The 59536-nt window shown below is 51.2% G+C and overlaps 2 protein-coding genes and 1 non-coding gene across 3 annotated transcripts; 2 read left to right on the forward strand and 1 right to left on the reverse strand.

The window, feature by feature from the left end:
- The first annotated feature begins 2771 nt into the window (after positions 1-2771).
- On the forward strand, positions 2772-26028 carry CPLX4 (complexin 4). Its single transcript, XM_049620289.1, has 3 exons — positions 2772-3076; positions 9108-9195; positions 25052-26028. Exons 1-3 carry the CDS (start codon positions 2910-2912, stop codon positions 25277-25279), a joined length of 483 nt encoding a protein of 160 aa, XP_049476246.1. The 5' UTR covers positions 2772-2909; the 3' UTR covers positions 25280-26028.
- A 13892-nt stretch (positions 26029-39920) lies between these two features.
- On the forward strand, positions 39921-44507 carry RAX (retina and anterior neural fold homeobox). The gene is made up of 3 exons (XM_049620283.1): positions 39921-40209; positions 40519-40772; positions 43729-44507. Exons 1-3 carry the CDS (start codon positions 39921-39923, stop codon positions 44221-44223), a joined length of 1038 nt encoding a protein of 345 aa, XP_049476240.1. The 3' UTR covers positions 44224-44507.
- A 7444-nt stretch (positions 44508-51951) lies between these two features.
- LOC125914964 (U2 spliceosomal RNA) lies at positions 51952-52135 on the reverse strand. Its single transcript, XR_007455515.1, has one exon. It is a non-coding gene; the product is annotated as a U2 spliceosomal RNA (small nuclear RNA).
- Positions 52136-59536: the final 7401 nt, after the last annotated feature.

Consider the following 59536-nt stretch of genomic DNA (forward strand, 5'->3'; position numbering starts at 1 on the left):
AGTAGGCCCTGGTTGTGATCGCGTTCATCTGTTGCTCTGTGCTGTACCCTAGGCGGCCTCCCTCACGCAGAATCAACGCACGGAAGCGTAAAAAGAGAAGTAGAAATGAAAATGGGTACAGCTTACCCTCGCTGGTAATGAAAAACACAAACTAATTAAAACTGCATTTGATGCTTTCACCTTTAATAACCAAATACTGGTAAAAGTGTAGTTAAGCTGGAACTCTTAATCATTACTAATGGCAGTTTTAAAAAGTACTTTAATCTCCTTTGGCAAGCACCGTTTATTTAGCCAAGTCATTCCAATTTTGAGAGCCCGTGTAGTATTAAAAGGAAAGAACAGGGCTTTGGTGTCAGACAGAACTGGGCTTAAATCTTGGCTCTGCCGCTTACGAAGCATGACCTTCACTTTCTTTCTACTTGGCCCCCCGGGCTGGGAGCGTTGTAAAAGAGTCTTCTGAAGTGGTCTCAGAAAATGGTAGACCCTCTTCTGCTAGAACACGCAGAAATACTGGATAGAATAAACTAAGAGATGTAAATCAATTCGATGGGTTTGAAAGAAATCGGGGGAGACGACAGTCACGCCCGATCGGTATGCCTGCTGGGAGGGGGTGGTCGAGAGCAGGCTATGCACAGATAGACCCTGGGCGCCAGTTAGAGGCTGAGGAGTTCGCTCGGGGCGTTGGGGAGAGTCCTTGCCCGCCTTGCCATCGTAAAGATTTGGGATTTTATTCAGGTGTGATGAGAGATCTTCGGCAGGCCTGCACCCGGCTGTCCCCTGTCACAAATCTTGGGATGTTTCCGGAGGAATCAAAAGATTTGACACAGCAGCGAAGAGTTTCCCGGATGTCCAAGTGGAAGGGCCGGTGTAACAAACTGAGGAATAAAAGGATTTTAAAGACATCCCATTTTTTCGGTGGAATTCTCGACGGGGGAGACCATGAGAGATTTGATTTGGTAAAACAGCAATACCAGGGCGTGAGTCCCGAATAGTTGCCACGGGTTGTGGCTGCCACCTGAAGGTCTCTCTGTGCTGCTCGATTACCCCTCCCACACAAAAGTAGAACTTGGGGGATTTCACTTTGTGAACCAAACTGTTAACATAGGCCAGATCTACAACAGATGGTCACTTTTCTTCGGGAAATAAAAGTGGTTTTTAATCTGAAACACTGCCATGTTGTCTAAAGGAGAGCTGTGCTGGACTGGGAAAAGAGACGGAATCCCAGGCAGTGGCTTTTACCCCGTCAGCTGAAGTGTCCAATACCCCCCTCCACTGAGGAAACGGGTTAGAAATGGAAATGGAGAGGCAGTGGTCCGAATGCATTGAGCTCCAAGCAGTGCGTCTAAAAGCGAAAGTGGGGGCGCCTGGGTGGCTCCGTCGGTTGAGCGTCCGACTTCGGCTCAGGTCACGATCTCACGGTTCGTGGGTTCGAGCCCCGCGTCGGGCTCTGGGCTGATGGCTCGGAGCCTGGAGCCTGCTTCCGATTCTGTGCCTCCCGCTCTCTCCGCCCCTCCTCTGTTCACTCTCTGTCTCTCTCTCTCAAAAATAACATTAACATTATACAAAAATTTTTAAGTGAAAGGAGCCGGTACGAATGCACGTTCTCAAGCCAAGCACTCAGTACGGTTCCTGTTTCGTTCCGAACCTTTTGTCAGTCTTCCAGATTGAGACCATTCTGGCAACATCTTTAAATAGGTCAGTAAAAGACAAGCCATCTTAGAATATATAAAAGCAAGCAGTTTAGGCAAAAATCCAGATCCTACAGTTCTGTATACAATGTAGGGGACCCATTTCCCGAGAGGGCTCATGCCCACAGATAAAATAATCAGCACAGGTTACAAAGAGTCCCCACCTCTTGGCCGTCCCACCTCCTCCTGGAGTGCTTTAATTAGAAAGATACTAACAGATTAAAGCCTGAGCCGTATTCGATTCCTCCCTTGACCTGAAGAAAACCACGGCCATTGAGAATCTGCTGCGTGTTAGAAAACCGTGTCAAAAGTTTTACCCAAGTCCACCAGCGAGCGTAAACAGAGCGTCCAGGGAGTGGGCTGTATGTAAGGGGGAGAGGTGGCCCCGTCACACGGGGATGATTTAACTCGCACTGTGCTCACCTTCTGGGCTCAAGCCCTGAAAGTGGTGCCACGTTTCCAAGCAGAAGAGTAACACCTCAGGGCAGGAGAAGGCTAAGGTGATGTCCCGGGTCTTCCTTCCAGTGAAGGACCCGCCCGCTCGCCCTTTAGACTCGCCTCGCCTGGGTGTTTCCGTACGGGACCCGGTAACCACCGAGGCGGCACGGAATTCAGGCAAACCAAAAGGCAAATCCTTGCATAGTACTTAGAGTCCGATGAGATAAAATGACGGATCAAAGGATTATTTTTGCTTAATGAAGCATTTTGGGTTTTGAGTCTCACCGGACTCCGTTTTCAACAGGATGTGGTGCTCCGGGGCTGGAATTTGGAAATTCCATTGCAGGCGTGTAATCGGTCGGCTCTGATTAATCGGACAGCTCTGATTAATCGGAACGAGACTCTCGCCCGAGCCCTGCTGCGCTCAATGATTTCAAATTGAGAAATGGGTAGATAGCGTGAAGGATTTTTTTTTTTTTTTTTGCTTCTGGAATTAGCCTCGTGTATTAATTCAGAAAGTGGTCGGTTGCATCCGATGGTGTGCTTTAGTTATCTGAACCATCTGCCTCCCTGTATTAAGGAGTTCATCTCTTTAATCCAGCTTACCGCCCGAGTACCGCTCTTCCCTGCCATCATGCCCTTGAGCAGATGAGGCTGTGCAGAGTCCCTCGCTCTTGAACGTGTTGCCGTCGTTGAGATTTGGAGAGTTTTGTCTTCGTTTGCTTGTTCGTCTGCCTTCGGGTTCTGCCTGAGTTTTGGCTTGATTTTTCTGGAGCAGAAACGATGGCTTTCTTTATGAAAACTATGATCAGCAACCAGGTAAAGAACTTAGGATTTGGTGGCGGGTCTGAAGAAAAGAAAGAAGAAGGAGGGACCTCTGATCCTGCAGCAGCTCAAGGCATGACTAGAGAGGAATATGAGGAGTACCAAAAGCAAATGATTGAGGAGAAGTGAGTACGCGTGGCTTCGTTTCCCTTTAAGAGCCTAAAGCGATGAATTCCGGCCATACCTTCTTCGGGCTCCCCGGTTTCTTTGTCTTTGCTTTTTTAGACGCCTTTTCTCGTGCTGTTTGCCTCTAGCCTTAGGAAGGAATGTTCTGTTCGGGGACCCATTTCCCAGCCTCAGCGGTTACTGTGTCCTACCAGTAGGGATGGCAGTGAACAATAATAAATGAATCTATGTGTCGTTCTTAAAGCGGCTTAACGTTTGCTCTGGTCAAGGTTCGTTTTAATTAGCCTCAGCCGAAGTGCTCAGATGACGAACTGTGAGCCTGTCTCTACGTAGGGTCTTGCCCAAACTCGCCCTCCTAGCGTGTAGAAAGCTTTCAAACTGTAAGAAAGCGTTGCTCCTGGAAGAGGCACACGCAGCACGATCTTTTTTTTTTTATCTTTTTTTAAACACTAGAAAGGACGACATGGTGATTATGTCCTAAGACTTGGCTTCCCAAAGACTGTGGGTAATTTTGTGGACTGTTTATTATGAAGATTTTAAAGCTACAGAAAAGTAGAACAGAATGATGAATATCCATATAAACCTCTGAAAAAGGTCAACAGTTAACATTTTGTTATATTTGCTTATAGATGATTAGTTGGATGGATAGAACCATTTTTTAATGGTTTTGGTGTTTTTAATTTTTGAATGCTTTTAATGTTTATCTCTTGAGAGACAGAGAGAGAGCGCAAGTGGGAGAGGAACAGAGAGAGAGGGAGACACAGAAGCCGAAGCAGGCTCCAGGCTCTGAGCTGTCAGCACAGAGCCTGACACAAGGCTCGAATCACAGACTGTGAGATCATGACCTGAGCCGAAGTCGGGCGCTCAACCGACTGAGCCACCCAGGTGCCCCTAGACAGAACCATTTTTAAAGTAAATTGCCAACATCATGATGCTTTACCCCTAAATACTTCAGCCATGTACCTCCAGAACATGGCATTCCCCTGGCTATATAAAATAAAAATAAAAAGTAAAAATAAAACAGAAGTAACATTTTAGCTGGGTGTTACAGAATGTGAATACCACCGCCAATTTCTCACTGCTGCAGACTGGTCTTTAAGCATAATCTGTATGTAATTTTTTTAGAATTTAAGGTAGAATCCATTTAAGACTCTTTTTAAAAAAAAATTTTTTTTTTTAACGTTTATTTATTTTTGAGACAGAAAGAGACAGAGCACGAACGGGGGAGGGTCAGAGAGAGGGAGACACAGAATCTGAAACAGGCTCCAGGCTCTGAGCCGTCAGCACAGAGCCCGATGCGGGGCTCGAACTCACAGACCTCGAGATCATGACCCAAGCCGAAGTCGGCCGCTTAACCGACTGAGCCACCCAGGTGCCCCCATTTAAGACTCTTAATAACAACAAAGAATTGAAGCCCGAGCTTGAAATTAAATGCCCATTTTTTTAAAAAAAGTATTTAGTAAAAGTATTTCTCAGGCGCCTGGCTGGCTCAGTCAGTAGAGCATGCAACTCTTGATCTCAGGGTCGTGAGTTCAAGCCCCCACATCGGGCATGGAGCCTACTTAAAAAAAAAAAAAAAGAATTTCTCATTTAATAAGAGTATCTCTTGCTGCCATCCTGGACCTTTTGCTAACGATCCCTTACGTAATAGTTGCCTAAGTCCTTTTGCTAAGATGATTATAGGTGAAAGGTTAATGACTTAGAGGAACCTGACTAACAAGGACAAAGGCCTACATTTATTTATTATTATTTTTAATGTTTATTTTTGAGAGAGAGAAAGAGAGTGTGAGCAGGGGAGGAGCAGAGAGAGAGGGAGACACAGAATCGGAAGCAGGCTCCAGGCTCCGAGCGGTCAGCACGGAGCCCAACGCGGGGCTCGAACTCACGGACCGCGAGATCACGACCTGAGCCGATGTGGGACGCTTAACTGACTGTGCCACCCAGGCAACCCTAAAGGCCTACATTTAATGGAAATCTTGTCTATTGAATTCTTTTTTGAAAGAAATCGTAGCTTATAAACTACCTAGAATGCATTATGCTGGGCTCTGCAGTTAATTAAAGTCAAAGAAATAATAATAAATGCCACTGCCACCACAGTGTTGGCACTGAGATGAAGCTCAGACCAAAGAAAAGCATCCCTAGAGTGTAGGCTAGATTCGCCTGTGGCTTGGGGGGGGGGGGGGGGGGGGGGGAGGAGACAGACAAACATGACACAAGGATAATGAAGAAACAGAACAGTCGCACCTAATGTTCTCAGCTCAAGTGAGCTAATACAAAGCAACCTGTCAGAAACTTAGACTAGACATCTGATCATGGAAATAATCATTTAAGACGTCCAAGCAACAGGCCTGGTCACAGACTCGGCATTGGTGTGTTAACTCATGTCCCAGTGTCCCTAAGTTATCTGGATAGAGAAAAGGCCAGAATGCCCGAATGGTGTGGTCAATCCTGTGGGTTGGGTTATTTGCCAACTACGTGGGTGTGTGTGTGTGTGTGTGTGTGTGTGTGTGTGTGTATGTGTGTGTGTGTGAATATCATCCATTTATGTAGTCACCCAATTTAAGAAATGGTAGCAGGCCAATGGGGCCAGCCTGCTTCCCTCTGGCAAGAGGCACGGCTTCCGGTCTGTTGCTTGAGCTTTCTTTCTTTTTTTTTTTCTTTTTTAAAATTTTTTAATTTATTTTTGAGATGGAGAGAGACAGAGCATGAGCAGGGGAGAGGCAGAGAGAGAGGGAGGGAGACACAGAATCGGAAGCAGGCTTCAGGCTCTGTGCTATCAGCACAGAGCCCGACACGGGGCTTGAACTCACAGACTGTGAGATCATGACCTGAACTGAAGTCGGACACCCAACCGACTGAGCCACCCAGGCGCCCCTGTTGCTTGAGTTTTCAATAGCTTCATCACCTAGAATGCAACAACAGTCCATTTATCCCCGCAACCCCCCACCATCTCTCTCAATCGTAAAATGTCCCTTTACCTTTGTTGTGGTACAGTCATTTCTGTGCGACCATTTGTTACTCGAACTTTGATAGGCATCACAGAACTAAATATAACAGCTAAAATCATAAAGCACTTAGGAGAAAAACAATATCTTTGCAACTTGAAAGTAGGCAAAGATTTCTTAAACAGGACTCTGAAAGCAATAGCCATAAAATTTTGAAATGATGTAGGCTTTATCAAAATTGAAAATTCTTGTACATCAAAAGACCCCATTAAGAAAATATTTGTAGGCAAGTCACAGACGGAGAGAAAATATTTGCAAAACATATCTGACAGAGGACTGGGATTGAGAATACATAAAGAATTTCTACAACTCAGTAATAAAAACAAAATAAAATGGGCAAAAGAATTGAACAAACACTTCACAAAGATTCACAAATGGCCAAATAGTACATGAAAAAAAAAACCCACCTGATCTCATTAGTCACCATGAAAATGAAAATGAAAATCACACTAAAGTACCACGACACACACCAGAATGGCTAAAATTAAGAAGACACAATACCAAATGTTGGCCAAACTGCAAGTCCGTTCACGGGAGAATGAATAAACAAACATGACATATTCATATAGGACAAATGCACTCAGGAATAAAAAGGAACAATCCACCGCTAAATACCACCACCTGGATGAACTCAAAAGTTTTTTATGCTCTGCAAAAGAAGACTTACACAAAAGAAGGCATAGTATATGGCTCCATTCATAAAAAGTTCTAGAACAGGCAAAACCAATCTATGGTGGATAAAGGACAGGGACTGGGGAGCAGGTATTCGCTGGGGATGAGAGAAATTTCTCAGGTGATAGTAATGTTTTTCATGTCTTAATAGGGGCTTGGGTTACACACAGAAACGGAACCAACAGGAGAAATATACATACGCATACACGCACAGGTATATGTGGGTACGTGAGATTGATTATCAGGATTGGCTCACGTGATTACGGAGGCTGAGAAGTCCCACCATCTGCTGTCTGCAAGCTGGAGGCCTGGGAAAGTTGCTGGGAGGCCTGGGAAAGTTCCGAACTCTGATGGTGTAAGTCCTAATCAAGGGCAGGAGAAGATTGAGATCTCGGCCCAAGCAGACGGACGGAGAAGGAGAGAATTCTCCCTTCCTCTGCCTTTTCGTTTTAGTCAAGCCCTCCATGGATTGGATGCTATCCCCCCCCCCCACGCCAAGGAGGGCCAATCTGCTTTATTCAGTCCATCAATTCAAGTGCTGATCTCTTTTGGAAACACCCTCCCAGACACCCCCAGAAACCACGTTTAATCTGGGCACCTTGTGTCTCGAGTCAAGTTGCCACATAAAATTCACCAGCAATCAAGGTCTGTGCACTTAATTGTAGACAAATTTTACTTAAAGGGGAAAAAAAAAAAGAACTACCAACAAATGCATAGCTGTAGTTAACGGCATTGCGTGCTGAAGTGTTTGCAGGAAAGAGTACCAATGTCTACAGCTTTGAAATGTACCAAAAAATAAAATGGGTAAATGACCGGGTAGAGACAGGGGTGAGTATGTAATAAAACGTGTATAGTAAGATGCTAACTGTAGACTATAGATGGCGAATATACGCGTTTCGCCGTAAAACGCTTTCGACTTTTCTGTACGCTTGAAAATTTTCATAGTGAAATACTGGGGAGAAAAGATCCGCTTCTGCCCAAGCCCCGGCTCGCGGATCTCTTGGGCAAGTCACTTATCCTGTTTCCCCCTCCAAAGGCAGAATATGGAAGCCTGTGTTGTCGGGTGCCCACCCCGGGCCCGACCTTTGGAGACGGGCAGTGAGCTCAGGGAGGGCCTGCGCCCAGGGCCTGGTGGTCAGTCATTTAATCGGATGGCTTCAGATCAGCCCCTCCTTCAGGCCCCCTTCTGTGTGATGGTTAAGATGATTTCCAAACGTGAAGGGAAGAAATAGAAGCCAATTTAGCCACCTGAAAATGAAAACAGAATTCCTTTTCGTGCAAATAATGCCTTACGCCGCCAGGCCTCACACGGGCCTAACCTAGGAACCAGAATAAGGTGGGAAGCCAGCCACGAGCTCTTTCCTGGCTCCTGCCGTTGCTCCTGTGGCTGCATGGCTGCTCTGTTCTTTCTTCTCAGTGGTCAGCTCCCCCTGGGCCACCCAGACCGGGTGGACTGGGGACAATGGTGGCCCACGGCCTCCAAGTTCACCTGTTCCAGCCACACTGCGAATGTGTCCTTCTCAGTCCCAGAGATCCCGGAGAAAAGATTTCATTTACTCGGCTTGGGCCAATTCAAGATGGTCAGAGAGCAGGGCTGGCGTATAAATCTAGCCCCTAGTGATGCCCGTCTCTGGGCAGCTGGGAGGGGAGGCAGTCACTGTGAGCTTTGGAGACATCCCCAAAGCTGTCTGCTTCTGTCGAGGTCATCCTGAGCAAGGGAGTCCATTTCAAACCAGCATAAGCCCAAGTCCAAGTAGGTGGTCCCCAGAGCATTATGGAAATCTACCCTACCTTATTTGGGGATGCCTCCTTCCAAACAGGGAAGGGAACGCTGTACAAAAATTGGGGTCCAGAACGGGTGACAATGAAGGGAAATGGCTTTCTATAGATCCCTAAATCCCATGTGCCTCTAAGGAACCCCCAGCCCAGGATTCTGCGACGCTGTTTTCACTTGAAGAAGGATCATTCAGGGAGCTTGTTAAAAACATACATTCCCCTCATCTGCGTCCCCAGGGATTCTGAGTCAGTGTGAGATCAGACCCAGGAAGCTGCATTCTTAACAGGCACTCAGGTGATTCTGATGTTCGTGGTCCCAAGTCGTATCTAGAGCAGCACCTTGAGGTCAACCATACACTAGGCATCACCACTCTGCCCCTCTCTGGGCTGCATCCTAAAGAGATTCCCAGAACCAAGCTGCCGTTGGGATTTAGGGGTCTGCAGTGAGTTATGACAGTAGAATGATAGAAAGAGAGGCAGATGTTTGGGGGCGTAGGAAGGTTTATCTCCGCGTCTGGTGGGAATGTCCGTAGCTCTGTCTATCCTTTGATGGCTTATTCTATTCTTTTACTTTTAGGATGGAAAGAGATGCCGCATTCACACAAAAAAAGGCAGAGAGGGCATGCCTCAGAGTCCATCTCAGAGAAAAGTACAGGCTCCCAAAGGTGAGACGCTCTATACACAGTAAACATCCAATAATTTCTGAGATACTAGCACATGGAGAATGTTTGATTATCGGCAAAGGGTCACATTCATGAACACACACACACACACACACACACACGCTTATTTGTCTTCGTTGAGGTGTTTGATGTCGTGAAAGAGCATTGAACTTGGAGTTCATGAAAAGTAGATTCCAATCATTTCACCTCTATAAACTTCCATTTTGTCTCAACCAAATGGAGCTAAAAGCCACAAATGCTATTTTTATGTAAATTAATGTAAAGATTATAGAACTTCTCTGTGTAAATACACAAGGAGGAAATAATCACTGGTGTTTAATATCGCTGGTATTTGATAATACAAAATAATGCGTCACATGATAATGTTCTATGGGCTGCGTACATATCAACCCATTTAATCCTCAAACAGTCCTCTGGGGTGGTTCTATTATCACCTCCGTTTTATGGTAGAGGAAGCAGAAGCATGGAGGAGGTCAGTCCGTCCTGCCAAAGGCCACACAGGCAGGAAAGGCAGAGCCCAAGACCTTCTACCATATCCTGCCTGTATTTCAAAGGAACGGTCTGTTCCTTCTTTATGGAGGTGATGTCATCACCCCGCACGAGGCGTCTATCCATCTCGGTGCTGGCGGTGAGAACGAACGCCTGTAGATTCTGGTCAAGTCCTGGTTTACAGATGGGAAGAGAATGTGTGGCCCATGTTACGGCAGGCTCAGATGCACGGCTCCCATGGGTCCCCTGCAGGTCCCCCAAAAGCTGACGTCAGAAGCTACAAGCACTAATCGAAGGGGGAGAGAGAGCTTGGCTGTCCCTGCAAGGTCAGTGCTGAAGTCACCCAAGAGTTAAATTTAGCCCCAACTTGTGGGGGAGACTGACCCCTTAGATGCCCTAGGAACCATGTTCTGCTCTCACAGAGGGAAGGAAAACTCACAGTGAGATTTAAACATTTTCACAGCAACCATCGAATTTTGAAAAGCATGTCTTTGCTTTTTGCTTCCCTGATTCCGGCCTCATGCTTTTTTGCGTTGTGCTTGCATCTTGGAAGAGTGGGCCACTAGACACGGTCCCCGCCACTCCCATTGTCTAGTGGATTATCCAAAGCTCCAGGGACAGCGCTGGCCGTCTTGAGGAGAACCGGGTTTTAAGTCCGGTGCAACCTCAGATGGCTTTTTAAAATATCTGGGCCTCAGTTTCCTCATCTGTAAAATGGAGACAATGACACCTGCTTCACAAAGTCTTTGTCTGAGCTAACATCACGTAAAGGACCTCGTACAGCCACCTGCCTAATGGAAAGAGCTCAGCAGAGGACAGCTCTTATTTTGCTGTAATTATCTCTATGCCCAGAAGTCTTATGTCTTCCTAATAAGAGCTGGGGGTCTCAAAGACCTCGCGGAAGCACACTGATATGTGCAAACGGTGCGACAACTCGAGGTCAAGAATCTGAGCTTCTGCTTGCTTTCTCCCCACCGAGGTCTCAACGGTCTTGCTCATTTCCAGAGCCTCAGGGATGAGCACCTCACGCAAGGCTCAGCAGCATGGCCCTGACGGTCTTCAAAGAAAAAATAATTCCCAGATCCCTGAGTCACGCTATCCCTTGGGACAAGAGCCTCTCCCAACAAAAGCTATAAAAAGAGGACAGAATTATAAGCCACGAAATGTGCACATTCATATCCTCTCTGGAGAGAATCAGGCCCAGGGGAGCGGCAGTGACTATATCTGCACAGGCTTCTGCTCCCTGAAACCAGCTGGGGGTGGGGTGCAGGAGCGAGAAGAAGTCAACAAATTGTCAACAGTGGAGCCCAGGATCTTTCATTGCGTGATTTACCAAGGCTCATATACCCCCCTTTCCCATAGCTGCTTCAAATGTATAATGCGTGTGAGACCCCACCTGATTTTTTTTCTTCGACCCCGAGAAAGACCCTTGAGCTCACCTAAGAATCTAATGTCACTGTCTCTTTTTAGACATGAGGGAACTGCGGCCCCGGGGGGGTCAGGTAGCTTGGCAAAAACCCACAGCTACTGACCGACGGAACCGGAATGGGAACGTCGGCCTCTCAGCCACGAAAAAGCGTGCCTTACGAAAGGGTTTGAGCACAGCTCCCTCTGGCCCCCCAAGATCTCTGCGATCGCTCCTCTCAGCGTTCGAGGTGTCCCCAAAGTTTAAGCGCAGTTTTGTGGCTTAAGCCTGCATGAAGGCTTTGGGGGCGGCCTGTACTGCTCAGGAGTTCAGTGAATCCCACCCAAAGCCCAGCAGACACCCGGCCTCTCCCCTTCCTGGGTCGTCTGATGGCTTCACCCGGGACCTGGGGGCCGCTACTAAATTCCAAATACAATCCAAAGAAATAGATGAGAATATCCCTTGAAAGCATTCCACACTTACTCTTTCCCTGCAGTTTGCTTTCAGGTGGGGGCCTCCCTGGGCCTCTTTGATATTATGGCTGCATTTTGTGAAAATGGACTGATGCTGCACAACGTTGCAGGATAGGCCTGTAGTGTGAAAAAATGCTAAAAATACCAGCAGGACAATTGCCTGCTTTTCGCACAGCACGTGGAAATTCCAACCCAATTACACTGCCCATAAAACAGTAATCAATAGAAAGTGTATCATACAACCCCGCCGCTCTCCTCTTCCGCTTTGTCCCGTTGTCGCCAGGTGTGACAAACGCCCCCACGTCGATGCGGCACCTTACCCCGTGAAGTCCAGCCCCACCCTTGGACACCCCCTCCGTCTCCCGTGGCTGTTACAGGTCACACGTTCCCCTCGCACCCGCCCCATCCGGGCTCGGGGCGCAGCGGGCCTTCTGGACCCGATCCCCTGCCCAGGGTTAGAAGGATGCGCTGGGGGACAGACGCGTTTGCCAGGCTGAGATCAGCCCCTGGCCGGCAGCTTCCTGTCCGTGCAGAGCGGCCAATCCTCTGGTGACAGGAGCCGGGCCCCGCGCGCCCCCTGGTGTCCCTAACGCAGGGCGCGCGCGCAGCCGCAGGGACCGGCCCCGCCGCTCTGATCAGTTCTTCCGCACGGTCTGTGGGTTGTAGCAGGGACTCTGGCGGTGGGGGACAGAAATAAATGTATGGACGTGAACTTTTTTTTTGGTGTGTGTGGGGGGAGTCTATTCGGTTGCTACTAAGGACCAGATTGTGCATTGTATTGTGAAGCGGTTGCTGTGCTGGCGCCCCTGGAAGGGCCTGGTGGGCTCTCCAAGGAGCAGCTGTCACAAAACAGGAGGTGGCAAGCGCCCGTGAGGGGCCCCGTGTGGGGACAGGCTGGGAGGGGAGTGTCCGAGCAGCGGGATCCTCCCGCGGTGCGCCAGGACAGAGAGCCAGAAGACAAACTGGTGTTAGCCGTCTCCGCGGTCAGCAGGATGGAGAGGGATTTTGAAATGCCAGTGACTGAGGGCGAGGAGAAGGAATTGGAATATTCAGCCCTGACGTGGGGGAAATGACCACTGTGGGGGGCAGTCCTTCCCTGGGCCTTGAAAGCCACGCTTGGATTCTCCTACCGGACCAGGCCAACTTATCTGGAGGGGCCCGGGCTGCTCCATATTTGGAGCTGGATGTAACTCTTAGGTGTTCCTTGATTGTGCAGAAGGACTCCTGGAACCTTTAGAATGCCACCCCAAAACCATAATGGGGCTTGAAGTTTCAGGTCTTTATCTCCTGGATGTTCCCATGAGGAGCAAGGAGGCTCTGGAACCTCCGGCAGTGCCCCCGGGCATCGCTGTGATTGGGAAAGCTCCAGGCCACGGCAGTGTGTCCAGTGACCCAGGGAAAGGAATGAGGGGCCGGTGGCCAGCGCCACACCCTTGGAGCCGCAGGGGAGGCCCGGCCAGGAGCTGCCAGGCTAGAGACGGGGCAACAGACCCCCTAATCGTTATGTACATCTTCTTCGTGGGGCTTGGCATCTTGATTACTTCACTTAATTAATTACTTATCCGAGTACTGAATTAAAACCAGCCATCCTGCTGTGTGTGTGTGTGTGTGTGTGTGCGCATATATATCATTCAGCTCTAAAAAATGGAAATCTTTCCATTTACAACCACATAGATAGGCCTGGAGGGTGTTATCCTAAGTGAAATAAGTCAGACAAAGACAGTACTGTAGGATCTCACTTGTATGTGGAATCTTTTACAAAAAGAAGAACTCGAGGGCGCCTGAGTGACTCAGTCAGGTCATGATCTCGCAGTTCATGAGTTCGAGCCCCGCGTCGGGCTCTGTGCTGACAGCTGGGAGCCTGGAGCCTGCTTCGGATTCTGTGTCTCCCTCTCTCTCTGCCCCTCCCCCGCTCACGCTCTGCCTGTCTCTGTCTCTCTGAAAAATGAATGAACATTAAAAAAAATTTTTTTAAATAAAACTAAAAAAAAAAAAAAAAGAAATACTCATACAGAGAAGAGATTGGTGGTTGCCAGAGGTGGGAGGAGGTGGGGGTGGGGCGGGTGAAATGGGTGAGGGTGGTCAAAGGGTACGAACTTCCCAGTTATAAGTCCTGGGGATGGAAGGCAGGGCATGGCGACTGTAAAAAAAGGTCATCAAAAGACATTGGTAAGGGCAAATCCTACCAATTGTAGGATTTTATTCATTAACAATTAGCCATAACCTCCGGGTGTGGGACACCTCCCGCCTGTCCAAGCTCTCCGTCTGGAGCAGGTATGGGCTCCTGGACCGCCCCTGGTACTCGGCTCCTTGACCCCCGGGTCTGAATGGTATTTCTACTTTTATTAAACTTATTTCTCACGTATCTGAAAAAGCCCATGTCGCTGCATAACCGTAAAGCTCATTTAAATCAAGGGACTTGCCCAAGGTCACACCGCTTACTGTGCCACACAGACCTCCAGCCTCCTCATTCTTCTACCCAGTGCTCTCTGTGTCCCATGCTCCCTCCACCGTCTCGAAACCGTATCTCCGCCCAGGAGGGTGGCCTTGAGAACGAACACAACCGTCCAACAAGAAAGCAGTGCTGGGCAGAAAGCAAGAGGCACCAGGACCTTCCTGAGCTCCTAATAACAACCTTTCCCTCCCCTCGGGCTGCAGACTGCTAAGCCCCGTGTTGTCTTATAAAGTCCATATTGGGTAAGCAGCCATTCTAATGGTATTAGCGGTCCACGGGGAGCTGGATACATTCACTAGGTCTTCCAGCTAACGAGGGATGCCCCCTGGGTGCCTCATTCACAATTCCCCAGGGTCACCGGCACAGGAGTCACACAGCCAGCAGGAGGCGGTTCTGGGCCCTTCCCCTCACCAAGGCCCAACGGAGAGCAGATTTGAGGAAAATGTCTTCCCGGGAGCTGTCAGATCTAATGAGGATAACTATGTCACATTTTGGAATTAGAACCGTATTTTCTAAAGCAACTATTTGGCTGGCGTTTCCCGTGAAAGAGTTTCACTGATTGCTGACTGGTGGGGGGAGGAAATGTGGACTGGGAAAAGGAGGAACGTGGGCCCAGCCCCCCAGGGAACAGTGAAAAGCCTCCTCTCCCAGCTCATCGGTCACTGCTAATGACAATGACATTTATTGCACCCGGGTCTTGGGACGACCCCTTTTATTATTATTAATTTTTTAATGTTTGTTTATTTCTCAGAGAGAGGGACAGAGAGTGAGTGGGACAGGGGGCAGAGGGAGAGAGGGAGGCACAGGATCCAAAGCAGGCTCCAGGCTCCGAGCTGTCAGCACAGAGCCCGACGCGGGGCTCGATCTCCTGGGATGTGAGATCGTGACCTGAGCCGAAGTCGGACGCTTAACCCACTGAGCCACCCCGGCGCCCTGGACGATGATTGCAGGAATCACAGAAGCAAATAAGTGCAGTGATCAAACTGCAGGAATCCGAGGTACATAAGAAACTGCCCACATATGGGGCGCCTGGGTGGCGCAGTCGGTTAAGCGTCCCACTTCAGCCGGGTCACGATCTCGCGGTCCGTGAGTTCAAGCCTCGCGTCGGGCTCTGGGCTGACGGCTCGGAGCCTGGAGCCTGTTTCCGATTCTGCGTCTCCCTCTCTCTCTGCCCCTCCCCCGTTCGTGCTCTGTCTCTCTCTGTCCCAAAAATAAATAAAAAACGTTGAAAAAAAAAAAGAAAGAAACTGCCCACATGTGCATTCTGTGGACACGTCCCCCGGCTTTCAAGTCACAGGTACCCCGAGGACTCCTGGCGCCCACAGGAATCCACGATGCTCACGTTAGGTTTGGGTCTCGCTTGGCCGATCGCCCCCTGTCCTGTATCTTCAGGGGGTGGCCTTTTTCCATGTCTGTTGTCTCTCCTTTAGAAAGAAGGGCGGATCTCTCCCAAGGAAAACAAGCAGCTAGCACCTGCTGAGCAAACAGTCCTTTCTAGGTACCTTCCCCGAGTCACTGGTTCCCACAGCTCCGCTGAAACCTTCCTCCTTCAGATGCTGGGTAGCCTGTCTGGACGCAGTAGGCGGCTCTACCATTTTCTCGGGTGACACCTCTGTGTCTCCCTTCCCTTCCTGCCGCCTCGGCCGGCGCTTCCTCCGGAAGCCCCCTCTCTCCTCAGCTTCCAGGCCTTGCGCTGCAACTGTTTCTCCTGTGTCTTCTTCGTGACTTAGCCTTCCCCTGTCTGCCGCCCCCCCCCCCCCCCCCAGTGTTGGAAGATTCCAGGTCTGCTCTTTTTCCCACTGAATCCGCACGCTCTGGCCAGGGGGCGGCGTCTTGCTGTGGCCTTCAGCTACCGGCTGTCTGTGTGGGACGACTCTCAAAGCTATTCCTACATCCTACCTCTTGTCTCTACGTTTCACTGCCCCTGCTGGGGCGCCTCGTGGCTCATATCCAGAACAGACCAGCCAGCTCTTCCCCAGAGCTGCTCCTCCTGGAGGCCCCATCCCCACCGACGCCCCCCTCGCCACCCCCCGCCCCCCACCTCCAGCCAATTCCCCAGGTTCAGCTCATCCCCAAGGGCAGGCCTCGTCCTTTCTTTTCTTCTTTCTTTGTATTTTGAGGGAGTCAGAGAGACAGCATAAGTGGGAGAGGGGCAGAGAGAGAGAGAGAGAGAGAGAGGGAGACAGAGAATCCCAAGCAGGCTCCACTCTGTCAGCACTGAGCCCGATGCGAGGCTCAAACCCACCAACCGTGAGACCACGACCTGAGCCAAAACCAAGAGTCGGACGCTCAATCGGCTGAACCACCCAGGCGCCCCAGCATTTCTCACCTCTCTTACTACAACAGCTCACCAGTGGTTCTTCCCCTCAAAATGGCAGAGTGAGGTTTCCAAGATGCAGATCTGACCCTGTTTCTCCCCTGGTTAAAAAACAAACAAAAAAAAAAAAACAAAAAAAAACAAACCTTATCCTAACTTCTGAGAATCAAGTCCCAATCCCTTGCCCTGTAGGCCATTAAGTGGCTCCTGTCTTTCCGGTCTCGTCTCTTGCAACTCCCTGCTCGGACTGGACTTTCCTCCTGCTTTGCTCCCTCCACTCTGCTCTCCGCGACCCCTTTCCTTCCCGTAAGACTTTGGTCTAGTGCCACTTCTTCTAGAAACTTCTGTGACGCTCTTCTCCCCACTGCCCTTCCTGTCGCGCTCCCATCATCCCCGAGTGCACGTCCCTTACGTGATCTTACCACCCTGGGTAGTCTCCCCTGCTGGACTGTGTGCCCTTTAACAAAGGGGCTGAGCTGTTCATCTCTGTCCGCAGCGCCTCGCACGGTGCCTGCCGTGTAGAAATTGCGTGTGCACACACACCTACACACACGAAATATTTGCCGAATGTCGGATGTTATTGGGAACAAGGGGGAAAAAAATACAGAGAACCAAGTATCGAAAACAGCAGAAAGAATTTATCTGCTGTAAGAGTTACATTAAAAATAAATTCTTCCTGAAAAGAACAAGTCTGGGTTAGACATTCTAACTGTATAAAGTACAAAGTCTGTGTTATAATTCAAATGCCACACTTCTGCAAAGAGAGGAAGTAACGCGTTTGAAAGAAAGCCACACGATGCTTTCTAAAAACAAATGTGCCCCTCTCCCTAGCCAATTCAAAATGTATATGTAAGTCAAGCCAAATTAATAAGAGAAAACAGTTCCACAATGAACCCTAATCCTATTAACGGAATTGTCAATCTAGGTTAGTCATTGAAAAATAATGTTGTGCCCCCTGCTGAGCTATATGATTTAGTTACACCTGGTGTTGGTCTGCTCTATTCAGGGCATCATTCATTTTGAATAAAGGTGAAGGTAGAAGAAAATCTATCGGTGGAGTTGTCTTTAGACTAATGTCACGTTGGAGGCTCCCTTGGAACGGAATTTAAAATCTGCCTCTTAAAAAAAGAGAGGATTCTGTGGACCTTCCTTTGTCCGCCTCCTCCAGATCCGGAGCCCTTGGGCTGCGCAGCAGGGTCTGAGACACAGAAACCCCCCCTGCTCCCCAGCAGCTGTTTCTGGGGGCGGGGCTGGAGGCCATCGAGGCCCGGCCAGGGGCCCTCCCTTCCTTCTCCTCCCCATCCTGTCCCAGCTCAGTTTGCTCCGTCTACTCGTGTCCTTGAAAGAGCCATGGACTGAATGTCCTGCGGGGACATGGGGAAGGCGAGAAAGAGCCAGGGGACATGGGTACAGCGGCAATGTGGGACACCCCACTCTGCCATGCCGGCATTCTCCAGTGATCCTGACAGCCCCCACCCCTGTAAGGGAGGTAGATATTATTTCCCCTTCACGGAGAGGAGCGCTGGTGCGGAGGGCGGTGGGCGGAGAGGAAGAGGGGTTTCCCAAGGTCACACCGCCTGTAAATGGCAAAGCAAGATAAGACCCCAGGCCGATGTGACCCCACCGGCCACAGCAGTGCAGGCTGCTAACCCCTAACCAGCTGAATGACATTTCTGCAAGTTTCTTTATCCCTCCGGACCTCAGTTTCCTCCTCTGTAAAATGAGAGGCTTGGATGGTGACCTTTAGGAGCTCCTTGAGCCCCTCGGCAATGCCCTGGTAAGGGATAGAAGTGGAAGACGCACACAGCTGGTGTCTAGAAATTCCCATTCCGGATGGGTCCTATATGTGTGCACACTTTCGACCGAAGAAGTCAGATCCACACCCTCTGTGCAAGTGGCTGAGGAGGGAAGACGTTGGTGCAACGGACTTAGCAGCTAGCAAACCCCAGACAAGATTCCCCACTGCTCAGACACGAGAATCACCCGGTAAACGTTTTAAAAATGATATCGCCTAGAAGTACCTGGGTGGCTCGGTCAGTTAAACATCTGACTTCAGCTCAGGTCATGATCTCTCGGTTCGTGGGTTCCAGCCCTGCGTCGGGCTCTGTGCTGACAGCTCGGAGCCTGGAGCCTGCTTCTGTGTCTCCCTCTCTCTCTGTCCCTCCCCCACTCGCGCTCTGTCTCTCTCTCAAAAATAAGCATTTAAAAAAATTATTTAACAAATGGTATCATCAAAGCCCCTGCCACGGACCATTGGAGCCAACCCTCTGGGGGTGGGTGCTAGCCATTTTTCTAGGCGTCACACGGGATTCAGGGCCCCAGGGAGGGTTGAGAACCACTGTTCTAAGGGATAGAACATACACTTGGCTCTGACCTTCAGCGGCAAATGCTCAGAACAAGGATGAGTGAGTGGGTCTGCTAGAATCTGGCCCCCCGGGCCTCACGCCTCCCTCCCTCCTGGTCCGGCCCGAATACCCCTTTACCTTTGGCAAAGCAGGCCATGCTCACTTTAATTTTCCATGGAGGTGTTTGTGGACTGGCTGTGCTCTTTAATCTATACCCCGCTCCCCCAGGGTCTCAGGTTCCGGCAGGACAGGAACGAGGGGTGGCTGTCTCCTTGCCTAGAAGCCAGTACAGCCCCTCTACTCATACCTAGGCCAGTAAGAGGAGGTTTGTAAAGACTGGCAGCCAGTGATCCTCACAGAGATGGAAACATGTAGTGTTAGATCAACTCGACAAAGAAATCCATTAATCTTAGCTGTTTGGAGTTGTGTAGACCAAAGAGAAAGAAACAAACCGAAACCAAAATAAAACCTGGCTAGAATCAAACAAACAGGTATTTGCTATATATCCAGGTTTGATTGACTAGATTATTTTTTAATGTTTATTTATTTATTTTGAGAGAGAGAGAGAGAGAGAAAGTGAGTGGAGGAGGGGCAGAGAGAATGAATCCCAGGCAGGCTCCACACGGCCAGCACACAGCTGGACGTGGGGCTCGAACTCACAAACCGTGAGATCATGACGGGAGCCAAAAATCAGGAGTCAGACCCTTAACCAACTGGGCCACCCAGGCGCCCCCTGATTGACTAGATTGGAAAAATGTGGTGAACGGTCAGCTTTTTGATGGTTAACTGTTGAAGATACGATCGTTTGTCAACGTATCTCAAGTTTGGTACAAGGTGAAGGCCAGTGTGTCAAAATCTAGGGCGCAGCGTGAATCCAGGGTGGTGCTGAGCCTTCAGGGAAAGGTCAGAAATCAGTCACAGGGTGTGGGGCTATTTAAATAATGGGCATTCAGTGCTGGCAATTAAGATTATAAATCTGGTTAAAAACCAAGAGATTAAAACTGCTTCTGGCCAGCCGGCATAAAAATAATTAGCTTTTAACTGCATTAAACGATATCCCAAATTGATAAGATTTCTAGAAATGAGAAGACCTCTGAGACAGAACCTCTGGGAGTAAAGGATAGCTTGTCTGGCCCCTAACGGTCGGCTGGTTCACTCACTCGCTCGCTCACTCACTCGTTCACACCGTGGTTCTCAGGCTCAGCCTCCTTCCCTGCCTGAAGCTGATTCATCCCGTCTATAACTTGCATCTGGGGGTGTGCGGAGGCATTACTGTCTTTCCTTGATGTGTCAAAATATTCCTGGTCTCCCCAGGCTGATTTGTCAGTGTGCAGCAGAAAGTCTGTGCAAGCCATTCGTTGCTTGGATTACAGACAAGGCCCCGTCATCAGGGAGGTTCATTAGGCCAGGAGACAAGGCCGCACAGGGGCCGCCGTATAAATTTCATTTATTCTTCTTAATGGCTTGCTCTGGCCCGGATCTTTCTTTCCAGGGCTGATACTCTCCCCGCTCTGTGTCACTGTCCGTGCCTTCTTTATCGTGGGGACCCTTTCAGCAGGGATTGTGAGAGCAAACTGTCCTTTTTCTCAAAAATATTGATAGCCACAGCCACCCTCATCCAGGGCTTTGAAGCTTAGGGGACGATGTCACGGCACGTCTCCTTCGATCTGCTCAGTAATCCTCTAGGGCCCTTCCCCCGGGCATCGGAAGCGGTAAGGTGACTTGTGAAAGGTCATGGGGCCGACAAGTGACAAAGCAGGAACTCGAAGCCAGGTCTTTCACTGCCATAGGTGGCCGCGGTGGGGGGAGTCGTGTCATTCCACCACGGGAGACCCCTTTTCACACACAGGACCCTCGCCCTTGGCCTGTCCTAGGTCTGGGGCCAGCTCACGTGGTTAGGACCCAGCACTAATGAGGCTGGGGCCCAGGCTTGGTTCCCAAGGGCTTCGTTTTGTCCTCTAGCCCCTGCCAGCCCCACCTGGTTGTCCTACCCTTAGTCGATTACCCAAGGAAATCAATCCCAGTGCTGGAATGGTCACCTGAAGCAACCGTGCTGCTGATAGATGGTCAATAGCATTGTCCTTCTAGAAGGATGGTGACGATAGGACTCTGACCGTAGCCGTTGATGACACCGAATACTCCCTTTAGACTGGACAATCGGAGCCACCCGCCTTGGGCACCATGCTTTAGAGGGCTCCCCTCTGTCCCTTGGACTGCATTCTTTCACATGGGGTGAAAAGTCTCTAGGGCCAAAGAGACAGGCCCGCCCAGAGCCCACGGCCCTCTTTTAGACCACACTCGGGCTGCCCGGGACCCCGAATTCCCGGCCTAAATGTATTCTGGATCCTCTCAGGCCCCTTCACCAGGCCTGTGCCCCGGAGAGTGCAGTGAGCTCCTGGGCTGGGTCCTGCTAAGCCTGATGAGGAGGGCAGGAGGTCCAGTACTGGGAACCTGATGGCACAAGGTTCCCAGGGAGGGACGGAGCCAGGGATGGGGGGAACGGAGGGCTGGTCGTGAGCCTGGAACCTCTTTCAGTGCTCATCCGCCGGCTCCCACAAACATTCCCATGGGTCTGGCAAAGGGTGACGAAGCCCGGCAGCTTTCTCCCAGAATGGAAGACATCGTGCAGAAAGGGAAACAAATAGGCCCAGCCTTCCAGGAACGTGACTGTGGAACGAGAGCGGGGGGCCATTTCTAGGCCAGAGGGAAGGTACGAAGAGAGCAAGGGCTCTGATAAGGCTGACCGCCATAGGCAGGAGTCATGGTTATCCAATGCGAATCTGCAGCCCAGCCCTGGGAGTTATCCTGTTTATGAATAGCCACCCCCGGTGCTTAATAATTCAGATGTCATCTAATTAATCCTCTACAATTCTAAGGCAAATAATAGAATCCCAATTTACAGATAAGAAAGTAAAGCTCAGAGAGGTTGTGTAAGGTGCCCAAGGTCACACAGCCTATAAGTGGTGGTGGTAACCCTCACGCTCAGGCAATCTGATTCTCAAGCCAACAGTGGACCTCCCGGCACACTGGCCCAACGGGAGTGGAAAGGCAAGTCAGCAGCTATGAAAATAGAGCTCTTTACGGCAAAGCAGACCTGTGCGTTTAAGGATTGTTAACGCTGTTGTAGTCCCTGACCACAGGCTCCTTGAATCATTCAATAAACATTTACTGTCTGTGTCTACATGCCAGACACTCTGCTAGGTTCTGAGACGTGTAGATGAGTGAGTCACAGTCCTGTCTTCAAGGGAAGGAGAGTTCTTAAACTTAAGCAATGCACCAGAATCACCGGGAGCAATTGCTAAGTTGAAGATTGCTGGGCCCGCCCCCACAGCAGGTCTGGGTGAGGCTTGAGATGTGCATTTCTTTCTTTCTTTTTTTTAATGGTTATTTATTTTTGAGAGAAAGAGAGAGAGAGCAAGTTTGGGAGGTGCAGAGACAGGGGGACAGAGGATCCAGAGTGGGCTCTGTGCTGACAGCAGAGAGACCAATGCGGGGCTCGAACTCACGCACTGTGAGATCATGAGCCGAAGTCAGATGCTTAACCGACTGAGCCACCCAGGTGCCCCAGGGGATGTACATTTCTAACAAGGTCCCGGGAGCTGCCGATGCTGCTGGCCTGGAGACCCCACTTTGAGAAATGCTTTGGTAGAAGGTGCCAATCAAGAGCCCCTCTGTGAGTTTTGAGGTAAAGTCGAACGCCACTGCTCGGCCTGCCCCAGGCAAGAGGAATGAAGAGAGAATAAACCTGAAAGTCCTCCTGGAAGGAAAATCTGTTCCAAAGCTTCCCCCCCCTGAGGCAGCATGACGAAGTTGCCGGGTGAAAGGAAGGCAGGGAACACCGCCCTCATGCACAGGCCGGCTCTCTGAGCACCCACTGGCCAGCCCACCTCGCTTTGGTCCCTCTAGCTACCTGTCCCTGTCCCCCCTCTAGCTACCTGTCCCTCCAGGCCACAGCGGCTTCTCCAGCCAGTTTTGACTCTGGTGACATCCACAGAGATCTCATTCCCAACCAGAGGGGTGGGGGGTGCCAGCATTCCCAGGAAAGCCATTTCAAATCACTCTATTTTATTTCGGGGTGCGTAAGAGAGGGGAGAGGTCGTGCCTTTCCACGAACTGAGAACGGCCAGGCTGAAGTCCTGCCTTTCCTCTCCTCCCCGCAAAAAATGCCCAGAGGGTAATTAGCAAGAAAGGCAACTTCTAGAGTAGGTAAATAAAAAATAAATAGAAATGGAGGACTGGCTGGGAGCCCCTGCGGATTAACTAACTAATTAATCCCCACAACAGTTTGACGAGGAACTAATTAATCCATTAAGCGCTTTGAGGGGCCAAGGCCTGGCCAAGTGCAGGGAGAGGCTTCTCGCCCTTGGGAGGCTGCGGCCGAGAGCGGCTCTTCCCAGAGGCCTTCAGGGTGTACCCCCAAAGGGCACGTCCTTTCTGCATCCCAAGTCAGCCTCTCAAGCGTCTCTGCAAACCCGGCTTGCCGTCTCTCTGCCCAGAGACCCACCAGAAGAAGGAACTCGGAGGGAGCCACGGGGCCTTAGAGCTGGAGAAGGCCCAGGAAATCCACTTTACCGATGGAGCACAGAGCATACACCTCACTCTGGCTCGCTCTTTGTACCCGGAGACAACCGATGTCTGTTTGCATTCATTTATTTATTTTTTTTTTAATTTTTTTTTTCAACATTTTTTATTTATTTTTGGGACAGAGAGAGACAGAGCATGAATGGGGGAGGGGCAGAGAGAGAGGGAGACACAGAATCGGAAACAGGCTCCAGGCTCCGAGCCATCAGCCCAGAGCCTGACGCGGGGCTCGAACTCACGGACCGCGAGATCGTGACCTGGCTGAAGTCGGACGCTTAACCGACTGCGCCACCCAGGCGCCCCTGTTTGCATTCATTTATTCTCAGCACCCAGGCAAGGGGAATTCATAGTCTCCTACAGGTGTTGACCTTCACGCCATCCGGGAAAGCTGCAGGTGTCAAAATCTTTCTAAAATCACATCGGTGAGGTCTGATGAAGACTAAGCGTTCGTGGGGCGCCTGGGTGGCTCAGTGAAGCGGCTGACTCTTGAGGTCAGCTCGGGTCACGATCTTTCGGTTGGTGAGTTCGAGCCCCGCATCGGGCTCTATGCACAGACGGTGCAGAGCCTGCTTGGGACTCTCTCCCTCCCTCTTTCTCTGCCCCTCCCCCCCTTGCTCGCGCTGTCTCGCTCTCTCTCTCAAAGAGATATATCCTTTAAAAAAAGGCCTAAGCGATCATTTCATCTTTGTGTGAATTTGCATGCCCTTTGGTCACCGCGCGACAAGGTGGGAGAGCCCCAAAGTCTGCTGAGCTCTTTCCCATCCTTCGCTTTTCTAATGCTCTGTAATCTTCTGGGCCCCTGGCGCCCTGTGTGCCTCCTGTCACAACCTGATCTCAGAAATCATCGGATACAGCCATCTGGGCATAGAAAGTACCCTCACCCTTCCCAGGGAAACTTCTTTGGATTTTTCTCTCTACTTAAGACACAAAGGCCCCACAGCCAAAGGGGTAAAGGAATGTCTACGACCGGGGGGCACGCACTATACGTCGCTGCGGAACGGCCCCTCGTGGAGTCAGAAAAGGAACCATGTAAGGCAAACTGTGACGGTCGCAGTTAGCACAATAGGATGTGAGTACCAGCCGTGACACAGCCGATTCACTTAATAACCAAGGGCTATGTGGCAGACATACTTCCGGGTGCGAAGGGGGGGAGGTTGAATCTGACGTGACTCTGTGCCTAGCAGAAGAGGGGGAAGGGTCAAAGGTCAAGCAGAAGTTGCCACGGTGACGGAGCCCGGCCAGGCCGCGGTGAGCCCAGCCCCCACCCTCCAGGGTGGGAACAGCCGGGGCCACTGAGTCACAGACTGCTTAAGCTCGCAAAGCCGCCCTGAGGCAGAGTCTACGAGTCGGTCTGTGATTCTCCGGCTTTGCTGGCACCGCAGGACAAGGAGGGCTTCTTAAAACCCGCAAGGCTGGGCTCCACCCACGAGCTCCTGATTCGGGGGGGGGGGGGGGTCTGGGGCGGGGCCCCAGAATTTGGCTTTCTAACAGGTTCCTAGATGATGCTGATGCTGCGGGGCCCGGGGACCGCTGCTGTGGGACGCGTGATCGGCCCAAGGTGCAGCGAAAGAGGGAGGGGCGCGGCGACCAGCCCCCCCCCCCCCCAGCCCCCACGATTGCTACCGAGCCCAGGCTCCGCGGAGACACAGCCGAGCGTGCCATTCGCTTCATTCATCCCCAGCGGAGGGTCTTCCTGCTGCTTTTACTGTTTGTTCGGTGGTTCGGTTGCTTCCGCGTGGTTTCTGGAGCTCCGCGTTTGTGTCTTTTGCGCAGAGTGAAACGGATGAGAACCAAATCCAGATGGCTGGAGATGACGTGGATTTGCCCGAAGATCTCCGGAAAATGGTAGACGAAGACCAGGAGGAGGAAGAGGACAAGGATTCGATTCTCGGGCAGCTCCAGAATCTCCAGAACATGGACTTGGACACCATAAAAGAAAAAGCCCAGGCCACCTTCACGGAAATGAGGCAGACGGCAGAGCAGAAGTGTTCTGTGATGTAAGGGGCGAGGCAGGGGACGGGAGGGACCCGGGTCGAGGGGGCGGTGACCACTGTCCTATGGAGCGTTTGGAGAACATATACTTACGTGTAGCACAGAAAAATCCATGTCGATACACTCTCCACAGACCCATAGACAACAACTCGATGTTCTGAATGTTCCCTGTAGAGCGCTTAGCTAGCACCTTCCAGGAGGGAACATACTTTCCTTTTAAGTTATAACGTGTGGCCCAGGGTGGCGTTTCATCCGTGAGCGACGCCGAACACAGATCTGCTTAAAGGTCTTTGGGACGGCCAGGAGGAAACAACGCAAATGGCACTTCCCCTCCTCTTTCCTTTCTTAGAGGGGAGGGTCTCGCCCTCTCCCACCACTGGCATGGCTCCAGGCCCCTCGGGAAAAGGTGTGGGAGGTCAGGGAGCCCCTGGGATCCCAGGCTTCAGGCTCAGGAGCAAGCAAAGACCTCGTAACCTCTCACTCCCGGGCAGCCGGACACCGTTGATGCTCCCCATCGACTTTGGCCTTTGGACACTTCAAGGCCAAGGGGCAGTGGCAGGGATGAAATGAGACAGGAGGGTGGAGAATAGACTTCACCAGCCCTTTGCATCATTCTACAGGCCACGTGAAGAATGGACTTGAGGGGGTGACGTGAGAGGCAGGGGGGCAACTGGGAAGGCTGTGGCCATTTCCACATTCACCATCATCACCCTTTGCCTGAACTTGGTGATGTCATGGGAACAAAGTGGTGGATGAATAAAGAGCCTTGAGACATTAAGTCAATCTGTGTGTGTGTGTGTGTGTGTGTGTGTGTGTCCTCTTTTTTCTTGCCTCCCCTGGGTCTCCTCCTTCGTCTTCCTCTCCTGTCACTCCCATCCCTCCCCCACAGACTAGCTTCCAACAAATCATGCTGTGCCACAGTCTTCCAGGGCATACATGGGTTCCTTTCTCATAACACTTGCTTCCTTTCAAAGGGAAGTGCTCAAAAGACTTAGAATATTTACCTCGGAAACACTTAGCGCTCTTTAACTAAAGCCAACCAAACCAAACCAAAATACTAGCCTTTCAAGGAATCCGTTCATTGAATAAATAATGCTCAAAGACAGCGTCTATCAAGAGGAACTGCTCCACCAGAGGGAAGGGGAACTAGGACCAAAAAGTTAGGGACTAACGTCTTCTATAACCGGAGCTCCTGAACGTGCTGTGGAAGACAAAGTTTCATGTCACAAAAATACGCAAATAAAACAAGGCATTAGGGTTTCAGGACCTATGATCCTTGGCAAAGTTTAGCCCCTCTTGAAAGTCCCTGGAGAACATTGGTGCAGTGTTGGAGGTTGATTAGTCTTGAAGTCCACTGGCATAGTCCATCCTGGCTGCTGCAATAATACTATAGATTGGGTGACTTATAAGCCAAAAAAACAAAAAAAAAACCACGTTTATTTCTCATAGTTCTGGAGGCTGGGAGACAGATGAGCACCCTTTTCTAGATTCTAGAATTCTCATTTTATCCTCACGCTATGAAAGGGGCAAGGGAGGTCTGTGGGTTCTCTTTTACAACAACACTAATCCCATTTGGGGGGGCTCTGCTCATGACCTAATCACCTCTCAAAGACCCCACTAACAATATCACCTTGGAGGTTAGAATTTAGCATGTGAATTTTGAGGGGGCACAAATTCAGGCCACGGCATCGTGAGTTCGAGCCCCGCAGGGGGCTCCCGGCTGGGCATGGTGCCTGCCTGAGATGCTCTCTCTCTCTCTCCCTCCACGCCCTTCCCCGCTGGCTCTCTCTTTTTCTCTCTCCCTCAAAACGAAACAAACCCATGCCTGTCTTTCATCAGCACTGGCATGTGAGTTGTGATTTGTGTTATAGCAGAAACTTTAAAATAGTCACCATTTTTAAAGCTCCAAGATAATGGATAAAATGTGTTTTCAGTCCAGGGCCCGACTTTGCCCCATAACTCATGGAGTGAGTGAGACGGACGAGTGACGCATGTGGCCCTGTGTTTATCTGCTTCATTGTGGTTGCCAAATCAGTCCACAGACTGGCTACAGAAGGGCACAGAAGACCATTCTGCTTTCTCGTAAAATGCAGCCAATGCCGACAGGGAAATCGCTAAATTGGCATTTCACCTTGACCATCAAAATTGCTCTAGTGCCCTCCCGTGCGTGTCTCAGCAGAGCTGCGTAACCACTAGAAGACTTCACCGTGGTTGTCTGATTCCTTAAAAAAAAAACAAAAACAAAAAAAAAAACACCACAGGGGTGCCTGGGTGACTTAGTCGTTGAAGCGTCTGACTCTTGATTTTGGCCCAGGTCATGATCTCGCAGTTTGTGAGTTTAAGCCTGGCCTCAGGCTCTACGCTGACAGTGTGGAGCTCTCTCTCCTCTCTCTCTCTGCCACTCCCCCGCTCTCACTCTTTCTCTCAAAGTAAACAAATAAACTTAAAATGCAGACCACATACGTATGGGGTGGGGGCTGGGAGGGCCTGTGTTGGCGCATTCGGACGGCCTTTTTCCCCTCTAGAGGTAGGTGGTGTCTGTGCCTTGTGATGGTCACCAAAGGGTCTCCTGTCACCAGAGAATCCAATAATTGTAAAGGACTAGGAGGGAATCTGTTCTAAACTCCCATAAGTAAAGGAACAACGGAGCCTCTTCCCTAAAGCCCAAACTGAGCCTTATCTGGAAGCCTCCAGTGTACAGAATTTACTGCCTACCTCCCCAAGAGAATTCAGCCACTAACCCTTCCATTTGTGGACACTCTTAATTGTTAGAAAACCCTTCCTTGCCTTACGATGAAATTGGCCGCCATCTTGGACCCATTTGTCAAGGTTCTGTTGTACAGAGCTGCACAAATATGCCTGAATCCCCACTGGGGGCCTTTGATGATGTCCCCCCTCAGTTTTCTTTCTTCCAGGTTAAGACATCTTTGGTTCTTTCCATCAACTCACACCACACGGCGTTGATACTGTTAACCCACCAGGTAATCCTGCTCGGTCACTGTCCACGACTGAAGCCAGCCGTGCACAAAACGGACTCTGTCACCTTCTACCCTCCGGGGCCACCGGACTCGATGCTCGCAGCCATTCCTTGGTGCCAGCTGGTAGTCGAGAAATAAGATTCGAGTTCCAATCCTGCTAGTGTGTGACCTTGAACAAGTCCTTTATCTTCCCCAGAAAATCATTTTCTCAATAGTGAAAATGAAGAGGCTGGATTACCTTACCTTCTGTGATTTATTCTATGGCTTCAGGGTGGTCAGTCTCAACAATCTGTTTTCCTCGTGAAAGAGAGCACATTAGCCCATTGTTTCTGTCACAGAACTAGGTTTCTGTCCCTTTACTAACTCCAGCTGAGCAAAGAGACAACAGGCCCCAGGGGTAGAGAGGGGAGAGAGGCTTTTGGTAGGTTCTAGAAGGGAGAAGAAAGAGTCAGACACCTAGAGGGCTGTCCATGGAGAAAAGTCTAGAGGCCCAGGGAGCATGTCTAGCCAGGTAGAAGGGACTGTGATGACCCTTTGGGAGAAGGGCTGAAGAATGAATTCCAAGAAGACAAATTCAATGGACTTTCCAATTTTGTGTAGAATTACTCCAGTCCTCAATTAGCCAGACACCCCTATAGCAGAAGGAAATAGGTGTTCTTTTGAAAAAAATATTGACATAGCAATCTTGGTTATTCAGGGACCAAGTAATCCAGTTTGTGAGTTCTAGAAGCACTTCAGTGCCCCTCCTGACACTAGAAATCTGGCCGAACCACCTCTTCTTACAAACAGAGCCATCAGAGAGACAGGGAGAGGAGTGAGATTAAAAAGGAACAAACTGTGTGGTTGCAGCTTGTGATAACGAAGGATTAGCTCCTCGTGGATTAACCCCCCCCCCCACAGATAACAACTTTAAACTCTTGACCAAATACAAAGAAACAACAGCCTGAAGGCACCGGAGAGCAGCCGAGAGCGGGGCCACACTGGAAGGGGATTGACTCTACACTTGGAAGAAGGAAAAAGCGCCAGTGAGTTTTCCTCTGTTTACCGGTTTCATCCGGAAGGCAGACTATGGTGGAGCCAGGGAAGACCCCTCAAACTCTGAAAACCTGCAACTGTATTGCCTCAAAAAGCCGGCAGAATCTGGGGTGACCCGCAGTAGCCATAAAGTGAAGGAGCAATTCCTAGAAGGGACAGAAGCATCATGGGAGGATGGTCCTAATTCTGTATGTAAAGTCTATTCAAGATCCTGGCTAATCCCCGATTTGTGTGTGCATTAGCAGACTCCAGGCAGCCCAGTTAAGGTCAAACAACTGAACTAAGAATTCTATTCCTGCCCACCTAGGGGAAACAGTCTGGGGTTTGCATCTAGCCAAGTTTGCTGCAGGTTGAACAAACAACCCAAGATACTCTTCGTGAAAACATAACACAGCAGAGTAAGTAGAAGGGAGGAAACACTAACTACAAGAGCACAAATCAATGAAATAAAGCAAGGAAAGCAGGCGATTATTTTTTTTAAGAACGCCCGAAAGTGAGTTCTTTAAGGGGATCAACAAAATTGATAGGTGCTAGACAGATCACTCAAGAAAAGAAGGAAAGAACACAAATTATCAACATCAAAACCAAAACACAGCATACACCTGCAGATTCCTACAGATGTTAACATTTTAATAAGGGAGGGTTATAGAGAACTACCTGCCCAAACATTTGACGACTCAGTGGTCTCGGTTTGAACTTGACAAATTCTCTGAAGAAAATACACCTTACAAATCCTGACACCAGATGAATAGAATAACCCCATGTTTATTGAAGAAACAAATAATTCTCAAAATCCTATTCACAAAAAATATATATAAATTTATATATATATATATATATATATATATATCTCCCAAATTCCAGTCTTTTGCCAGGTATAAATACATGTCTAGAATTTACGTAAATATACATTTAAAACTTTCACCACTCAATAGTAAAAATTGTTAAAAACAAATACATAAAGAAAGGGAAAAGATGTGAGCAGACATCTAACAAGGGAAGCATATGAAAAGGTGCTCGGTGTAATTGTCAGGGAAATGAAAATTAAAAGCAATTTCAAAATGACATACTACCACAGACCCACTAGATTGTGTAACATTTAAAAAGTTTTTTAACGTTTATTTACTTATTTTTGAGCAAGAGCGAGAGCGAGAGAGAGAGAGAACATGAAGGAGTGGCAGAGAGAGAGGGAGACACAGAATGCAAAGCAGGCTCCAGGCTCTGAGCTGTGAGCACAGAGCCCGACGCGGGGCTCGAACTACTCATGGACGGCGAGATCATGACCCGAGCCGAAGTCAGACGGCCAACCGACTGAGTCACCCAGGCGCCCCGATTGTTTACCATTTTAAAAACTGACAAGTGTTGGCGAGGATGTGGGGCAGTCTGAGCTCTCCTATGCCGCTGGAGAGAATGCGAAATAGCACAACCAGTTTGGGGAAAAGTTCTGTCAGTTTCATATGCGAGTAACAGACTAAGCAACTACACTACCCTCTGACTTAGCATTTCACCCTTAGGATTTGAAAGCACATATCCTCAAAAAGATGTGTCCAAGAATGTGGAATCAGCCCAGGTGTCCCTCATCAGGGGGATGGACACACAACCATGGAATGAATGAAACACCAAGCAATACATGAGTTGAATGAAACATACAATGAAACACCAAGCGATAGAAATGAAACCTACGCAGGGCTGCCTGAGTGGCTCAGTCTGTAAAGCGTCCCACTCTGGATTTCGGCTTGGGTCAAGACATCATGGTTCATGGGGATCGAGCCCCGGGTCGGGCTTTGCACTGATAGCACGGAGCCTGCTTGTGATTCTCTCTCTCTCTTTCTCTCTCTCTCTCTCTCCCCCTCCCCCACCCGCTCTCTTTCTCTCTTTCTCAAATAAGCATGTCTTAAAAATTAAAAATAATAAAAAGTAAAAAACTTGTATCACGGAAAAAGTTCAAACCTAACCCAAAGCAGCATTGCAAGTGTGCTAACTGCACGGGTATCCGAGTTCAGCTTCTTTACCCTACTCTAAACTGCTGCTCTCCTGGAAAAACTATGTGTTGTCAACCCCGTCTATAAACTGAAGACCTCATTCTTCGATGGTGTCAAATTCCTAGAGCTGTAGAAAGATAGCGTAAACGCGCAACGTGATGCTTGCTTGCTTTCTCAAGTCATTCCAGGAAACTTTAAAGAGCTCCCAGTTGTATTTCTTTAAAGCTCATTCCTCTGGGTGACAATGGACACGTCCTTTAGTAAGTGCGGTAAGTTCCCGACAGCTGAATGAAGACACTTCCGGGGAGCGTCTTGAAAACCCTATGGAAAGCATCTGGTGGTTCAAAGGGGCTAATTAGATGGGTCAGGATATATAAGATCAGCATTTTTAAGGCTTAAGGGGTCAAAGGAGAAAGTACAATAAAAATTTGCAAACAAATGTCTATGACGTTGAGGTGGGCTGTAAAAGCAGAGCACAGCTAATAGTCCGCGGGAGCATTGCAGGAGCCACTTTGGAAAAAGAATGGCATCCTTAGGATGGGGCACCCCGCTAACAGAGAAGCCGGGGGTGGGGGTGGGGTGGGCCCGAGCCTGGTGGCTGCGGTGGCTGTGGCCTTGCATGGAGCCTGTCTCCTCATTCGATGAACACTCACATCAAAGACAGGGAAGGAAACCCCAGGCCGCGCTGATGCTAACAAGACTGGAGTGGCCTGAACTGACTTTTGAAAGCGATCAAATGGTCTCTGTTGGCTATTTAGGAAGGAAAGCAAAGCAGTCTGACGTTTCCCAAACACCTGGGAAATAATTACTCTTTCAGAAAGTTTCCGATGACTGATCCTCGGAACGTGCAGAAATATCTGCTTGTGCCAATTAATAGCTGGGTGCAATCAGACAAGTTTCTTAACCTGTTTCCTCATCTGTAAAATCTAGTTCCTTGCTGTTCTTCATTAAATCAACCACCGCCATGTGTGCAAATGCTAGGGATCCAATAGACGAGGTCCCTATTCTCCCGCAGCTTAGATTCTAATGAGGGGAGACTGGTAACAACTAAACAAGTAATAAATAAGATAGTTTTGGAGAGTGGAAGGTGCTATGAGCAAAAATAAAATGACAAGAAGGGTCATGTGAACATTTGGGGGAGAATATTTCAGACAGTGAGAATAGTCAGTGCAAGGGTCCTGAGGCAGGAAGGGGGCTTGGAGAATTTCAAGAGGAGGCAAAGACCAATGCGACTGTAGTTCCGTGAACAGGTTGGAACAGACAGGAGAGTGGCCAGAAGTGTTCTATGAGAGGTGTCACGTAAGAAGTGGGGAAGGGGGAAGTCTTGACCTCATAGGGTGCTGTGAAAATGAAATCAGAATTGCCTTCCTGATAAACTGTCCTTTCAAAAAGAAGAGGGGAGGAGAATCCCGGAGATGGCCAAACTGAGTGCGTGCAGGTTAAGGCTGCTGCAGAATGGGCATCCTTGGATTTGCCTTCTTAGCACTCTAAAGAGGATTGATGGGTTTCAAGACCATCATCCCCTTGAGATAAATGTCTCCGTGCGTCCCCTAGACACTCTGAATTCAATTAGTTTAATTAGAAAACAAGTAAAGAGGAATTATCCTAATATAGCTTTGCGCCTAACAACTCCAGAAAAGCCCACTTCTCCGGCAGAAATCCAAGTTTCCCTCTCTTATTTACATATTCTGAGATAATGATGCAGATGTTCCATTTTGCTGGCAAGAAAGGTGGACATCTCTTACCCAATAGATCATATATTCGCTTTAATCATAATAATACTTTCTGACTTCTTCACTCTTTAATGAAGTAAGAACATTGGTATGTGAGCGAATATTTTGAACCCACTAATGGGGGCTGGGGGAAGAGGGAGAATGCCTGGATTTTCAGCGTTTGCCAATTTCTGTGGTGAAAATATTCCCACTATGACTCATTTCAAGCCACTAATATGACATCAGTGAACTCAGAGCTGGGAAGGAATACTAATCATCTGCTCTCACAAGCCACTGGAGGCTGATGCTAGCACGCCAGTGGATAGTTGTTTGCCCAAATGGCCTGCAAATCTATTGCCAAGGGAATTTTTTTTTTTCTCTCTTACGTAGAGGCTACTTGGATTAGCATCAGCTGCAAAAGTAAACTGAGGACCCAGGCCGAAGCAATTGGGTTGGTAAGTGATTAGGGAGTAGTATGAAAAGTAACTTCATTGCGTTTGTTCAATAAGCACGCTCCTCCAGGATTCATGCGCGGGCTTACTCGACTATAAGCGTGGGACTTCCAGGTGCCGGGTCCTGAGAGCTTAGCGTGCCGGAGAGTCATAGAGGGTCAGGGAGCCTGGAGACTGGCCCCCAGTCCAAGCCTTGCCACAGCCCTTCTGTCTCATCATGGGCAGATCACTTCCTGTCTCTAGGCCCTGATTTCCACATCTCCAAGGGAAAGTTTGGGGCGAGGACTGGGAGAGCAGACAAGGTAATCACTGAGTTTTTCCTCCTAAGTCTTAAACATACGATCTTCTGAAATACCAGAAAACTAAATCAGAAACTAATTTTAAGTGCTGGTGTTCCTAAAAATATCGTGATTGGGAAACAACAGAAAGGCCAAAGGACAGCCTTCTTACTAATTAACGGATGATCTCCAGAGAGCTGTGGTCTCTGTTCCTTCACAAAAGGAAGGCTTTCAAACAGCCTGTTACCACCGGGAAACTCAGCAGCTCCCAGCTGCCCTTGGTTTCACCTTGTGATTGGGGTAAATGTCTGTTACCGTCTGCCCATCTCAGTTCAGCCAGAAATGCCTAGATGATGCCCATCTTTTCATTGGTATGTGTCTTTTTTTTTTTTTAATTTTTTTTTCGACGTTTTTTATTTATTTTTTTGGGACAGAGAGAGACAGAGCATGAACGGGGGAGGGGCAGAGAGAGAGGGAGACACAGAATCGGAAACAGGCTCCAGGCTCCGAGCCATCAGCCCAGAGCCTGACGCGGGGCTCGAACTCACGGACCGCGAGATCGTGACCTGGCTGAAGTCGGACGCTTAACCGACTGCGCCACCCAGGCGCCCCTGGTATGTGTCTTTTAGCTACAAGTATATGAGGGAGTTATTGTTCGCCGCAGGATCCTTATATCAACATTTGCTTCAATTTAGTCTGAAAATCGTAGAAAATATTCAGAGTGCCATACTGAGTGGTAAACTGACATATGGGACGTGTTTATCATTTGTGCCAATGTGATAAAAGTGTCCAACGATAGTCATAATTGGTTGTCTACTTGTAAAGATGGGTTTTCCGACAAGCATCTCTAAGAACATTTTCCTGACTTTCCTTCTGTTGTGCTTCAGGTAGGGAAATATTTCACTGAGTAGAAGATTTGGCAGTGAGAGAGGAACAAGCACCGAGCTGAAGAGAGAGTTGGGTGATTGTCTTCTCCACAACTTTCAGCAGCTTGCGTCCTGTGCCCATGACATACAACGTACAGTGTAGCATAGCGGAGAATTCATGACATCAAAGGCAGACAAATTAAATGGCACAGGGGGTGATGCTTAAAAATATATTTTTACATTAAACACTGGGAGTGAGTTGGAACTCTGGAAACGGAGAGAAAATTCACCCAGCTTTATGGGACAACCGTGAGAAGTTGAGCGGTATCTTTTTTTTTTTTTTTTAGCATACCTGTCGTCATTATAATTGACCAAATAAATTATAAATTGCCCATCACAACTTTTTCACTCACACGTCCTCCAAACCCTGAACTGCAACGTTCCTATATCCTCTGACTACCAAGTGTTCTTTTTTTTATCTGCTAGTTCTCTTATAGCCACAGGAAAATTCACAACGCATGTCATCTAAGCTGACCATATTGGGAGGTGGGTAGATGGGCACGTTACTGAAAAAACGCCTACGTCCTGATTCCACCCGAAACCAGTTGTGCAAACTTGGCGAGTGATTTAACCTGTATTTCAGATGCCTTGCCTATAAAATGGAAATAATAATATTGTCTACCTCATAGGGTTATTGTGAGGACTAATTAGGTAATCCACGTAAAGTACTCAGAAGAGTGTCCACTGGCATATAGTATTCAAAAAAAATAACTGTTTTATATATATATATATATATGATTTGTCATATATATGTATATAATTTGTTGCATTTCAGCGTGTGTGTGAATTCAGTGTTGAATTTCAGTGAATTTCATATATATGTATATAATTTGTTGCATTTCAGTGTGTGTGTGAATTCAGTGTTGAATTTCAGTGAATTTCAGTGTGTGTGTGTGTGCGCACGCGTGTTTCATGTTTATATGAGTTTGGGCTACAACTAAAGTGAAGTTGCCTTCCCTGAAAGACCGTGTATGAGCTAGCAGGGGAGATGGTCCTCCAGTGTGGTCCAAGACAAGTGGAATTATTCCAGGATAAAAATACATCCACTAAGGGAACAGTCAGTATCCAGATGATAGCGGTGGCTTCATGCACTTTATGAAGTGCAACCTAAAACATTGCTTCAAGGTGAAATTACCAGAGGCTAGGGTCAAATGCCATTAGCTCGCCGTGCGCACAGGCCACCTGCTCACCCAGTGCCCAGGGAACTCACTCCTCAAATGTGCATTGCTCAAAAGAGTGTTTTGGGGGAGGCAGTCCGCCTAGAATGCTTCTAGACATGGGTCCCCGCGCATGCATCCAAGATAAAGGAGTCACTTTGGCCTACAACTTCCCATAATTGCTGGTTACATTTAGCTTTCATTGTCTTCCCGCTGGCCTGTCCCATTCCCTTTCTCCTCAAAATCTCCCCCCTCCTCCTCCAATTATTGTTCGATATTGTCCTTCCCACATCACCCGGAACCTCCCACTCTGAAGACCCTCCCAAGCCCCCGACCACCCTCACTCTCCTCACTTCTGGAAATGTTTCTCTGGGCCATGCCAAGTTTAAAGGGGCTTTATCTGTGTGTAAGCCCATGCGGGCTGGGAGGAGGGATTTTTCTTTGATCCACCTAATGAATTAATGAATTAAACAGAGGTGGAGTTCAGAAGGCAGGCTCCTTACTTTTGCTGAAGTTGGGCTGATTTTAAGCGGGCCTAACTGCTGGAAAAAATGCTGCTTCATGCTAGAAGAATTAGGGACATGGCCGAGTCCATTCATCTTCCCTAATCGAGTTCTTGGGAAATACACATGTAGATTAGCCCCTAACAATGACCCCCGGCTGATTGCTTGGAGTACTCCTCCATCGTGCCCACAAGGGTATTGACTAGCTCTTTATGTCCTGCACAAAGGAAGCCCCAAGCTCCCCTTGTCCTGCTTTGCCCTGTTTCTCCGAAGTCCTGGCTGTTGAAGTCTTTTCTGCTTTTCTCTCAAGACTCTGAAATAAACAGTAAATAAAAGTTAACCTCACCTGGACCTATTAGGGAGAGCTGGGCAGTCCCAGAGAGAATTAACTTTGGAAAACAAGGCTATAAGCCCCTTAGCGTGTGGGCAGAAGCTTAAGAAAACACTGCCGATCTTTGTTTAGCAGCGATTATAGAAATCAATTTAATATTGGGGAAGTTTACATAAAAAGGATTCTTGGTCATAGCGGAGACGGCAAACACCAATCTCCTATCCCTGTGGCTGTCCTCTGGTCACCAAGGCATCAGAACCTCAGTCACCTGGTCTATGTAATTGGCCTGTGGGACATTGTGGGGTGCCACCAGACTGTTAGGAGGACACTGCCTTGGACAGCCTAGAAAGCCTGAGGGCCCCAGGGGCAGGCTTTGCCTGGACTGTGGTGGGAACCTTTCAAGGATTTGTTCGCTAGTCCCGGACACCAGCGCCCAAAGGCCACTGTCCACAGTCTCTGACTTCATTTCTCTGGGAGGCTGAGCTGCCACCATCTCAGCCTCTTAGATGCAGCATTCGGTCTCCGGGAAGGATTAAAGATGGAGACTGTGGGCTCAGATGTGCCTTTATTCTTCTCATAAACATCACACCCTCCACCATTTATTACAAGTGAGCGGTAGGCAGAAAACACTGGACAAAGAGTCAGGTCGTCTGAGCTCTAGTCTTGACCCCTCCGCTTACCAGCTGCATCAGGTTGAGCCTCAGTTTCCTCTTCGATAAAATGGGGACGGGGGCACCCGGATGGTTCAGTCGATTTAAGTGTCTGACTTCCAGTCATGGTCTCTCAGTTTGTAGGTTCGGGTTCTGTGTCAGGCTCTGTGCTGACAGCTCAGAACCTGGAGCCTGCCTTGGATCCTGTGTCTCCCTCTCACTTTGCCCCTTCCCCACTCGCACTCTGTCTCTCTCTCTCTCTCAAAAATAAATAAACATTAAAAAATATCGTTAATAATAACATAATATAAAACGGGGCAGACATATTTGTCCCCCTCACCTCGCTTGGTTTCGAGGATCCTGTGATGTGAAGACCGTGAAAAGGCTCTGACAAGTATAAAGAATCGTGCAGAAACTATAAAGTGCGTATTAATTATCATTAATGTAGCTTTCTCTTAAACCACAATTTCTCACTTGAATCCGAAGCTCAATTTCTATCTACTGCAAACTCACCTGCTTGCTATTTTAATTTACCTTTTTATAGGCCTACTAAAAAAAATAGAGCGATTTGTGTAATGACCACCCCATATGCCCATCACAGACAATTCATCATTCCATGCTCCTTAATATAGTCACATGTTCTTTTGTGACTTTGGGGGCGCCTGGCTGACCAGCGAGCAGCTCCCCTTGGTATAGAGGTTGCTTACATAAATAAACTTAAAAAAATAAAATAAAGGTGAGGATTGGAAAATAGGTGGGTTTTTTTTCTCCCTTGTTTCTTCCTTTGTCTCGTCTCCCAGGCTGGACGTTAAACTCCTCAAGGCCAGCGCCTGGCTGGCCTTTCTTTTCTTTTGAGGTTCTGGCATGGCCCACGTCAGTGGGGGACCCTGGGAAGGGAGGCGGTAACCCCTCATCCGAATGCAAGCAGAAATAAACTAGCGGTGGGCATGGGGGTGGGGGGAGATGCCCCTGCGTGGAGATCGGAGCCCCTATTACAGAGGAGATTTTAAGAAACTCTATTTTGTGTCTGTAAGACGACGGATGTTAAATTTATTGTGGCAATCGTTTCACAACAAACGTAAGTCACATCATGATACTGGCCACCTTAAACTTACACAACGCTGTACGTCAATTATATTGCAATAAAACTGGGGAAATGAAAAAGAATAAGAATCTCGAGTTCCTGAGATTCTTGGGAAGACATTTGGGTTCACGTTTCCTGCCAATAGTTTGGCGAAGGTGGACGGGCGTGCCGGGTCTGGCATCAGGTTTGAGAAGTGACAAGGTTATCAGTGGCGACCACGGCGATGGCGGATGTGAAAAAACACTTGCCTGCAGTAACCATCATTCCAGTTTGCGCCACGGAGGCCCCGTGGGGCTCCCCAAGTGGAAAGACATGCATGCAGCAGATTCCGCCTATAACCGCACCCTCCACCCCACCCCCGCCTCCCAGGACGTGAGAGGCCTGCACCCCAGACGAGGGTCCTTCTCCAGCCAGCCTGAGGCTGGGCCTTCTCCTTGGCCTGCAGATTGTTTGGTGGGGAGAGGGTTCTCCAGGAACAGTCTACGAGGGTGAGGGACCCCTGTTGGGTCTTCCACTGGGCCTGAGCCTGGCGGCGTGTCCGACTCAGGGCCTCCCAGCCTCCTGCTGGGCGGTGGGGCACTTGAGGTCACCGGGCGTGCAGGCACAGATGGCCCCACCGCCTCCTGGGGCTCGGCCCTGGAGTGAGGGGGCCTGCCGGCCGCGCGAGTCCGAGGAGACAGGAAGGAGTAGTTAAAAATATAGCGACAAACAAAATAAACCCGAAGACCGAGGCTTGGGCCTACGGAGCCGAAAGAGGAGTGCCCTTGGGAATAAAAAGAGGGCGAAGGGAAAACTCAAACTGAGAAGTAGCGTGCGTGGACTGACTCCCTACGCCCCAGAGCCTGGAAGCGGTACGCTCTGTCTTTCCAAAGGTCGCCCCGGGCACTCTGCCCGGGCGGAGGAAAGTGTGCCTGAAGGCAGAGGCGAGTCTGGGGTCGGGGGAGGGAAGGGGGAGGGAAGCCCGAGCAGCGAGGCAAGCCCACCGGGTGGTGGGGGAAGGTGAGGCAAAGGGCGTCGGCCCCGTTGAGGCCAGACCGGGGGGGAAGCGGGCCCCAGAGCCGGGTCCCCAGGCCCGTCAAACACCCCACCGCACTTCCCTCGGGGTTGTGTGTGGAGCGTTTGGAGCGGATCGAGAGGTGGAGGGTGGAAAGTTCGGCGCGGCGGCCCCGCCCGGGGCGGCGGAGCGAGGACCCCGAGGCGGGCGAGGGAAGGACCCGCCTCGCTGCGGGGGGAGGGGCCGAGGGAAGAGGCCGGGGCCGGGGCGGGAGGGGAGGAGCCAGGGCGAGCGGGCTCGCCGCCTTTAGCACCCGGAGCCCCGGCTGCCCCGAGTCCGAACTTCAGACTCCTGCAGAGACCCCGGCGGCCGCCGGCCGAGCGCTCGCCCGCCTCCAGCGCGCGCAGCCGGGGCCCGCGTCGCCCGCCGAGCTTGACCTTGGGTCGGGCCCCCGCGGGTGGGACCGCCGTGCCCGGGAAGCGGCGACTTCGAGCCTCTTCTCTCGGTCTCCCGAGCAGGCTGCGCTGCGAGAGCGCGGGCCGCGCCCTCCCGCCTCCTGGCGCTCCCCATGCACCTGCCCGGCTGCGCCCCCGCCATGGCCGACGGCAGCTTCTCGCTGGCCGGCCACCTGCTCCGCAGCCCGGGAGGGAGCACCTCGCGGCTGCACAGCATCGAGGCTATCCTGGGATTTACCAAGGACGACGGGATCCTCGGTTCCTTCTCGGCGGAGCCGGGCGCTCGGGGAGCGAAGGAGCGGGATAGGAGGCCGGGCGCGCGGGCCGCTTGCCCCAAGGCGCCGGGGGGAGGCGCCGAGCCCTCCGCGCAGCCTGCCCCGGTGCCCGCTCCCGAGTACGAAGGTGAGTGCGCACCCCCGGCCGCGGAAGGGCCCTGAGGCGTGCCCAAACTTAGGAGCTCTGCAAGAGGACGGAGCCCCTACCTCGACTTTTATTAAGGCATTTGGGCGCGGGATTGGGTTTCGGGGTGTATATAAGCTTCCAGTTTGCGTTCAGAGAAAGCTTAGAGGCCCCCCGCAGCCTTATCCCCGACCTCCCGGTCCAACGCCCGGGAGGAGCCCGCGTCCCGCTGTCGGCGTCCCAGGGTAGGCCGACTGGGCCCAGGGATACTCCGGGGAGTGTCCCTGACCTTCTGGGGCTTCTTCGTCCCAGCCCCTCGACCCTATTGCCCCAAGGAGCCTGGGGAGGCGCGGCCGAGCCCAGGGCTGCCGGTCGGTCCCGCCACCAGCGACGCGAAACTGTCGGACGAGGAGCAGCCCAAGAAGAAGCACCGGAGGAACCGCACGACCTTCACCACATACCAGCTGCACGAGCTGGAGCGCGCGTTCGAGAAGTCTCACTACCCCGACGTGTACAGCCGCGAGGAGCTGGCAGGCAAGGTCAACCTACCCGAAGTCCGGGTCCAGGTAAAGCGCCCCCGATCGGTCCCCGGGAGGGTCCCAGGCCCAAGCCGCAGCCAAATGCTCCCTTGAATCCCGGCGTCTACGCATTTCACGTGGGACGCTTCCCATTGGTCTTCCTCGGCTCCGCTCGCGCAGAGCCTCGAAGGAGCGTCGCAGATCTTCCTTGGGCCCCACGACCGCCTCCGGGTCATTCTGTTCCAGTTTGTAGTAGCACCTCCCTGGGCCGGGGGCGGGGGGGGGGGTCTCCCTCTTCTAACCTAAAGATAAGTATTAGAGATGGCTGGCAAGATGAAGAGCGACAGTTCCGTAGACGCAGCCGGGATTGGGGCGGGCGGCGGTGAGTAGAGAGGGCATGTAGGCAGCGTGGAGGGGGGGGCGGATTGGGGCCCAGAATGCCACCTCCTCAGTAACTGCGCTCACCCTGCTGAGAAACGAAAGCCCCCGTCTGCCTGCAAGGACCCTGGCGCCTGCAGTTGAAGGTTTTGGTGGATTTGTTTCAGAAACTGACTTTTGCTTCTTTGGTGTACATCCAACCAAACTTCCCGCTGCTGCAGAGGCCTTCTCTCTCTCTCTCTCTCTCTCTCTCTCTCTCGTAAAGGGGTTTTCGCTTTAATTAAAGCTGAATTATCTTTAATCCCTGATCATTAAAATATTTGAAAGCCTTAAATATTTGCTAGTCATCTGTGAAAAATCTGGGAGGATTTCCAAATTAGGAGACTTTGCAGAGGCCTGAAAGGGAGTCATTGGGAACAAATTTCACTGCATCTGAAAGGCGGTGGAACTAAGATGAGGTTTGTGCGTGTGTCTGATGAGTTAGATTTCCAGGGAGTGAAGATATTCAGACCTTCGGGGGCTTTTCGCCTTACCTTAAGAGTAAAAGGGGCCAAGCTTTTGCCTTTTGTCCCTTCTGCTCACTTAGGAGTTTCAAGTAATGAGTAAATATCATGGTTTTCAAAACTAGTTCCCTCATGTGACTCAGGATGGCAAGGGCCCTTCTGTTTCTCTTAATTTGGGGACAGTCGAGCTGCAATGGTTTCATTGAAGGTGTGGACATTTTTGCACCTGCTTTTCGGGGTGGGGGTGGGGGGTGGGGGGAAGAGGGTGGGGGAGGGGGAGGAAAAGAACACAAGTGAAAGATGAAGGAGAGGAGAGACAGTCTTCCAACCAGGGGCGCCTTCACACCTGACATCACCTCCGTCCTACCTTCCTTCCTCCCTCTTTATTCGTTTAGGGATTTGGGCTCTTCCTTTAAGTCATCAGCTTGTTGAGAACGGTGTCTGCGACTTCTCTGTGACCACAGGGCCAGCACAGTGCCCAACATATGGCAGGTTCTTAACACATGGCTATGATGTAATCAGATGGGGGGGGAGTCTACTGTGGGCCTCCAGCTGTGTGGAGGGCAGCAGCTCAGCCCTAGAAGAAAGGACGTCCGGGTCCTTAGTTCTCTGACTTTGAATACTGGGTGGGAGACTAGAACTGATGTTTCCGGGGCTAGAGTGGGGCCTGCAGGGAATTAGAGGAAGCCGTGGGATGAGAGCCCTTCCCATGTTGATGTTTCTCTTCTATTATCAGCAACTATCTCATGTTTCTGGGGGAAATTAGGGCCTCAGCTATGTAGATGAATCTTTTGTGGGAAGAGGACGAGGTTACTTACGGGTTTGTTCTTTTTCTCTCCCCCGCCCCACCCCCAATCCTAACTTTGCAGACACTTGCCCTGCTCCGCCTAGGTGCTGGGGGACTGTTTCCTCAGTGCTTCTAGGAGGTCCCCTCCCCCACTGACTCAAAGCTGCCTTCTCCCTTCTGAGGTCACAGCTATTCTCCTATTTCCCTCTAGAAATATATCACTGAGGCCACCAGTTTGGCCAAAGTTCTTTCTGATTCTCTACTAAACTAGACCAACGAACTCTCTGTTCTGTGTCCAAGGGTGGTAACTTGGTGGTGACACCTTCGTCACACCTTTTCTTGTGCCTTTACCTAATCAGAAATAGACATTTTATCATTAAGAGATCAGACTTCACTCTTGGTGTGGACTTTCTATATGTAAAGAAAAAAAGGAAGGAGGGAGGGAAGGAAGGAAGGAAGGAAAGAAAGAAAGAAAGAAAGAAAGAGAAAAAAGGAAGGAAGGAAGAAAAAGAAAGAAAGAGAGAAAAGAAAGAAAGAAAGAAAGAAAGAAAGAAAGAAAGAAAGAAAGGCTTGAACTCACTGAACTCATCTTATAGTAATGTCAAAGTTGACTCTGAAAAGTCTACGTAAATATAGTAAACATGAGCTGTTGTAATCATTGGAAGCAATTTATAAGAAACATCAGAAATACTAAAGGGATACTAATTAAATAAGAACGAAGATCTTTTTAAAGCAGCAACTCAAGCTCGGGATAAAACACCCCCTCTTGCTTCCACCAGTCACCACAACCAGTAATTCCTGGAAATGGAATTTAACACCCAGTGTGGCCAGTTAGGGTACTTAGAGTATTTGTGTATCCGTATGTTTATAATCGAGCCGAAAGGTAGGCCAAGCACAGAAAGCCCGAGCGGAAACCAGCCACCGAGAGCAGTACCATCGAGGGAGGAAGCAAAGTCTAAACCAAAGTGCCAAGGGGAGCTGCGAACCACCAGGTCACCGAAATCTGGTGCCATGTGGTTTCCGAAATCCTGGGTCCGATCCCCAAGGTTAACTTCACTTTTTTTTCCTGAGCACCTGCTGTGTGCCGCGAGTGGGAAACAGATACAGCCACAGCTGTGGGTGAGGTAAACAGGGGCCCGGGTGGGACACGGATGAGACAAAGACTCTGAGAGGAGGGAGGAGGCAAAAAAGGGAAAACGGGATGCAAAAGGAAGGAGAGCGTAGGGGTGGGGTTTTCCTGGGCGGGGGGCGAGGGGGTCGTCCAGCCAGGCGCAGGGCGGGGACGCGTCCCCACGCCTCCGCCGCAGCCCGACCGCCGCTGTGCTGCCCTCCGCAGGTGTGGTTCCAGAACCGACGGGCCAAGTGGCGGCGGCAGGAGAAGCTGGAGGTGTCGTCCATGAAGCTGCAAGACTCGCCCCTCCTGTCCTTCAGCCGCTCGCCGCCCTCGGCGGCTCTGGCGCCCCTCGGGACGGGCCCGGGCGGCGGCGGCGGGCCGGCGGGGGGCGCCCTGCCGCTCGAGTCGTGGCTCGGGTCGCCGCTGCCGGGCGGGGGCGCCACGGCGCTGCAGAGCCTGCCGGGCTTCGGGCCGCCGGCACAGAGCCTGCCCGCCAGCTACACGCCGCCGCCGCCGCCGCCCTTCCTCAACTCCCCGCCGCTGGGCCCCGGCCTGCAGCCTCTCGGGCCGCCGCCGCCCGCCTACCCGTGCGCGCCCGGCTTCGGGGACAAGTTCCCGCTGGACGAGGCGGACCCGCGCAACAGCAGCATCGCGGCCCTGCGCCTCAAGGCCAAGGAGCACATCCAGGCCATCGGGAAGCCGTGGCAGGCCCTCTAGGGCCACCGGGGACCACATCGGGCCGGACCACCGCCCCGGGAGCCGCCCCGGAGCCGCACGCGCGCCTCCCTCCCTCCTTGGGGTCCCCCACTGTCACTCTCCCGAGCCGTCTGAAGCTGCAGCCAGGCGGGGCTCTAGGACGCGCGCGTCTGTCCCCGGCGCGCCGGGGACGGCTGACCACCCGGCCTGCCGAGGCCCTCCGGCCACCCCGGCCCTGGTGCCGGAGGGGGAGAGGCGGCCGGGCCCCTCGGGGTTCAGCCTGACCTCGGCGTGGCTACCCCCAGAAAACGACAGCTGGGAGGACGGGGAGGCCGAGAAATAGAGTTCGAGGGACTGTTTGTACGCGTAGTTTGAAGTCCTGGGGAGGAGAATTAAAGGTTGCCTTGTTTTGGTTTGACTCTGGTTAAGGGCGCTCAGGCCTCGGTGGCGGGGAGGGAGACGCGTGTGCCCGAGTGGGGGTACGGGGAGGGCCGCGGGGACGCGCGGGGTGGCTCGCGGGGAGCGGAGGACTGCGCAGGAGCTGCGTCTCCCTCCTGCGTCCCCTGCGGGGGGCGCTGTGCTGCGGCGGAGACTCGGCGCCCTTCACCAGGGCTCCCCTGCCCCGGCGCGTGCGGGAGCGGCGAGTGTGTGGGGCTCGGGGAGTCAGGAGCCCAAGGCTCACCCCGCTGCGCGTTCCCAGGCCCTCTCTATGTAGCCCAATAGCCCAGCCGCGGCTGCTACTTTGAACGCTCGACCCCAAGAGGAAGCGTCTACATCACCTTCCCCAGGGTGAGAGGTGCAAGACCCAAAGCCCCTGTCGGCCCCGCCCCTCTTTTCGGCGCGCCACCGCCCAGGACCCCTCTAGGATCGCTGTCCGGGTCACGCGCTCGGTGCCAGGACTGATGACATTAGTCCTTCAAAGACTGGGGCAGAGCGACTTTTCCTCTTCTCATCCGGGCGCCTCTCTCGCTTCCCCAAGTCGCTCCTAACCCCCAACGCCCGCGGTCCTGTTTAATGCTCGTCCGGTGAGCGGCGGCGCTCAAGTACTGTGTCCCGGGCACACCCCGGGCTGTGTCCGCTGTTCTCTGGCGCCGGCTCTGGGGCGGGAGGGAAGCCGGAGGTCTCCCCCCAGCTTCCGGAGCATCCGCGGTACTCGGGGGGTCCCCGGTGAAGAAGGGCCGGGACTCCCAGCCTGAGCAGCCGCGGTATCCGCCGTTGATCCTGGAAGCTGGGCCGCCTCGGGAATGACCCGGATTCCTGGAGCGCAGGTCCTCTGGGCCTCCTCGCTCGGAGCGCACCCGAAAAGACGCGGCCGGAGCCTTGGCTTCATCAACCCACTACTGTTTGCCGTTCGTTAGCACGTTCGTGAGCCACCCCAGCCCCCTTTCCCTGTCGACATGAACCTACCTCCCTGGGACGTGGAAGACATGCAATGACGGACTGTAAGGCTTTGTGTGAACTACCAAACCCCACACAAGGCGCTACACAGTGTGATCCCGCCTCTCCGATCCCACCGTATCCCTGCTCTGGGGTTCCTGAAACCAACTTGGAGAGCCGATGACTGTCCTGGGGCTGGGGGTAGAGGGGGTGTCGTCGCGGGATTCAGGCCTTGCCAGGAGGGTCCCGAGAGGCTATAGCACCATCAGGAGTGTGTACCCCTAGGCCCTCCTGCGGTGCCTTGCATATAGCAGGCCGCTCAGTGAGGTCGTTTCGCCCAAGAGGTAGGAAGTAACACCTGCACGTCGTGGGGGAAATGAATGGATTGGCCAAGTGATGCCAGACATTGGCATGGAAAAAAAAAAAAAAGTAAACAGGATGAATGTGTAAGTAAATTTCTTTCAAGGTGGACTATTCTCTTTCATCCTTTAATGCCCTTGTTTAACCGGGAATGATTTATTCAGAGTACTCCCACCTTTCCTGGTGAGTACCTGCTCTGCCTCCCTTCTCCTTCCCGGGTCCTGGGCACCCCTGATCCGGTCCATCCCATCACCAAAATCTTCCTTGGTTCTCTTGAATCACTTCCATGATTATTCATTTTGCCTCTTTTTTTTTTTTTTTTTGAGAGAGAGAGAGACAGAGAGACAGAGCAAGCAAGGAAAGGGGAGGGAGAAAGAGAGAGACAGAATCCGAAGCAGGCTCCAGGCTCAGAGCCGTCAGCACAGAGCCTGACGCGGGGCTCGAACCCACACGCCACGAGATCACGACCTGAGCCGAAGTCCGACGCTTAACTGACTGAGCCACCAGGCACCCCTCATTTTGCCTCTTTATGCTATGTTTCTTCCTATTCTTTTTTCATCGGCACCTTTCCATCACTTCTTTCTCCTCTTTTATACTACTTAGTGTGAGAATGAATATTCTAAACCCTCTCTTTGGACAGCAACAGAGTGAGCCCTGCCTGGACGTCAGGGACACGTCCTTGGAAAATGATCAAAATACTAACAGCTAATGATTGTTGAAAGCTTACCACAGGCCGGCATTCCCGGAAGCAGCTTACGTCGATTGACTCATTTAAGCCTCACAGGGACCATGCCAGGAAGATACAATTAGCCTCATCTTATAAATGAGGAAACTGAGGCACAGGGAGGTAGCATCAGTGAATACTGCTTGTAAGTAGAAAGGCCCGAAGCTCTGGTCAGTTCACGACCACAGCGCACTGTTCCGGACACACTTGCTGAGTAAGCGCTCCTATTTCGATTCCCGGGAACAACTCATTAGGCCACTTGGGGAATTAAGGTCCTGAGGTGTGAGGGGTCGTTCCTGGGCTTCCATCAGCCCCAGCGCCCCTCTCCCCCCCATTCCTGGGGGCAGCCTAGGAGCTCCAGCAGTAGAGGTGCAGAAGGAGTGGGAAGCCAGGACTTAACTCAGGCTGGAGGTGAGAATGACTTTCGCTAAAGAACATTAAGCCCTAGACGACCCCGAAACACGGGAAGCTGCTCGAGTTCCCGGCTGCAGAAAACACTTTGCGCAGGCGCTGGCCAAGGTGGAGCCCGGGCTTCCGAAGCTAGATCGTGCCGGCTCTGATTTGGGGCGGGCACGAGTCCCTCCGGGACTCCGGGGAAGGGGTCTCCTGCGCTCGAGAAATGGTTCCTGAGCCTTCCGTGATGAGGCTGCGGGTTTGGCCGCGGAGAGCTTCCAGTGTCCCCCGAAGGGGAGCGAGAACCAGGTGGGAGTGGGTCTACAGGGTTTGGGGAGGAAAGACACTGCCGCCCAAGCACAGCGGCCTGGGTCTCGAGGCAGACGCTCATTCGGGTTGACTGCATTCAGTCAATCTAAGAGGCAGGCCTTGGGAGCTTCCTCCCCAGAAGACGACCCGGGCGGTGACGCGCCGCGGGAGGAAAGCAGGTGAGTCTGCTGCAGAATCGCTCCCGCGTCCCTGGCTCCGAGCCGCGCGGGGCGGGGCTCCAGGCCGGGGGGCGGGGCGGGGAAGGACGCCTCGGATTGGGCCACTCCGAGAGAAGGGCGGAGTCGGGCGCGGCCTGGGGAGCTGGGGCGCTCCCGCGCGTGTGCGCCGCGGGGACCCAGGGCCCGGAGATCCCCGACGCGCGGAGCCTTGCCGCCCCGACCACCGCCCCAGCGTCGCGGGGCGTTTCAGTTTTCCCGTTTTCCCCATTTTGGAGGCGTCTCTTCTTGCCCGTGGGAGGGTCGTGATCATACTGCGTGCGTGGGCTCCGGCTTCTGGGTGGCGATTTTTCTCTCCCGCGGGGACGCAGGGGACCGAGGGTCACCCGTTTCTGGAGCCACGGAGTCCCGGGGCGGCCGCGGGGCCCTCCTTGCTCCGTGTCCTCCACGCTGCGGCCCCGGGCCCGTCCAGGCTTTCATCCGGGATTGGGTGGCTTGGGTGTGCCGCTTTGCGCCCTGCGGGCCCGAGTTTTCACCCCTGCCGCCCGGGAGGGTTGGTCGGGAACGGTGTGGGTGACACAGGATGGGAGGACTGGGAGAGACCCCCTGAGAGGGGCAGGCTTCGGCCAGCGGTCAGCAATTGGCCTGGGGTGGCCCCGATGTATTGACTTATTGTAAACAGATCCTTCAAGTGTGGGAGATGGGAAATCCCTTCCCGCCCCCCACTCCCGTCTCCAGTTAATCCAGAATCCAAAAAGCGGAGACAGGGAATCCTAATCCTCCCCTCTCTCGGCCAAGTTCATCGGTTAATTGAAAGGCTTTGCGGCCAGATTCTGGAAGCGGGGGCCGTCCAGGACTCCGCTCCCCGGGAGCCTCGTCCGTCCCGCGGGCGGTGGCCGGTGGGAACATCGGGAGTGCGGACTCAGCCGTCCCAGCGACCTTAACTTTGGACGTCCTGCGTCGCGGCTCCCGCCCTCCAGCCTCGCCGCTTGGCTTCCCAGTCTCCATCCGAGCGCTCCTTTTCACCAACAGAACCTTAATACACGAACAGCATCCAAGCCTCCAGGAGCCCAGCAGGAAGAGATTTCCGGGGAAGATAAAATTAATGAAAAAGCCGGCACTTCCTCTCTGCACAGCAAGCGCGAGCTGCGCACCAGCCCTCTGGGCTCGGCCTGCGTCCTAACTGGCCTGGGAAAGGCGCGGCCCCGCAGCGCCCGGCGGGCGCGCCGGACCGTTCAAGAGGCGGATGGTGTGCTTTGTGGCCAAAGTCGTCCCCTTAATTGGGAACTGGCTCTAATAATCTGGCCTCGGCTTGTTAACTGTACAATAGTGGGCAGAGTTAATGACTCATTAGTGATTAATTCTTTAACTGTGCCTTAATTACTCACTGTAACCCCCCCCCCCCTTTCGTGAAACTGGATTAAATCGTCTGGATCCTTGGCCACGTCTCTCACAGCTCTGGAAGACCCTTGGAGAACGCCAAGTTCCCCCCCAACTTCGGCGGGTCGGCTTCCTAAAAGCAGGTGCAGCGGCGCCGCCCCTCAGCCTGAAAAGTGGGGCGATCTGTGGGTCAGCGTAGCTGTGACATTGCCTGGTCGTGACCTTCAACCCCCGTCCCCCCCCCCCCCCCCCCCCCCACACACACCAGAGCTGGATCTCCAAGATGTCCCCTCCTCCCTCAGCACCTTCCCTAACACGCCTGAGATGTAACACCTCATTTTAGAAGAAGTTTTCCTCTGCTCAGTACTTGGCGTGGGTGTGTGTTCACAGTAGGTTTTGGATGGATGGTATACAATGGTGCCTTTCTTCAAAAGTTCCCTGAGAAAGTTCTTTCCAGTGCTAACAGTAGCTGGAGTCTATATATAGTCTCTCCATTGGTACTTTTATATATTAAAAAAAAGGACCTTGAATTCTTTCACCTTCTGAATTGTCCTGCAATCTTGATCCCTTCTGGAGACCCGTAAGGCGAGGCAGGCATGTAGTGATGGACAGTAAGAATCTCCACCCTCCCTGACAATGCCCGCTGGGGGGGGGGGGGGGCCCAGTCACTTGAGCATTCGGCTCTTGATTTCCGCTCAGGTCATGGTCCCAGGTGGAGCCCCACATAGGACTCCCCACTGAGTGCGGAGCCTGTTTGAGATGCTCTCTCTTCCTCTCCTTCTGCCCCCCCCCCTCCCACTCACACACACTCTTTCTCTCTGATAAATAAAAATAGATAAATAAAAAATTGTTTTAAAAAGGATCTCCATCCTCGAGGAGCATGGTCTCAGTAGAGGAACAGACCCATTTCCTCATATGTTTTCAAGTACCTACTGTTTTTCTCCATGTGGTGTTCCAGAGGCCATCCAAAATAGATTACGTTCCAAACAAAACGTACTCATCTGTGCTCTGTGGCTTCCGATAAACCTCCTTAAAACCCTTCTGTCTTCATTCCTAGCCACCCAAGGGATATGAGAATCATTCTTGAAGCCTTGGGACAAGTTATTTTCCATGTCCTTTCCACCTCTTACTTTTCTCAGCCATATAGCCTCCAAATCTTAGCCGCCCAGAAGCAAGACACCTCCCGGCCTTCCTGTCAATTAGATATGATTAAATCTATACCAGTGTCCTAGAAGGAAGACACTTCTAGGAAGCACGTTCTTAAAGGTGACCAGCCCGCCCTGCCCCTGCCCCGTTCCTGAGTCTGCTGCCCCCAGGCAGGTGTGAAAGGCCGGTGCCGGAGAACCCATCTTGGACCATGTCATGAAGCCATGTGTTGAGGGGGTTGAGTAACAGGACAGAAGGGACCATATGTGCTAAGTCCCTGACACCGGAGCACCATCAGTAGCTCTGGATTGCTATCAGGGCGATTTTAAGTCTATTTTGTGTCACTGTCAGCCACACCTAGACCTAATTCACTCATTCCTTTAACGCCTACCTGCAGTTAATTACTTAGCTGCGTTGCTTTTACTTCAGAACACCTCCACATTCATCTGTCCTTGACGTTCTCTGCCAGTTCTCTAGTTCGGGGCTTCATTCTCTCTCCCCCAGGCAGCGTTTCTTTTGCGGCACTTACCACATATGCTCCGATGTTATGGTGGTTTCTTCATGATTCATTTACAACCATTTATTGAGTTCTCTTTCTCTTTCTCTTTCTCCTTCTCTTTCTCTTTCTCTGCTAGGCTCTGGAGCTATAAAGATGTGGCTTCCATATGGATCTGCTTGGCAATCAATCTTCAATCAACCCTTCACACTATAGCCAGAATTAGTATCTCAAACAATTCCTCTGCTTGAAACAATTCCTTAAGGCCAACGGGACAAGAGCTGAGCTCCTGGTGAGTATGGCCTCTGAGGCTCTTTTGAATCTGACCCGACCCATCTTTCCAGGCTTGTCTCTGGCACTCTTCCTCTTTCCTTGCCTTCCTCTTTCCCTCTTTCCTTTCTTGCCCTCCGTTCAAGTGACACCCGAGTACTCGGCATCTCACTGGCCCACCATGTGCTTTTTCACTTTGTGGCTCTGAGCACAAATGGTCCCTCTGCCTGGAAGGACTTCCCACCCTCCCGCTCCCGGCAACCTCCGTCAGGACCTGACTCAGATGCCACTGCCCTCTGTGCCCCTGGCCTGCATTCCTGCAGCAGTCAGTTCCTTGTTCCCTCTTCAGCACACACCCAAGAGCACTTTGTCGATGTCCACTTGAGGCTTTTCTAGTACTTATCCCGTAGTGTTGTCTATGGTCCCCAGTGAAACTGTAGGATCCTTAAAGGCCGCTGTCAGATTCTTCTCAGAATATTCAGTGCCTGACCCCATGGAAGCACCCAGTAATTGATGAGCAATAACTAACACAAGGGGTGTGTGATCCCCAGAGAAAGCGCCACATTCTATGACACCTTATCACAAGGAAAGCTGCCTTAGCCTGTGAAGTCACGAAATCACGGCAGACTTCCCTGAGGAAGTGACAGACTGAACCCTGAAGGGGAAACAGAAGAAAACAGGGAGGAGTTGAGGGGTACAGGAGGTCACCGCATCGGCAAAGGAAGAGGGAGCAGGGCTTGTTTAAGGCTCTCCAACGAGGCTGGTCTGGCGGGATCCATAGGACAACTTGGAGAAGAAGTATGTGGCTTGCCAAGACTCATAAGGCAGGGAATTTCCCAACATAGGAGAACCCAAAACTAACTCACGTCTGCTGCAGGTGGTGACACGGTCATGCCCTATAGACCATCCTGCCTATATAGCGTGGAGAAGAGCTTGGAAAGAGGGAAGAGAAGGTTCTAGAAGACCAATCAGAAAGCTATTGCAGTAGCTGAGGGAAAATGGAAGCTTGGCCTCGTGTGGCGACAAGGTGGCCAGGTTGGAGGTTGAATGAGGAGATTGTCAGTTCAGTTTTTTGTTGTTGCTGCTGCCCCTGGTGTATGTGTGTGTGTGTGTGGGGGGGGGTGTGCACCATTCCTGCAATGTGGGGTCATGCGCAGAGTGAACATAGCAACCCGTATTCCCTCTCCCTGCTCCCCAAATCCATTGAGTATATTGTCTTCAGCTCCAGGACCTATCAGATCTTAAACTGCTAAGAACAGATACTACTTTGGCTCGAACTTAGCCAAAAGGCTGAGAAATGATTTTTGGTTTTAGTTCAGTGTTGGTCAAATGCGTTTGACTGAAGACAATTCCAAGTACTGGTTTGGGGCTCAGGGGAAGGATCCGGGTGCTGAGCTCGGGCAACAGAAGATAATTGAAGCCATGGGCATACAGGAGGTTGCCCAGGGGGAGGGGGCCCAGGGTAGCGGGAGGACACCGAGGTCAGAGCCTTGAGAAACGCCAGCATTTGGTGGCCAGCGTTGGAGGAACCAGGGGAGTGACAGAAGGAAACCGGGGAAGTGTGGGGGCTCGGAAACTGAGGAAAGAGGGTTTCAAAAGAGAAAGAATCGGCAACAACAATCGCCATTATTGGGGCACCTGGGGGGGCTCAGTTTGGTTAAGTGTCTAAATCTCGATTTCCGCTCCGCTCTTAATCTTGCAGTTCATGAGTTCAAGCCCCACGTCGGGCTCTGTGCTGACGGTGCACAGTCTGCTTAGGATTCCCTGTCTCCCTCTCTCTCTGCCCCTCCCTCACTCGCGTTCTCTCTCTCCCTCAAAAATAAATACACTTTAAAATATTGCTGTCATTTTTTTAAACTGAAAAATTAGCCAGGGATGAAAAGCACAAGACCACATTCTTGCTTCCTACAGGGGGCCGGGATGCAGGTGTTTCGCAGATGCTGCCAGTATCTCCTGCTGCCTGGAAAGTAATCGGTGGCGGCCCAGCCCCCACCGGCCCCTTCTCTTGTTCCACATCTAGGAAGAAAGTGAAATAACACAGCGTCCTAACCATGGTACCCGATGATCTGAGACTCATTTAGTATAAACTTTTCAGTCCTTTCTCCCCTAAGGCTCCAACTTCCCTTCCTCCATCACACACTCTGTTCCATAAGCCCTCTGCTTTTGCCCACCTCGGCTCGCCCTTGAACTTGTCCTGAGCTCTCCCACCCCTATGCCTTCCCCCAAGCTCTTCCCTCCACCTGGAGTGTCTTCCCCCGTAGAAAATGCTTTAAGGTGAAGGAAAATTAAGGTGCAGTATACCCGCATTTCTGGGATGTAGCTAGAGCAGGGCTTAGAACGATGTTGAGCAGCAAATTGCCCGCACTGAGAAAGCCTGAAATCTACAACCTAAGCTTCCGCCTTAAGACACTAAAAAAGAAGGTCGGATGAAACCTGAGGTGAGCAGAAGGGAGAAAGTAACAGACATCAGAGGGGAAGTCAATGAAACGGAGAATCGACAAGCAAGGGAGAAAATTACACGAAAAATACCTGATACTCGGGGTCACCAGGGGAATGGAACACAAAAGTGCCACGAGGCGTGGACGCCTATCCTCATGGCTAGGATCAAAAACTCAGCAGCCAGCGGCGTTGGTGAGCATGTGGAGGGGTCAGAACGCCCGTGCGGCTTGGAGGGCATGATGTTAAGTGAAAGAAGCCAGTCACAAAAGACCCCACACCACACACGTGGAAATTCATACGAAAGTCCAGAATGGGGAAATCCACATAGACAGAAAATCGATTTGCTGCTGCTTCGTGCTGGGGGACACGGGCATGGGGACAGAGGGGGCGATAGATAAAGGATTTCTTCTTGAGATGATGGAAATGTTCTAAGATGGGCTGTGATGATGGATTATGGCACGTATCTTTGAATATGCTGAAAACCATTGAACAGCCTACCGTCAGTGGGTGAAATCATAGCGTATGTGAATTATACCCCGAAGTCGTCTAAAAGACACAGCACGGTCTTTCCGCCGAGCTCTTGCCGCTTCCATCCCCTTCAGGCCCTTGTGTTGGAATAATTTCCCTAAAAAGCGTCTTCATTTTGCTGCCCCCTTGCCAGGTGAGCCTGGCCCCCGGTGCTTCTCCTGCAAGTTTCAACTCTCAGCTCATCTTTGCCCTTCCAGGCTCACCCTGCATGCCTCACTCACCCATTTCCTTCCCCGGCGACCCCTCTTGGTGGCAGAGACCCTCAGCTCTAAACAAGCAACCTGGACGGCATCTTGTTCCCCCCATTTCCGTCTCCATTTTATTACTCAAGGTGGGCAATACCCTTCCGTCCCACATGACAGACCAGCCGAAAATGCCAGCTCTCTTGGAAAGAGAGCAGTCCCTTAACTTGATTCTGTGATGCCAAAGCTTGGCCGGAGAGGACCTTTTCTGCCCAGGGCCGTTCAGAGAGGTAGAGATGGGGCTGGGGGTGCCTGCGAGGAGAGCGAGCATGAAAAGAGGGAGGCCTGAGGCCCAAGGGAACCAGGGTGCCATTTGCACAGGGCCAGGCCTGCTGACATGTAGGATTGCTCCTGCTTTCTCACCTGGACGCATGCTAACTGTCCCGTGTCTGTCGCCTTTTCTCCTCTCCTCCGTGTCTAACCCTAGTTCAAAGCGCATCTCCCCCAGGGATCTCTCTTTGGTTTCCCTGGCCACAGTCTTCTTACTTCCCCAGGATCAGTCCGTCTTGTTGCATCCGTGAATTCCCCTCCTTTGTCCTCCCCCACTCCCCTGTGAAAGCAAACGAGCCCCCCGTTAATGTGACTGCCTAGCATTTGACCAAAGCCTCTGTTCCAGGCTCCAGGGTTCGCCTGCAAGGCTTTGTACTCAACTCACAGGGCTGTGTGAGGATTCAAATGACTCTCCTCTGTCTTTTGCGGATTTTGTTTCATTCGGGGTGAGAAGCGCCCCTTTAAAAGTACCATCACAGAGAGATGACTGGATTTCTTGTTAGGAGGGCACGGGAACCTCATTTCCGCCACCACCTTGATATGTGGCTTCAGGCAAAGTCGTCTGTCTGCCTGGAGTCCCTGGGCTGTGAAACAAAGGGGGCTAGACCTCAGGGCGTCTACTGTCCTCCCAGCTGCAAAGTTGTGCCCAGCTAATGCACTTATTTTCAGTAATTTGGCTGAGGGTGCCATCTGATGGCCATTTTGAGAACTTCACCTGCTGATCGCGCACTAGAAGCTTCCTTATACTGCAATGCTTCCTTTCCAGCAGGGCCGGCAATAAGGGCCGTTTAAAAATGTTTCATTATTTGTTATTTGCACTGCAGGGTCAAAATTACAAATTTTAAATACTGTTGTGCACTCCCGAAATCAATACTACTCTATACGTTATATGTTAATTAACTTGAATGTATTTTTAAATTTTTTTTAATGTTTATTAATTTTTTAGAGAGAGAGAGACAGAGAGAGTGTGATTGGAGGAGGGGCAGAGAGAGAGGGAGACACAGAATTTGACGCAGGCTCTGGGTTCTGAGCTGTCAGCACAGAGCCTGACGCGGGGCTTGAACTCACGAACCGTGAGATCATGACCTGAGCTGAAATCAAGAGTCCGACTCTTAACCAACTGAGCCACCCAGGCACCCCTCTAGCTTCTGGCAATTCATTGGCTTGTGAGAGCATAACCCCTGTCTTCAGATGGCACTCTCCATGCATGTGTGCCATCCAAATGTCCCCTTTCATAAGGACACAGTCATATTGGATTAGGGGCCTGCCCCACTTCAGTAAGACTTCAAGTTCCCTCATTAATAATGAACATGATTTCCAAATAAGGTTACATTCTCAGGCAGGGGGTGGGGGGTTCAGGACTTCACTACGTGAAAGGTAACAGCGTTGGGGACTTGCTGTCGTTTCGTGTATTTATACACTGGCTAGTAAGGAGCCTATGGAGACCCAAGGCTGGGTAGTATCTGATAACCAACCCCAAGTGACTTGGCCCCGAATGGGATCCGATGACACACACAGCTGGGCTGTACTTGAGGGACGGGATACAGTACCAAGGGCTGCCACATGAGTTGGAAACTTGGAACCTTATGTTCACACAAAAACCTGCACAAGAATGGTCGTGGCGGCTCGGAACCAGAGTCAGCCCACAAATCCCCCCCCCCACCCCACCCTGCAGGTGAGTGGCTGAACAAAGTGACTCACAAACCACAGAATCCTGTTCAGCAAAATAGAGTCAACCATGGACACATGTGGCAATTCAAATGCATCCCCAGGGAATCATGCTGAGGGAATAAGGCTAATTCCAAAAGACTTGTGTTTTCTACGCTCCCATTTATATACTTTTGAAATGACAACTTTGAGAAATGGAGGACAGATGAGTGATTGCCAGGCGGAGGGTGATGGCAAGGCAGAGAATGAAGTACAAAAGGGCATCAAGAGGGACAGCACAGTGTTGAAACTGCTTAGTATCTTTTTTTTTTTTTTTTTTTTTTTTTTTTTTTTGAGACAGAGAGAGCATGCGTGAGCAGGGGAGAGGGGCAGAGAGAGAGAGAGAATCTCAAACAGACTCCATGCACAGCGTGGAGCCTGATGTGGGGCTCAATCCCACAACCCTGGGATCATGACCCGAACCCAAATCAAGAGTCAGATGCTCAGCCGAGCCATCCAGGTGCCCCCAAACCGTTCCGTATCTTGATGGTGGTGGTGGATACACGAACCTGCAAAGTGCTAGAAGTGTGTGGAGCCCAAAATGCACACACACACACACACACACAAGCACAAATGGGTGCAGGTGTAACTGGGAAATCTGAATAAAATCAGATGACCATTTCAATGTCAGCATCCAGGTTGAAATATCGTACTACAACTTTGCAAAGTATTACCATTAAGAGAAACTGGGCAAAGTGTACAAGATATCTCTCTGTATTATTTCTTGCAACTACATGTGAATCTATAATTATCTCAGGGTTTTCAAATAAAAAAGGAAGTTTCACCTACTTGGGAGGAGTGGTGATGAAATGGATGGGTTCTCTGAGGAAGTGACATTTAAGTCAAGACATGAATGTAAAAGGCGAGGGGGGGCGGGCAGCAGAACGTGCAAAGGTCCTGCAGCCGCAAAGAGCTTGGTAAATCCATGGAACTAAAAAGGAGACCAGTGAGACCCAAGTGGGGAGAAGCGAGGCTGGAGGCAGCAGCCAGACCAGGCAGGGCAACAGACTGTTCTAGAGATTTGACCTTCCACCTGAGAATAAAGAGAGACTATGGGAAGTTTTGAGCAGCAGAGTTCCATGATTTGTCATGAACTTGGGAAAGCTCACCCAGGTGTGGGTGGCACCTGGGTGCAACCCAGGGACGCACACAGAGAGACCACCGGGGCCATGTGGCAACAGGAAAACCATTTGAACATCCATCGAGAAGGAGATGGACTGAGAGGCCACGTGCGGACGAATACTGGGCTTCATGGTGGGACTTCTTAATAAAGAGTTTGGGGTGTCGGCCTTCTGGTTGAGCAGGAAATCTAAAACCTACAGACGGATCCTGGTGGGGGTCTCCTAGAAACCAAAGCCATAAGTCACCCCAGCCACCACGTGAGGCCAGAGATTTCCTTCCCTCGATCACTCTGGAAGCCACAGGCTTACCCAGCGGTGCCAGAAATGCGGCCACCTCGGAGTCACTCTGGTCGCGCACCGGGGCCACAGGCGGCATCCTCCTGCCACCCGCCTCAGCTAGGACGCCTGTGACCCATTTCCTTTAAGTGTCAACTGATAAATGGCTTCTCGTTTAAGGGGCAGGTGGTTGAGATCGCATTGTTGGGCTTTCGGCCAACCCAAAAGGAAGAAAGTCAACCCCAAGGCGAGAGAATAAGTCAAAGGCGGGGCCCAGGCCTCGGCCCCTGCGCGAGTGAGGAGGGTGGAGGGGAGGGGGCGCCACTGCCCCGCCGGGGTTGAAGCCGGACGTAGACGCCTCTTGACATCTTCAAATTTTGAGAGAGGTTCTCACTTCACATGTCTCTCTCTCTCTCTCTCTCTCTCTCTCTCACACACACACACACATACACACACACGCACGAAGAGCCACAAGACTATTTGAAGCAGGGGGAGGTCAGACGGGGTGGGTGCCACACAGACCAGAGTTCTTCATCAGGATTCCACGTAGGGGCTTGCTGTTTGGTTTGTTTCCAGATACAGTGAGAGCCTCACAGAAGAATCTCTGGGGTTACATGGTCTGGTCCTGAGTTCCCCACGAGATTCAATTCCAGCTCGGTTCACTCACCAAGGACGTTTTTTACCAGCAGCATTTCAGAGTGAATGGCATTGTCTAGTGATTTTGCCCCCCTTTTTTTTTTAATGTTTATTTATTTATTTTGAGAGAGAGAGAGAGAGAGAGAGGGAATGCGAGCAGGGGAGGAGCAGAGAGAGAGGGAGAGAGAGAATCCCAAGCAGGCTCCTCACTGACAGCACAGAGCCCCACGCGGGGCTCGATCTCATGAACCGTGAGATCACCACCTGAGCCAAAACCAGGACTTGGACGCTCAACCGAGTGAGCCATCCAGGTGCCCCGATTTTGCCTCTCCTTAAACAGACTTTCTTACTTTTTCCGGCCACCGGCTAGGAAGGGAGTGAGTCTTCAGAATCAGTCGGGACAGCAAATGGTATGCGGTAAAACCCTTTCAAAACATTGCTCACACGACTAGAGAATCGCAAACAGGGACAGGAGTTTAAACGATATTGTTGAAAAAGGCGTGGAGTAGTCCCCTTGCCCCCCACATACCTTAAACTGGGATCGTAACCTCCGTGCCTAGAGTGGGTAGGCAGGTAACGCACCCAGATAAGCAGGGAGGGGTGGACATTAACGTGTGGTGAGGACTGTGGCCAAGTGGACAAGGTGAGCCCTGTCCCCGGGGACAGCCCCAGGCAGCGATGGTCTTTAGGGAGAGCGGGATTTTGCAAGAGCTTGCGACCCGGATAGATTTTTAAATCTGTGCTACAGATCCTAATTTTTGAAGACACTGTTCCAGTGAATAGCATGTCTATGGTAGCATCTGACCAGCAGGTGGCCAGTTCCAGTTCCTGACGACTAACTAAATCGTTTTTTACATTAGTCCCTTTTCTTTTCTCCTGCCGACCCCAGGAGTTAAGCGAGAAGAAAGGAGCCGTCTCTACAATCTTGTCTGGGCTTTCCGGGGTTTTTTTGTTCTGTTTTGTTTTTTGTTTTAATTCGAGACCAACCCCCAGCCTGCCCTAGCTGGGGCATCTCAGGAAATTGCCGGGGGGGGGGGGGGGAAGAACCAGTTTGAAGCTCCCTATTTCCTTTTCATTTCTGTTTATTTCGGTGGTGGAGTCAGAGGGGGCATTTATGTTGTTACCGTGGTGGCCATCTGCCTTGCCGGGCGAAGAACGCGGTACAGGCTGAGGGACGCCTGGACTGAAGCCAGGGGCGGCCTGTCGACTGCAGTCCAACATCAGTGCTCCAAGCAACAGCAACGGACTCTTGCCTGCTTGTAAAGACTCGCGGTCTTATAACGAATGGGAGGACTTGGCGTGAGCATTTTGAGAGCGGACTAAAACCCAGCGAGTCTGTCCTTACTAGCAGGGACTGCCTTTTGAAATCGCTGTACGGATCCAACCGGGGTTGGGTGAAGTCGCGAGAAGTGAGGTTCATGCTTGCCGCGCGTTGGACATCCATCCCAACTCACTTCTGCCATCCGTCCCAACTCACTTCTGCC

This window comes from Panthera uncia (genome assembly GCF_023721935.1).
Source record: "Panthera uncia isolate 11264 chromosome D3 unlocalized genomic scaffold, Puncia_PCG_1.0 HiC_scaffold_8, whole genome shotgun sequence".
In the NCBI taxonomy this organism is placed as follows: Eukaryota; Metazoa; Chordata; class Mammalia; order Carnivora; family Felidae; genus Panthera; species Panthera uncia.

What these genes read in the sequence shown, in the direction of transcription:
- CPLX4 (XM_049620289.1), top strand. Translation starts at nt 2,910, where the DNA reads ATGGCTTTCTTTATGAAAACTATGATCAGCAACCAGGTAAAGAACTTA. An exon ending in AAGCAAATGATTGAGGAGAA is followed by an intron (nt 3,077 to 9,107) that starts GTGAGTACGCGT and finishes TTTTACTTTTAG; the next exon opens with GATGGAAAGAGATGCCGCAT. An exon ending in AAAAGTACAGGCTCCCAAAG is followed by an intron (nt 9,196 to 25,051) that starts GTGAGACGCTCT and finishes TCTTTTGCGCAG; the next exon opens with AGTGAAACGGATGAGAACCA.
- RAX (XM_049620283.1), top strand. Translation starts at nt 39,921, where the DNA reads ATGCACCTGCCCGGCTGCGCCCCCGCCATGGCCGACGGCAGCTTCTCG. An exon ending in GCCCGCTCCCGAGTACGAAG is followed by an intron (nt 40,210 to 40,518) that starts GTGAGTGCGCAC and finishes TCTTCGTCCCAG; the next exon opens with CCCCTCGACCCTATTGCCCC. An exon ending in TACCCGAAGTCCGGGTCCAG is followed by an intron (nt 40,773 to 43,728) that starts GTAAAGCGCCCC and finishes TGCCCTCCGCAG; the next exon opens with GTGTGGTTCCAGAACCGACG.